Genomic DNA, 72,089 nt, shown 5'->3' with positions numbered 1-72,089 from the left:
AGCCTCTTCGAAACGAATGGCCATCGATTGCAAATGCACTTCCATACACTGGCCCTGCCACAATGCCCCTTTCTTTCCGAATCCTGCCGCCGCTCTTCACGGTGATTGTTAGTGAAGTTTTTTTGGGGCATTGGTATGCTAGCAAGCCTTTTCTTTTCCCCAGCATACACTTCGACAGGCAGTTTCTGTTATTCTCTTTCGTTATGTCCTTTATGGCCTTGAAATAGGCAAACAAATTGGTCTCCGAGTCTGAAAGTATTTTGACCGTTTGCGGCCAGCGTCGATACGCACCAATGAAAAGGGAGTCAGTTTGGTCTGCCATTCGAAAAACGAATATATTCGAAGCTACTTAACCATTCTGTTTTTAGACTCCTCTTAAGTTTCTTGTTTCACGACAAGGCAGTGTTGCCAGTTTAGGTCAGATGATCATTTCAATGGCGTGAGCAGCAACGCCTTTGTGGTGCTTCTGCGAGGAATTTCTTTTGCAGTAAATGACATGCCGGGATGTAAATTCAAATGCTTTCTGCGGCGATAAACTGTTGCGCTTAATGTGCTGTGACGAGTATAAAAATATGAACAACAAAAACCGTGGAAGCGGTTGTTCACTGGCTTCGATTATTGCCACTTTCATTTTTTTTTCTTCTCATACAATTCCGAGGCAACCAATTTCGGCAATTGTTAAACGGTCGCGGCGGAAGAAAATTAAATATCCTTCGTACTTAAGCCGGCCTTAGACAAATGCAAATTGCTCTTCACAATAGAAACTGGTATACGCGGGTGCGTAGAAATGGGTCCACATTAATCACTGCGGATGTCAGGCTGCCGGGTTGGTGGGGTAGCGTCGCGCCAACCGAAGATTTTGCCGCTCGCACTGGAGAATTTTAGACTAGAATTTTAAATGAATTAGCTACTCGTTCGAGCGGCAGAAAATAAGGTAAGCGCTGTAAAGAAAAAAAAAGGAAGAGAAGCAATTAAATCAGCGAATACGAATTTAGGCGACGCGGCTGATTCTTTTTTGTGAAAAGAACGTAATGAGTTTCCTCCCTGTTCCAACTGGCCCAACTCCGCTGCCGAGCAGAAAAGAGCCCGAAGACACCTTCTCCGCCAATTTGGAACAAGCGCCGCTAAAGGAACGCTCCTATGACTTCCCTAACTCGAACATGCCGCACAGCGAGCGGGCGTCGCATCGAAAGATAGAAATTAACGAACGCGAAAATAAGCAACCACTGATGTCAGTGACCTCTATAGGTGGAAAGTTTATTGACCTTATCCTCTCTAAACGTTTTGTTTTGTTTCCGACATCGAAATCTGTCACGACGACCGCGAGGCATTCAGCTCAGCCCGCATGACGTCTCCCCTCCCGCCTGTTGCCTCGGTCTCCCCACCCCCCGATCCCGTATGCTGGGCGGGAAAGGAAGGTCTCTCTTCGGCGTGACAAGGGCCCCTGGTAGCTGCCTGCTGCGGCGCCGTACGAATACTGCCGCATGCCTCGCAAGGCGATCAGCGCGTGAGAAGTGCGCGCTCGGTGTCGCAGCGCACGACCACAACGACGAGCCGGGCTGGGCGCTTCTCCCGGAAGACTCGACGGCCCGGCGCGCTCGGGAGCCCGACACGAGTTCTGGTCACGTAATTCACGCGGCGGCTGCCGCCGGTCAGCCTCCCATTCAAGGCGAGAGGCCGTCTGGTAGGGCATCGCGCGGCCACCGTGACGGCGAGGAAGTGCGCTGCAAAAAAATAAATAAATACAGAGCGAGGATCGAGATTCCCTTGGGACTAGTAGGCGCACGCTTACACTACGTCAGCGACGATGACGATACACCCTGGCGCAAATGCGCCCCGTTTCGTGTTGGGCCCGCGGTCGACGATGCCGTTGCGGACGATTATACGTTTATATCTCTGAGGCAACATTCCGGAAATGAGCGAATCAGGCGGATGCCCCGCGGACCGGCTAAGATTTGCGGTAGGCTGAAAGGGAGACGCTGGCTTTCGCGTCGTTAGGCACTAAAGGGTCTCCTTTTCCTTCTTTTTTTTATTGAACTGTAGACCGGGATGCCAGTAGCTGCGCGGACGGTACAGGAGGCTTCCTGATAAGGGCAGCCAAACGAAAGTCAACGCGCGGCGCTTGAAAGTAGCAAACTCTTGTAGCAGAGAAAAAGAATATGCGTAGACTGCCAGCAGCTCTTTCCTGAATGGGTGGAGGGAGCAAGCAAATAGGTGCAATGTAATGAGAAGAGAAAAACAAGTGAACGTGAAAAAGGTGCAATTAGCGCGGCTAAGAAACCTTGCTAGATTATACTGAAGTTGAGCTCTGCTTACTGCCCGTGTTATTAAATCACGTTACCAAAAGAGGAAAAAAATGTCGATGAGAATCTACGTAACATGTTATATATGTGAAACGTTTCCGGTGCAGATTACATTTCTATTTACACTCCTCTCCAGCTTAACAACACTGCCTGATGCTCTAGAAAATAGAATTCTGACGTTTGTATCAATTTTCATCTTCGGCACCATCACTTGGCAGCCGTGGCAGCTTGTAAGCTCCGCCCGAGGAACGTAAAGGCGCTGTAGCTGATATTTGTCTCGAAAAAGCCTAGTTCTCTACCAGACAAAAGGAGCTTAAGAGAATAGCCACAGGAGTCTCGGTTATAGAGTACCTGCTGTCGTTGTATGAGACGACGGACGGCATAATAAAACGTACCTCAAAATGCATTCCTGGCTGATTTGGTACTTCCTGACTACGTTCGCACAGCGCGACGACGAATACGGACAACAGACCAACACCCCAGCGCTTTGTTGTGTCTCCTTGTTGTCTGTGCTTGTCATCTCGCTGTGTGAGTGTGGGAATAGTGAAACATTGATTTCCCACTTTCGTTGCATTCTATTCTCACCGTCTGCAGCACTGAATAGACTATTCCGGTACTGCGGATAAGGCAGCACTTCAGCCCATGACGAATGACAAAAGAACAGCACAATATCCCAGATAACCTTTAGATTACTCTCCTTTCAAAGTGACACCGCTGTCACGTTCGCGCAAAGAGGCATTGTTGGGATCAAAAGTAATATACCATTCCAATTTTGGTTCGACTGTTTTACCGCGTCACTTCCTGGTAGTGAACGCAGACAAGACAAACGAGGCCGCGACAATTTGTATCTAATGGCATACTGAAATCGGTGATCTGAAGCAGCTCGCCGAATCCTAGAAGGAGCAAGATAACCGTTGCGGTGCAATCAGAACTCAGGATCTGAATCCAAATATTACGCGAAGCAAGAAAACTTGCTCCGGATCGGCGACTGGAACACATGATACAAGGGCATGTCGGTTCGGTCGTTTCGATTCGTGATGCCCCGGCTTGACGAAAATTCCGCGTCTAAGGAGTGACGATTCATACAACAGCAAGTGCTATACACCACTCTTGCTCACGGCAGCTCGTTAGCGTGATTTCCGTTCTCTATTTACCTGGGATTGCTGACGCCAGTGATGACATTTAAAGCGGTTCCTAAATACTTTTCACCAACAAAACTGTTTCGTGTAAATGACCATCTCGATGGAACCTCGTAAAAGTAGAATATTTACAGACTGTGCATCCACACAGTGATTAGCAATTAGCTACTGCTTCCCGCCCTCCCCAGTGGCTCATTGGCTGTAGCTTTTCTGCTATCGCGCCTGAGGTCGCAGGTTCGAATCCCTTCATCGGCGGCCGCATTTGATGGAGACATTTCTGCACATTTCAATGCATGTTAAAGAGCTCCGAATAGTCGGTATGGGCGCTCCGGAGCCCTTCTCAACGGAAAGCTTCATGGCCGCTTCCTCTGCTCTGGCACGCAGAAATCGATCATTATTAGATATTGCCTCTCAGTACCTCCGAGGCTTTCCCTTTAGTCTCGCCATTTCTATTCCGCTGGAGGCTGCACGTGCCCGTCAACACTGCGGGATACTCGCGAAGCTCTGCCCAGTGCTCTTTCTATATACACGTATCTTTCTATCCTGGCGTGTGGAAACCGACTGCTGTCTGTCCACGCGTACGGCTTCGCGTGTTTGCTCGGACTGCTCTCTGTACCGCCGGCGCCCCTGGGCACTCGCCATTCGTGACGCAAAAGGAATCCGCTTAATGGCTGCCATTCTGCCTCCGGTGTGGTGCTAGAAGCAGAAATGTCACGCGGAAAGTGGGGAAAGGGATTCGTAGTAGGCAAAAGCACGGCAAACAATTTTTCGCGTAAAACTGCGTATTCCCACGTGCGCTGAGTAGCAAGGCTTAACTGGCTCAGATGCTTCGAAGCATCTGGTCTAAGCTCTGAGTGTGTTCCCAATATAATGCAAAAGTGTTTCAGGGCTCCTTCTAGCACAATTGCTATCATTTCTACCATCCGTTCGCGCTCCTATCATTAAAAAATGGCAGCAGTTTCGTGTAAAACAAATGTTTTTAAGTACTCCCTTTTTCTTGTCGCTATCACAGAATGGAATGGTCTGCCTGAAAACGTGGTCAATTGCTAGACTGTGAACTTGATTTTAGAAGGCCTGACGATGCATATACGGAACATACGTATCTTATTTCGCGGAAAGTGTTATGCTGTATTCATGTTTCGGTTGCTTTCGTATTGGGTTTTGCACTGCAGAACTGGTTTTTACTCTCTTTGTTCACTTCTTCTGCTGCAATCTATTTTTATGTACTTGTATATTTTCTCTACCCCACTCCTGCCTAAGGCCTGTGACCCAGGGCGCTAATACTTTCTAAGTAAGTAAATAAATAATTAATTGAATAAAATTACGTGCCACGTCAATCATTTAGGCTGTGCGTGCGTGCGCGCTTGCGCGCGCGCCTTTGTGAGTGTTGAGTTTTATTCCACATACGCAACCGAGGCCATCATGCGCTAAACACAGTTTACTAAGTTTGTTTAGTGGGTAAGAAATTTTAAGATATTATAACTTATTTAAGATCCTTGCTTCGTTTAGGAAGCTAAAAACCGATGAAATTTCAACAAATTAATTATCTCCAAGAAGCAAGATGGGGTGGAAAGGGATGTGTTCATTGTAGAATAGAGTAAATTTTTTTTTCCTTAGCTGTTCGAGTTCTGTGCATGTGGTTTATTGTGACCTCACCTGCGCATTTCTCACACAGAGGTTTGACTTCTTCTGCCAGTAAGAAGTTGTGTCAGGTGCAATACGAAGATGCCATAACATTACTTGAGTGAAACGCTCTTGATGTGTGCATGCCTTCCATTACCTAATGATAGATTTTCTCAGCTGTAGCTTATATTTGCTTTATTATTCAATTTAGCCAGCCATTGACCTCTCAGATTACACTATGCAAACTTGATGCAACCTTTGTAAGGTGCGTGTCCTTTAATTCCTTCTTCCAAGCTTCTGCAGCACATAATTGGGCTCCCTCGTTTCCATCTATCCCGACGGGGCACGGGAACGGTTCAGCTCCACTTATGAAATATGATGCTTTCAGTAATCTCAGGGAATCAGTATAGATTATGGCGTTTTTTATACTCTGACTTATTATTATTTTATTAGTAGTATTTTGCCTACAGCTACGTAGACAGCATAACATCCGGCGGTAAACTTAGCTGCACATTTTTTAGTAGCCTTACTATTTTGTCCTAATTACTGTGTACAACAGACCTTTAGAAATAATTTTCTCTTTTCTAACCGTGTGGATAAACTTCTGTGTCGTTCTTATATTATTCTTTTCGCGTTATTACACGTAGTATTTTCCGTTTTACGAGAGTGTATTGATGTAAAGTCGCATACACTAAGGAGGCTGTACCAGGATGGCAATAGACCATGTCTTGGGACAATATTAGGCAGGGCAGCTAGTATTCCTAATTCCTGACGTATATCTGCGAAGGGGAGTAGTAAAGGCTTGATGGATTAGGGTCAATTGTTGAAAAGTGTTTTGGAAGTACACTTGAAACTAGGGAGTAACTGAGGTGTATTGATAAGGGCCTTATTTCAGTACGTATGCACACGTAAGGATTTTTTTGCTGTCTGTGACGGACGGTTCTTTCGTTTCTACGTAAAGACTACTTCTTGGTGATGCTCTGTATGCGCTAGTTCAGAGCCTCAACCCTAGGTTTTCTACTGGACCCAGTCGTTTAAATTACGATGATCGCGCTTGTCCATGCAGTATACATCCATAACCTAAGGTAGAGCGTACTACAGAGCGATATATTTGCAAAAGGTATGTATTATTGGCCCCCCACTGTTTTCGCGATAGAACTTTAAGTATATTGAGGGATTGGGAGGCTTTATTTTTGAGAGCGTTTATGCGAGGTAGGGTTGTGAGTTCATCACGTAATGCCTAGAAATTCGAGCTCATTTTTTACAGCTAATTTGCTTTTGTTGCTTCAGTTCAGTTTGTAAGTCTCGTTTCAATGAGAACAGAACAGCCACTGTTTCCTGTGTGGCAAGCTGAAATTCATTCCTATCTGCCCATCTCACAAGTCTAGTTTGCTTACTGTCAACAGTACTTGTCTCTAGCACGTTGATGCGTTGGAAGATATGCAGGCTATTTGAAGATCGGCAGCATAGGCTGGACACATAATGAATTTTGGAATTATTTTGCAAATAGAACTCATTTTTACAACAAAAAGTGTTCTGCTTAAGAGGGGTACCCCATTCTTCTTAACGAAGTTTATCGAAAGGGTTGAGCCTAGGCGTGCATGAAATCTGTGTGTGTGTGTGCAATCTGTGTGCAACTCCATACTGAAAGCAAAATATAACTCTGTACTTTCCCGCTGTTTTCACCCTTTACTGATTTTACTTTACTTACTTTTATGAAGCGAAGTTTTTGTCCAGAGCAAATTGAGAGGCAACAGTATTTTGACGGACTGAATATACCATTTCGCTTAAGCTAGACATAGATGAATAAATCATGTGAGCGGAGAGTTATTCACATATGTCTGAATAAAAAGTTGCCACCTCTCGTGCCAAATTAATTGTGCGGATGAATACATTTCTGAATGCCACAGAGGCAGAATTTTTTCTATCTTCTAGAGCTGCGCACTTAAAGTAACATTTTGTATCAGTCCTGTATGAATCTGTCTTAATTTGCCTCGACCACGGGAAGTCTTAAGTCGATAATGGTCTTAAGTCGGTAATACATTTTGAAAATTATTCAATTTAGGCTACTCACAATTGTCGTGAGTTACTGAGCCGAGCTATCGCATATCAACACAGCATGCTGCCTCGCCTGTGATTTGGAGCAAGTACAGAAAAGAAACAAGCAAGCAGGCAATCAGACAAACAAATGTTTGTAAGGACGGAAAATCACGTGCCACGCAGCACATCCGCTTCCAGCAGCGATTCATGCCTGTGGCCAAGCTCATGAATTTACGAGGAGGCTGAATCACGGAGGCGTAATCCAGACTCAGAGGAAACGCACCGGTGTCCGGCCCCGCATACCACTACAATTACGACGGCAGTTATTAGGAGCGAACGGCTTGCAGGAGCCATTTGGCAACTGAACGAAGCCTATAGCGGCGACGGTCACTCGTGACGGCCTGCGCTTGTCCCGTTCGATTTCCTGGCTCTCTGGGTTCTCATGGCTTGCCAGAAGGGCAGAAAGTGATTCTTCGTCACTGCTTGCTCAGGGCGCACGGCGGACGTGCTTTTTTGCTTTCTCTTCGACAACAATTAAGCCCTTCCCGCATGGCCGACCGCGCAACCTTGAGTGCAACGGCTGAGAGGCGAGCCAGCCACGGTGTTAGTCAAAATACAGAGACAGCAAAAAAGCGAGGAAGAAACAGAGCAGACATAACTTAATCGAATGCGGGCGCCTGTAGCCGCGGAAGGGAATGTCGAGAATTTCATACCAATGGCACGGCGCACTGAATGAGATCAGCCCAACCGGAAAGGCACGCGTGCGAAAATAGATTGGCGGCACTGAATATGGAGGACTCGGTCTGCTCTTCTTGTTTCTTCAAGCTGCTTGTGCAGCGAGTGGACGCGGCGGCGTCAAGTCACCGCGAAGTAATGTTAAATAACAATGTTGCTGAAGAAGCTGGCTTTCAGTGCGCACGAAAAATCTCACGGGGCGAAGCCAGATAGAGTTTCCAACATAATAAAGATATATTCATTTTCCTTAAAGCCTAGTGCGGTAGTTACGAGCTGATCAGCATTTTCCTGAAAACAAGAAACATCAAGAATATTAGAGAGGTGACATGCCGCCTCCCAAAGCCTTTGCCTAATAGCCGAGCCAAGTTCTTATCAGCAGCATTTTTATGAAATGCCAACCCAATGGAGCTACTAAGAAGATTGTTGAACTGACATACTCACGTAAAAAATGACTCTTAGCCGCGTCTTTAAGAAAGTAGCGCAGATAAATTGTCGAAAGAAGAAAATAAGGACAAGGATATCTGTAGAATGCCGGAGTGATAGCTTCGAAAAACACGTACAGGTGCTTCTTGTGATTAAAAAAGCATGTATTTTTACCAAGAAGCGTCAGAATGATGGCATGTTTTCATTCTGATGACAAAGAGCGTTTTGATAAGTTTCCTTTCTCGAGAAGCGAGACACACAACATTTAACAAGACGCAGGGACGAATACAAATCCTTCTCCTTTTCACACTTGTTGGGAAGCAGGCGCATTCCGCAGACTTGCGTAAGCGTCACAACATTCTCAGTAATCCAACAGTTGAAACGCGCTCCAACCACTGTCCTAGCCAGTGCTCCAACCAGAGCCCAAAGTAGACAATCACCACCTTTCTTAACGGCCACTTCATCTCGCTTATTTAGCTATGACGGGAGAAGCTATATGTTAGCGAAAGTGTTTAAGAGCTGCTCCAAGTAAATGCCGCCTTTAATAAGCTTTAACCTGAAAGAAAACTTTACGCATTCGTCAAATACATGCTAAGAGCGTTCAGATGTTTTCCAATGGCTATTTCTCCGGGTAATGAAACTAAACGTCACGTTCTCCTCACTGTACTTTCACACACCTTTTAAAAATAAATGAGGCCCCTGGTCGCAGCTTAGAAGCGCTTTTCAAGCGACAGGCGCTGATAATCTAAGATGAAGCGTTTAGGGTACTGCACTATAATTCACGCCTGTTGCTGGCAGGGAATCGCTTAAAAGGTACTCTGAAGTACATCAAAGCCTTATTCACCGTTCGAGAAAAACAAGGCAGGCGTTAAATTCTGGTGAAAAAAAAAATAACTGCGTTGGGTAATAACAAAGTCAGCGCCCGTCCTTGCTGTATCGGCTTTATCCTCGTCTTTTTTGGGCTGCTTTTCTGAAGGATATGTAGCAACCCGCCCAACTCGTCGCATTAACAGAGCTTAAGCCAATAAATCTGGAAGGCTTAGCAGTCTGTATATACAGGGAGTCCCAGCTTAATGTAACCAAGTTTTTAAAAGAGAGGAGTGCTCTTGAGAGCCCTGTTGCATAGTGTGCAGAATTTTTTTGGCTTTGCAAAGTATTTAATTAGTACAGGTTGATCACCTGAAGCAGCTAAACTTTTCTTCATCGGCTTCGGGAGAGAGGTCCATTTTGGAAGTTGCAGATCGCATCGAAAAACAGCATACTGATTTGTTTGCAACAACGTTCCGTTTAGGTAGTTTTTTACCGACCTAGAGGTCGGTAACCCTCGAAATGAAAGAATAACTACGCTGTGCTACTTCAGCACCCTGAAGACGTGTTCTCTGAGAACAAAATCCGCTTATCTCCGGAGGACTAGTTCCGATGCGGCTTTCCGTTTACAGCGGCCTCAATACATCCACCAGCGGCTACTAACCCGCAGGCGTGCTTTCTTTTTAAGTCGATAAAAAAAAATCTACGTAAGTGGCACCAAGCTGTAAATATTTCATTGTGCTGTTTCTCAAGACGATCTGCAAATTCCGCATTCACAATTATTTTACGAAGCCAATATTTTAAATAAGAGAATTAGGTTTTGCTAAGCAACTTTGTGGAACGAAAAAATAGTTCTGATTTGATCACACAACTCTCAACATCACTCAGCTGGATTTAGTCGCCTGGGAAACTGCTTAATTCTTAAGAACTTGGTTGCATTTACCTGGGGCACCTGGTATAGCAGCAGGCACCGCGACTAAAAATGTTGATGCTCTTATGTTGCCCCAGTCACTCAAGGCGAGCCTCACATTGACTTGAATTAATTGCAATGACAACATAATGCCTCTTAAAGTTTGCAGTAGTATGGATATCTCTTTCGTTTCTCGTCAGAGGCTTGCTGTACCGAAGGACCCATGCGCTTAATAACAAAAATGAACTGCAGCAGCTCCTCGGGCTAAAGTGAAGAAGCTGCAAAATGCATCATTTTGGTGCGAAAGCACTACTTCCTGAGGTCCAACCGACCAACCGGTTTGTTTGATGCTTGACCTTGAGGGTGACCTTGAGCAAACTATAAATGAAAAATAATTGAGTAAAGTAAATATTGCCACGACTGGGATTTGAACCAGCGGCGGTGCGAACAGATCAGCTTCGCTGGCCACTGCACGAGAGCACTAGGTTGTCTCCACATTTTTTTTAAACATTGTATTTGTAACAATTGCAAATATGTTATGTTTACATGAACTGTTTCACAGAGGTTTCAGGAAAAGCCACCAAAGATTTCTCAAAGAGACAGAGCAGCAGAGTACTAGACGGGAGGTAAGGCTGAACGCTTCACGAAGAGATAGTGCTACTCCGGTTTAAAGACGGTCTGTTCACACGCTTCCCTCAGTTTAACAGTCACTTGGCAGAAATGAGATTCCGTCAAAGCAACTGATTCACTCTGCCGATCTATTATTCTAGTTTTTCATAAGCTGTTTAGTCAAATCAGAAAAAAAAAACTTCGCAACAGGTTCATCAACACATTGCACTGCGGTGAGCAGCCGTTCACTCCTCGTGTTAAAATGCAACACACTCTCGGGCTGTGCATTCAACATCGTCTTCTTAATCAACTAATACAGCTATCAAACTAAGACTCACGCTTTGAGCTATGTAGCAGTCGTGACAGAGAGATGTGCGCTGCATGCGTTCGCATGCTCGACGTTGCGCTGAAATACGGCAATAGAGAAATATACGTTGGCAACATTGCTGAAGAAACGCGAACCTCGAGCATAGGCCACCGACGTACGGTGGGTAAATTGGCATTGACGATGAAAAAATTGAAGACCCGTAAAAATGGCTACCTGGGTCAGTGGACACCTCAATCGCGCTTTCAGGTACGTGCCGATGATGTCCACTGCATTCCTTTTCCCCGCGCCGCCGGGCTTGGAAGGAATATGGCTGCTATGGTCCACAACGAGCACCAAAATATTTTAAGTAATTGCATGGACCAGCAGCCGTCCAAAGCCTCTGGGCTTTCTTCCTATGGACTGCATACACGCGCAAGCTGCTGCTTAGACGAGCTACAAAAAACATTGCTTCCAATTTCTGCTGAGTGTCGTGCACGATATCACTAAAGCTGCCTCTGCTAACTCTGCCGATGATTATTTTGTATTTTATAGCACCAACGTTACGAAGGCAGATGCACGGGGAACCACAGACGTAATTATCACGCAGCGAGTGTCAGGCAGTGGCCGTCATATACCATCCACATCTGTTTGCGGGGAGAGGGGTTTTGCGGTGCTTTGGAAGTTATTCCAGCGACTCTACCCTTAATGATTTATCCACGCCACCTGCGTGCGATTACAGGCATGAGTTTACGCACTCAGTCGAAGTTACAAGTGGCGTGCGTCGGATAACTAGCTAACTGCGCTACGTCGAGAGCACCTAAGGCGAACAATGTTATCTGCCAAACGCGCACCTGTTCACCTTAAGAATATGGTCGCGTGTTTATGCCAATCAAAGCGGCTTGCGGCAGAAGTTCTTAGGCGCGCAGTGAAACAGTTGTAGCGCCGCCTGGGCACTGCAGGTTCCCAGTACGCTCGAAACTTGAGAACTCAAGAAAGACCTCTTGTTTTTTCAACTTTTCGTCGATGGGATTAATAATCTTTTCCTTATTGTCATTTGTAGACCCATAAGCACATCGGTTACACAAACCATGTTGTACTATGGGAAAAATAATACCTAAGTAACGAAGAAGCGTGAAAACACTCTGTAGTTATTTTAATCTTCAGAGACCCTCTTAAATGGCCGAAATGACCCGGAAAATTATTTATTTGTCATGCCATTTTTACATTCAAATGGCTTCTACCTGCTGACACCAAATGCCGTAAGAAGCATTCAAGAAGGCAGTCCGTTTTCTTTATGAAACAATTCTGTTATGCAGAGAAAAAAGGGTTTGATATGTGGTATAGGATGCTTAATGTCCCAAAGCTACACATGAGCGGCTATGAAGGAAGTCGTAGTGGTGGGCTCCGGATTTATTTAGAGCATCGGGGGTTCTCGAACATGCGCTGGCATCACACAGTACACAGACGTTTTTATATCTTAGCTCCCTCGAAATGTGGCTGCAATGACGCCATCTTCCGTTTCTAGTTTTATCAGCACCTCTACGACAAGCGAATTTCGATGGAGGGAAAATTCTAGAGGCCCGTGTGCTGTGCGATTTTAGTGCACGTTAAAGAACCTCAGGTGGTCGAAATTTCCGGAGCCCTTCACTACGGCGCCCCTTATAGCCTGAATCGTTTTGGGACGTTAGACCCACATAAAACAAAACAAACAGACACTGCAGCTTTGCGGCTTATGACAAGTACAAAGCTAGAAGCAGGACCGACCACAGGGAGATCGTAATTTGCTGCGGTCGCTCCTGCAGAGAGGCATTGATTTTAGAGGAAAGGAAATAGCGAAGTAATGTCTCACATTTTGGTGGACACCTCAATCGCACGCTAAGGGAAGAGGTAAAGAGTCTGAGAAGGCATACAACTGAAGGTGCATATGTCGTTGGTTCGAATCCCTGTCGCAAGCTAGCCTCCAACTTGACTAACACATGTAAGCTATATGCAACGAGACATCGTGTGACAGCACCCAGAACGCTGTGCGACAAACGGTTGCCCACAGTTTTGGTACCAATGTTGTCGGGAAAATTGGGGCCCATGGAGGTCGGCCAGTGGCGGGTATAGTAGATAGTCGAACGACATGTATAGGATTGTCTAAAGGGGTGTTGTTCGGTTTGCTGTGTGCGTCATCCGGCCGCTTGATTATGTCACCCTATATTTTTGCCATCGCTGGGATTTTCTGTACCATCGGCGAGTACACACACGCACGCACGCACATACGCACGCACGCACGCATACACACAGAAACGGAAGCCGCCAGCTTTTCTCGTAGTGGGACTAGTAATGATTTCGCATTAAAACACAGCCAAATTCGAAGATGGGCGTATCTAATTTTATCAGGCGTATCAGCCAATTGCGGTATATATAAATGAACGACAGGTCTATGTCTGTCTGAAATGGTGGTTCTCGGCTTGCTGTATGCATCTGCGGCTACTTGATGAGGTCACCTATTTCTCTTGCCATCACTGGAATTTTCTGTACCATCTGCGAGTAAACACAATGTGACACACTAACATACTAACCAGGCCGCCGGCTTTTCTCGCAGAGGGACTAGTGACGCCTTCGCCTTAAAACGGTTCAACAGAAATCGCCTTGTTCTTGAGTTACGGACTTCAGTGGTGGCTCGTTAACAGCAAGGATGATAGATCTGCGAGCTGTTGAAGGTAATTGTCTATTCTTTCGATGCGTAGCAATTTTTTTTAAGTTTGTCCACCGCTCGTATAGAGGAGTTAAGACTGCCTTAGAAAAGCAATGGGTGACGTTTCTGACAATACCGAAAATGTTAATAGGAAAAAAATGCAAGTGCTGCCGAGGGTAGATCTGCGGATATATTGACTGTTGCAGTGAAATCTTGCGATATAAGAAGTAATTGCGCTCATAAACTATTCCCCGTGGAAAAATGATCTTGTCCAGAATTTCTGGTTATGAAAGACTTCAAGCTACGCACTGGTAAGTTAAAAACAGGGCAATCGCTTGTGGAGAGGAGTGTATGAAGTGATGGCGCCTGATGCGTGGAATACACACTCACACTAACTTCCTTTGACACTTTCTTCACCCCCAGAGGCACACGTGCGAACGAGTGGGGTGTTTTCATGTGCATTAGCGGGGAATACAGCCTCATATATTTTCCTGAACCATGCAAGCACGGATGGCCACTCTCGCTAAACTACGGCGAGTAGCCTACCTTTAAGCTACGTGCAGGCAAACAGAGCAAGCAGAATTTACTTCCATTTATTGCTAAGAAACGTCTGAATACTATGATAGCAAGCTGCATTATTGCTCAAGGACATCCATTTGAAGCAAGGAATGACCGCCAGTTGGCACTTTTTCCTTTCTTCTTTTCAGGCGGTCTCTGTTTATTACTCTAGCGCACGAAACATAGCGAAGCTGTAGCTCTGCGACCTTATCCTGAGATATCGAGTGTTTATGAAGCCCCACAGCAACTCTTGTTTATGCATGAGAGGAACTCTAAATTCCCAGACCGGTCATCTTTCCTGCATCTCTACTGAAGAAACAATGCCCGGCAAGGAAAGAAAAATGACTATTATGGGGTACGCGTATAGGTAACATCGGGCGGAAAACTAGTGCCGCATATTTAACAACTTCGCATGCATAAGAAAGCAAGTCGCTTGTTTTCAATTCAGCTTTTTCTTTCTCCTCGCCTCTACGAACACTGACCGACACATCAACCTCTTTATTGCTGATAACGGCACCAGGCGCGGAGAGCACAATACTGAATATTTAAATGCGTCCCGTAGCCTTAGTGCTGAAGGGGTCGCGACCACACTAGCAGCTGAGTTCTTCGTGTTTGAAAGTCTTGCTTGAGAATCCCCTTTTTAACAATGCACGTATTTCCAGTCTTTCTTTTTCTGCGGAACTACCTGTAGTGAACAAGCAATTCAAGGTGATATTGCATCGTGAACGTCAGTGCGAGTGACTCGACCGCAACGCGAAATGGCCCGCCCCGTAATACGAACTGGCAATGTCGCCTTCTCCGGATAGTCTTTACTGAGCCTGTCTTTTACCTACGCGTGCGGCTCATAGAGACAACAGACTCGATAGCTTTTTTTGCTAGCACTCTGTGACGAACGTTCGTTGGTCACTGCGTCTGAGTTCAATGTTGTGTACTAACATTAGACCACCCACCAGCGTAAAACGGCATTCATGGCACGTGGGTGCAATGAGAGCCAAGTCATTTTCATTTTTGGTTCAAGGCGTATCTGTGAAGCAAGGCCAAGTGGTACAAGATGACCCACTTGCGAGGGTCACCTCGTTCTAGATGTGCGGTGGCCAGCCGTGGCATCGTCGAAAGTCCTTGCGTAGGTGCCGCCGGTACAATAATTCAAGCGTCGCCTGCAAACGAAGCATGCAGGGAACACCCGATCGGCTGTTGTCACAGTCCAGTTCCTGTATGTTGAACTGCCCGACCAAATGCACCCGTGAAATAGAAATGATCTTCGCTGTAACGGTGAAACACATCCCAATACTGAGCGAGAAAGAAGAACCGAGAGGCCCTTCGATTTGAGGACTCCAATTTTTTTATAACTTCTCTTATACAGAATAAGATGCCTAGTTTTTCGCAGCGTGCATTTCACGGATTGTCATGGGATGTAAGGGAGAATTAGTAATTATAGAAATAAAAATGAAGTGTCGTGAAAACTGTGCTACTCTCCTGCACAGCTTTGCCTATTTGCTGTGAACCACTCATCAAAAATAAAGTTTACGGAAAGGTTGCACTGATCGTTAGATGACAGTACGCCTTAAATGTGAGGCTACCTATGAGTAACAGATATACGACGGAATATCGTTGCTAATTGTGTAGAGTTCGAATAAAGCCGAGCCTTTTTAAATCCGTTGCTATTTACGGGACCAAAGCGGAAGTTGAAATAAACAAGCCTTTCGAAGTGACCGAGTTCGCATTAAAGAAAGTCCGCGCATTAGCCCCTCCTAAGAGCAGGACCAAACTACAACTGCAGCAATTCAACAATTTGGCAGAAAAAAATAAATTAGCTTCAAGGCATTACGTCCTCTTTCTAAGTGAAGGAATGACATTATTACTGCACCGCACGCATATACACATCGCACCCCAAACAACGCACATTGAAGCGACACGAATTATATTTTCTTCCGTGCGCAGTTGAACGCTACAGTCTTCTGTTATGATACGTTACAACAGAGAAAACCTGCAGTCCTTGATATGATTTTACGAGGATTTAACGCCCCAAAGCGACTCAGGCTATGAGGGACGCCGTAGTGAAGGGCTCTGGAAATTTCGACCACCTGGGTTAACGTGCACTGTCATCGCGCAGTACACGGGCCTCTAGAATTTCGTCTTGATCGAAATTCGACCAACGAAGCCGGGATCGAACCCGCGTCTTTCGGGTCAGCAGCCGAGCGCCGTAACCACTGAGCCATCACGGCGGCGTCCTGCAGTGCTATACTCCCCGGAGAAAGTACCATATACAGCGGTTACTGTAAACTAGAATGCATAACCTCGCTTATCGACTAAAATTCGTTGGATAGCTTTAAAGACTAATCTCCAGCGTTGTATGAATTGGCTCTTGGCCGCAAGAAACACTTAAACGAGTTGACAATGTCCACACACGAAAGCTGCTTGGCCGCCTTCCATCGGCAGCTGCAACTGTCGCTGCTCGCTCGACTGCGTTGAGAAGTCGAGCGCGGCAGAAGCCGGGCCAGTATCCGGAGCGGAACAGGCCGTCACAAAGAGGACGACACCGCCCCCCTGTCTCCCTTGTTACGAAGGGCGCTCCCGCTGGGCAGCGAGGGCTGGCTGTGGTTGCTGCCTCGAACCACTCGCAGCTCAGCGCGTTGTTTGAACCGGGCAGGGTGGTGTCGAAGTGACATCCTGTTCCGCTTTGTTTGCGACCGGCAACAAATAAACTGGCACCGCCCCAAAGCACTGTGACGAGATTGAATCGAGCGCGCGCGCACGCCTGGCCTCTGTTACATATCAGGTGCGCGAATCGCCGTGAAAATAACGTCACATAGGTAGGTGTACGTGCCCGCTGGCGATTTTGCCACACTATCTTCTCACGAAAGGGAGTTCACTGGGGCAAAGCCCGTTGCCAGGCGGTTCAGACATGCGCCTTCACTTCAGAGAAACCATAAAATCCAATAACAAGCAGTAAAATGCTATGTTCGAAGTGTTCGACGTAATTTACATTTAGTAGCTCAATCTTTACATCTATACGCTTCCCTATAGTAATATACGAGATAATTATTTTCAATAAGTGCTCAGTGAAGAAAGTCGCAGCTGTTGGAGGCTGCAAGCAAACCATAATTCTACCAAGACGTGACCAAGATCTTCAGATAGCCGAACTTTTTTTGTCGAATATTGCTTTTCCCGGCCTGGAGCGGTTCGCTAAGGTGCCTCGGCTGGTAGCGGACTGTAGACAGGAAATAAGCGTGAACGTATCTTAATCAGACTAAACGATGGCGTTGACTTTTCACCATTTAGCTGTCTGGATTTGCGTGTTTCGGGCTTTGTGATCTGCAATCTCGCATGCATCTCAGTTGTTCTTGTAGCGGGTGCTCTGTGTCGTTTACAAGATGGTTTTGCGTCGGCTACAGAAATGAGCGTAGTTAGTGCCTTTTTAATACTGTGTGATATTTTTGTGCTACGAAAGTTCAAGGTATGATTTCACGTGTCTATAAATCCTTTTCAACGCGACAGCGTTAAGGAGCTCGTGTCACAGAACATTCGGTTTCGCCTTCGGCATTGCTGACCGTGAGCAAATAATCCACGGAAAATCCCCAGAAAAGCAACCTACGCTTCAGGTTGGCCGCCTAGTTCACGTGACCTTGTGACGTCATAACAATCTACCCACTGAATTTTTAGCAAACTGCCCACCGGGACAGGTGGCAGTGGATAGGTCGCTATAGGTTGCTTGGCAAGAGCACGAGCCCCACCGGTGGTAGCGCCTGCCATCCCAGGGCAGTGGCACATTGCTTAACCGCTCCACCACTCCGCCGGGAGTGGCATGAAGAGTCCCAGGGATCTATGAATGTTAAGCAGAGAATTACCAATTCTGCATATATGGGCATTAACCCATTAAACTGTCGCGTGATACCATTATGGCGGATCTTAAGTGTCCCCTCCAATTTGTTTTAGGGCCAAACAGAAAGAATTGATCTTTATTATGAGAGGTTTTTACTAATATTTATAATTCAGGCACAAAATACGTATTAGAGTGGTCTTAAGTAATGTGAATTGAGTATTCACCTAATGTAGTCCACAGAGCTTAAGATGGAGTATTATTTCATACAAGCTCATGTCGAGATAATTTAGTTTCAGAGCTAGTAGCGATATGACAATGCTATAAAAGTGCGTGATGCAATATGGACAGTCAGTGAACGCTCAACTTTCTTAAAAAAAAAAAACCATCTCTGCTTAGTTTTTTCTGCCTACTAATTTTCTTGATCTTTTTTTTTTCGTGATTACAGTTGCGGCGAAAACGATTCTACGAAAGGTACCCTGCGGCCGCGATTGTGGTGTTTCTAAGCCTGAACTCTATATCCGGCACGGCAGCTCAGGTAGACAGGTCGAACAGAGAGCCTTTGGACAATGCAAACCGGATCCCGTGGCCCGTTTATCAACACAGCACCGCATCCAGCATTCCTGGACTTGTTCCGAACAGGCCTCCAGAACCTCCTAAGCAGCGGCTTCGTCTTTCTGATTCGCCTTTGCCACCGTCCTTCATAAAAGTCATTAATTCCGTGAGCTCTCCTGACTGGGAGACTACTACTCCTGCGGGACCTCGAGCCGTTGTGTTAACGACTTCGACAACAACCACAACTACCACCACCACGACACCTGCTCCCCCTCCGTCTACCACGGCACCATTGCCTACAAGCTCTGCGTATTATAAACGTGGTCAGCCACCTGAGGTGGACCCACTGAGTCCAAGCGCTTGGAAGGCTGTACCAGAAAGTCCACCGTTCCCGAAAAGGGCGAGGTTGCAAGCAAAAAGGAGGCGAAAGATGAGGCCAAAGCAGGAGACGACCACAAAAGAGCGCACCCTATTCACCACTGAAGTGGCCACCGAAGTCCCCACAACAGCATACCCAACGAGAAAGTTTGGTGTGACGCGTCGCCAGCTGCCTTCGCTCGTTCGCGGTTACAGGAGCAAACCCACTAAGACCACACCACCTACAACCACGCCAGCTAGGAGAGCCTTTGTGAGGCCAGCCCTTTCCGGGAGGAAGTACACTCCAGCCATTCCCCGTCGGCCAGTGCTGACGACCTCAACTACGACCAGCACGTCCTCCACGAGCAGTTCTACGACGACGACGACCACGTCGACGAGGCGGCCTTTTGTCTTTGGGGAGCGCAAGGTTCCGTCCTGGTACGGCCAGACAAGCACAACCACCACGTCGACGACAACAAACCGACCGCTACTTTCGACACCCTTTTCCAGACTGGGCAGGAGGCCAAATTTACGCTACAAGAGCGACGACCTCTCTCCTGGCTTCGGGCCGCGACCGAGGTTGCCCTTGCGTACACTGCCTCCAGTGATCAGAGACGCTGTGCCGCAGACGGTGGAGAAAGACGAGCTCGAGCTGTCTCAGTCTGTTCAAACACAGAATGGCCGAAGGCGCCTTATCAATGACGTGCCTGCAAGGGTGCGTGTGGTGAAAGGCCAGCTACCTGATGTGACGGCGGTGCAAATCGCCAACAACGAAACTGAGGCCGTCAAGTACGAAGGCAGGCACGGTGCGTCCGATGAAGGCGGCGAAGTAGTGCGTTTTGTGGCCATTCCACACTTTGTAGAAGGAAGCGTCCCAGCGCGGAGGGCAGACTTCAAGGAATCAGCGAGGGTACCGTTCAGGAGGATCTTCAGGAACCCCTTCGTGGTTCCCGTAAGAAGTAAGTACACCACAGAAGTATATTCATTGTCTCTCCAAACAGTTGTGGTTTGGTTTGGTTTATGGGGTTTAACGTCCCAAAGCGACTCAGGCTATGAGAGACGCCGTAATGAAGGGCTCCGGAAATTTCGACCACCTGGGGTTCTTTAACGTGCACTGACATCGCACAGCACACGGGTCTCTAGAATTTCTTCTCCAAAGAAATTCCAGCCGCCGCGGCCGGGATCGAACCCGCGTCTTTTAGGTCAGCAGCCGAGCACCATAACCACTGAGCCACCGCGGCGGCTCCAAACAGTTGTAAATAGGGTGAGGAGGCAGTGCGAGAAGTAGATGCGTTACTACGAGTCTCCTGAATCGGGTGACCAACTTCGATCCAACTTAAAAACTGTACTAAAATGCAGCGTTTCAGCGTGTTTCATCGAAAACCATTACCCATTTATAAACTGGTTTTCTTTATTTAAAAGAGCTTTGCTGGTTATGTACCTTTTATGTTTTATGCAACGTTATCTTTCTTGGTAATTGTGGACCTCAGGAGCTCACGAAGCAACGAATAAAGACATGCAGGCGCCACCTAATGGCTTAGACGTCGCGTGCTCCTTTCTGCTGCGACCGCGCGCAGCCGGACTTGGTGCTTAGGTGGCGTAGTGGCACCTGTCAGACAGTGGCCCAGAGGGGGATGGCAAGCGGGAAGAGAGCACGCGACACACGCTCTAATTATTTATTATTTTTCCTCTAAGAGAGGGCAGTGTCACCAACCTATTTTGCACTGTTGATGGCAGGCAGGTACAGCTTTTGTCAAACATCTTCAGGCCACATGATTAGCTTTCCAGCAGTATGACAGGGAACTCAGGCCTCCCCAAGGGGCCAAATAATCTTTGTGAGGGCGAGGAAAATATGAAGACGAGAGTTATCCTCACCCTAAAGACGTTTAGGGTTTTTTGAGCACCATGAGTGCTCCAAACCACGGCTCAAGAGCAAATCATGTGGCCTGAAGGCTTTTGAGGAAGAGTGTAAACTTTTTTAAAACTCCGGCCGCCAATTTGCGCTTCGCTTGGCTCGAGTAAGAATTCAAATATTTCTGCCAACCTCTTAACATAATGACAGCAGTACTCCGTATTTTTACAACAGCTCAATATCTTTTTACTCTTCAGGAAATGCTGGCGTCATTTGCGACGTGGGTCGCGTGTCGTCGAAAACTCTGGACACACCAAGAGGCGTATGAGATGCCATTTTTCAGGCTATTAGGCAACCTATTGAGTGAGAGCAAGCAGAATATGCTGTGCGGAAGCCGCCTCGAGGTGTTCTCATGAGTCTTCACTGGGCTTCTGATACTGACGTTTCGCGTACACTACTCAGTTGAAGAAAAAACGGCGCGTGGCAGTGTCAGCGACGAAAACCCGAGCCAGTGTTCTTTCGTATTCCGCGTCAGCACCTATTCGAAGTGGTACATCTTTCATAGCATAAGACAAATTTAAGGCACAGACAGAATATATCTGACACAACACAAATTTGTCTCGGGCGCACGGGCAAAAGTAACGCCACATATCGAAAACAAAACGGTGCGCTTAGGTTGCACCGAGGATGCAGCGGCAATCAAGAAAAGCGATATCCCCACTGTGATACGAACCAAAGGCATTTCATCGAAATGTAGACGGAAGCTCTCGAAATACATTCTTTGCCTACAATAATTTTTGTGTGTCACGTACACCCAAGGAAGTAAAACGAGTGCACTGCGTACTGGTTCTGAAGGTCTGTTGTGGTTAGGGACCTAATTGCACAGCTCAGCGGCTTTTCATTGTGGTTTACGTATTTGGCCATATCGCAGGATTAGACGAAAATTATTATTTAAGGAAGCACTACTCCTATATTTTCTATTTTTCATTCTGAGGCTTTGTTTTTGCTTTCCTCTGAAGTTGTGGTTATTCGAGCTCCTCTAATGCATTTGCATGAAATTAATGATGTAATGAAGTTACATCGAGTGGCCTTCGGAGAAAGAAAAACGCAAGAAAGGGCTCCTAGTCTAGCCATTTTCTGAGGTGAACTTTCCGCCCTCGCCTCTATCGACGAAGGGCGTAGGTTTCTCAATATACGGACGATGAGATTCCCAGTTCGTGCAAGTTTGTGAGAGAGTTGCGAAACTGAATACGGTGGTATCATCTTTACTTTTTTTACAGCCATCGATCACCGCTATATATAGCAAAAGTGCGTGGAACCCAGTCAGCGTTTGTCCTCCAGTAGCCGCGGACAAAGGCAGCTCGAAGACATTCAATGCCCATTAATTTTGAGCTATCTTTCTCAGAAGTGGTTTCAGTTTTGTTGTTATTGCTGCTGCTGCTCCTGCTGCTGCTGTTGATAATGTGATGCATTGGTTTGGTAAAATGTGTACGCATGTTGTCCGCAGGGAGGTTCCCTTACGCTGGGCCCGTAGCCGTGTATCCGCCGTCCCTGTCCTCCATTGAAGACAGCAGCAGCCAGGACGAAGAGGTCATCCGCATTCCGGTTCAGAGACCAGAGGTGCGCTCTTGGCACGCCTCGAACATGCGCGTAGCCGGTATAACTCTGTACTCGTGGCGTAATAGCATGCGTCCACTTTGATATTGTTCATATATGGTGCGTAGAAAAATTAGCCTGTGTGACGGGATTGCTCGACTTCTGGTAAGCCACGGAGACGACGAAACTGCGTTAAAAAGCCTTTAACCCTGTGGCCTGAAGCACACCAGGGAACCAATGAATTTGAGACGCTATGGTGACTTAATCTTTATAATTTAGGAATGCAATGACATTCCACATCTAAAAAACAACGGAAATGATTGCTTATGCGAATTTCAGACCAGCGGCCATTCTTCATAAAAAAAAATAGAAATTCAGAGTAGAAATTTGAGCTAGTTGGTTCATACTTCTTGGTGGGAACAGCCGAAATAACAAAACGCAGACACAGAAAGGAACACACAGAACGTAGACGAAGCTTCGTCTACGTTCTGTGTGTTCCTTTCTGTGTCTGCGTTTTGTTATTTCGGCTGTTCCCACCAAGAAGAAATTCAGCTCCATTCTGCATGTGTACAATTACACAATGAAAGATGATGCGAGTTGGAGGCTGGCGGCAAAGTGCCAGGAAAGAATTTCGTCCTTCTTAAGAGTAAGGCGCTTTAATACTACCTAAATGTTTGTTTCATACCAATTACCGAGTTACGCGAGCACAGCGAGAAAATATTAGATTTCCTCCTGAGAAGCGAACTGTACCAGACAGTCGTCATTCACCAGAACAGAAAACTAGGCTGTGTGATCTGGACATACTGAGCATACTTACATACTCCCATACTGACCTACTGAGCATACTGACATACTGCCATACTGACATATTGACATGCTGAGCAGCTTAAATATGACGAGGACGCAGCAAAAGAACGACTGTCTGATATCGCATGCGTCGTTCCCTTGTGTTTTCGTCTTATTCGTGCTGATCACAGTATGCTGATCAGTCATTCCCTTCATGCTGTATACGAAAAGGGTGGGAGAAGTGCAGCGCAGCCGTCCTGTACCTTTGATGGCTCTAATTGTTTTTTAAGGTGGAGGTTCCGCAAGCAGCTTCAATTCGAGCGATTACAAATCTAGCTCTCGAAGCACCTCGGGGTGAGCGCTGGCGTTGTTCTGAATGGATGCTGTCCTCTGCGCAGAGCGGTGCCTTCGCAGCTCTGCCGCCGCCCCCTGGACTGCCGCTGCGCGTGGTTCGGCCGGCGTATCCGGGCGCCGTGGGGACCCAGGCTGGTGCAGCCTTGCCGCCGGCGCCGCCGACGAACAACGCGGTCCAGGAGCCGGCGTACGCGCCTCCAAGGCCGCCGATGAGCCTGGGAAGTGCCATCCTGCCGAGCCGCGTGAGCCGGCCCAAGCCCGAGGAGCCACGTTGCGACCGCTTCTCCGAAGACATCTGCCTCGACGACTTCGAGTACCCAACGTAAGGGCAAAAGGGATTTTCTGGGCAAGCGTTTAAATAGTGATAGCGCGACGGCACTACAGGACTTCGCAGAAAAAAAAAAACAAAAAAAAAACTGGGTACCACTGCTGCAGAAATCCATTTTCACTGTTGGGCACAGTGGGTTCGTGAAAGGGGAGAAACATGCTTTGTCTGCTTGCTCGCGGCTGACAGCCCAACCGTAGACCCCTACCCCGGAAAGCGAGCGCCACAGAGCGCTAGCCAACTACGGTAGGCCTAGCTATTGCAGACAAGTCAAGTCGGCACGTTCTGACATAAATGCCATTTATTGCTGCTAAAACAATGACGCGAGCTAGCAACTGGCGAACAGAAGTTGCTCGGAACGAATATGCTAAGAAATCGAGGAAGTTCGACTCACCAACTGAGTTACGAGCGATTGTTTAAGTGGTTTAACGGCACCGGGGAATGCAAGACGCACTGAGGCCGGACGGGACGAGCTGGCGGGGTACGTTGCCGCGATGGCCTCGCCCCTTTGACGAAGAGAGGAGCCGCGCGCACTCGTCCGCGCCCACTGACTTCCCGGTGCACAAAAGACCGCAACTTTATTTATTTATTTAATTATTGCATCATAATACCTTACTTTATAATAATAATAATTCGTCCTAATTTCTCTAGACGTCGCGAGTTTTTTTTTCTCTCTCTCTGCTTGTTCTACTATGTTTGCTTCCACAGCGCAACTTCCTTGAACTAAAAGTTCATGGTAGTCTGACCAGCAACAAATCTTTTTTAGATATTTCAAAGTGCGCGCTCACCAAGAGGGAATTGAGTGCTATGTAACCAGGCAAGTTTTTCTACTGATCTCTTTATGTGTCCACTTGTAATACTGCCAGGCGTTCAGTGGCAAAAATGAAAAAAAGGCTTAATAAACTCGTCGTTTTGACTTTGCGCAGCAATTTCTGGGCTTTCTGCACACTTACTGGATTTTGTAGTCCTTAGCGGGAGGTGTTTAAAACATAGGCATTAAATATTCGTGCTGCGTATGATCTATCAAAAAATAGTATACCGTGATATTCAATAGTTTGCGGAACGAAAGTTGTCTTGAATACGAAGCCCCTTTCTGCAATGCTCACCATTTTCTTATAAAATAAGAAAAAAAGATCGTGTATGCAACGCTAAGTTGCTTGCAGACCCTCTTCCCCTTGTTTTCATATCTTTTTTGGCACTCACTACTTTTACAACCGACGATACACGATGCCGGTAGAGCAAGCGAAACAAGATTGTAGTTGGCCTAAAGCCACACAAGGCATGTAAACACGAATATTTCCAACGCACATCTCAGGCCAGTAATCTCGCTAGAAGGAAGCCTAGGCCATATTAATAGGCCGATGTTTTCCTAGTGTAGCTCTCTGGAAGAACCTAAAGATTATCTAAAGAATTTGCCCTGAGGTTATCATGGGCTCAATGCCTTAGATTCAGAATGCCAGCTTGCAAGCTTTGGAGCGGCTTGCTGCAACTGTTGAGATATCTCGTATATTGCACTTCTAAGCGCGTCGAACTTCTGGTGGACTGAGCATAAACGAGCGTGGCACCAGAACTTCAAGGCCATGCGCTAAGTTAACCTGTTCAAATATTTCTGAGGCGGCTGCAGCGGGTAGTACGCGTAAAACAAGACATTGCAACGTGAGTAGCAGTTATTTATTCCAGTTCAACAAGGCGAAAAACATACGCATTGTCGCTCGAGCCTAGGCCCGCAAAAAATTATCATCTTTAACATCTGAAGCTGCGCGGCTGAGCGAGAAACGAAGCCTGGCCAGCCTCCGATGAAGCCTACGTTGTGGCACTAGCGATACCCGTTCCAACTTTCGACGTCACGGAGGGCTTGCTATGGGTCCATGACAAGCCACCAATACCTCCGAGATTGGGGCTCATTTTTCTCTGGTATCCAGCTTTATATGTTTGAATGCTTTTTCTCGAAATGAACCGGTGGAAGTCGCGGTCCTATTTCCGATTTGTTGCAGTGCATATCATGCTTCTCTATGCTGACGCTTCAACGCCATCCGATGGAGTGACTTGTAGCTGGAAAGCACAACCACGCATAAAATACGCTGTAGAGAACATGAACGCATAAACGTAAGCAACGAAACGAATATAAAATCAACAGAGGTTGATGAAGACCGCTTCACCCGAAGTAAGTCTACTTGACAATATAGTGACAAGCAATTTTTTTTGTGTGAGTTTATGAACCCGGTAAATATTGAAAACACAACAAATGTTTTCACATATACCTATAGGACGTTCACAGCAGCCTTCAATGGAACGGCCGTAGTTAACAGTTTCCAAGTACGCTTGCACAAGAACGAAAAAAACTCTGAAACTGGAATGTATTCTGGAAGCCACGCCATGCTTGGCCGGGTATTACACTGGCCATTACCGTGGCGCGCTAAGAGCCCACGAAAGCCATTTGCGCGGCAGTGCTCACGAGTTGCAATTGACTGAGGCCACCGCAAACTAAATGCTCGTTTGGTGCGTTTTTATTTAGAACGCATGGAAAAACTATTTGAAGACTGCGATCAATTTACAGAAACCGCTCCGTTTGGCATTTTCATTTCACCCTTCGGAAGTTTCGAGCCGTACATAACAAACATCTTTATGTCTAAAAGGTTCACCTATAAAAGTGAACTGAATTCAAGAGGAGGTGGTCCCAGGCCCATATCGAAGAACAGAATGATTGCTAGCAAATACTCGGCAAGATTCAATACGCGAAGCAACTGAGCAAACATCCACTGCGGGTGTTCACGGCTGCCTCGTGCGCTAAATGCACGACTAAACGGCTGCACTAAATGTGCGTGCACTAAACGTGCACGTTTAGGGCACTAAACGTGCACTAAACGGCTGCCTCATGCAGCAAAGCTCTATGCCGGGTGGATAAGTAGTAGATTCAACGCAAATAATTTAAGATCAGACCCAGCGCCATTAAATTAAGCTCGGCTCGAAAACGGTGCATCACCTTCTCAGCCCCGGGTATACGACCCCGTGAGACAGGACAATGTGTTTCAGCTAACATACTAACATCTACACGCCGAGAGAATTTGTGTGGCAGTGTGAGCCTACCCACAGAACTGCTGCTTTCACGGAACCCTAAGCAACCTGCGTTGCAACATTACAACCGAAACTGCGCTTCGCCACTAAACCGTAACTGCTACCACCACCACCATTCGTAGAAGCAGCTGTTTCAAACTTCTGTAGCCGCAATAGGTTGAATTCTTCAGCTGATATCGCTCGTCCTTGTGACGCTTCATCCTACAGCAATACCAGAACGTGTGGTTATTAGCACGCAGAGAATGCCACTCACGCTTTCGTGCAGAGCGATATTTAATTCCATGTAAGGTTCAATTAGAAGATAAGTGCTACCTGTTCGGTTAAATTGTGCATACTCTTAGCATGTGCTGCTGCAAAGAAGGTGATCTTTCGGAATTTTTGTACGGGGAGAAAAAAATTCATAAGGTGAGTATTAATTTTTTTTTACGTTCAGAATGAACTTTTACAGACGGATTAATTTCTCTTTCTTTCCATTTATTTAAATGAATTCATTTGGATGGTCCTATATTTCTGTAGACTGGGGTTAACAAATGCGCACCGGCATGTGCATTGCGGTGCAAGTACGGGGTTGGCCAGAAGTACAGTCGAACCTCATAGCCTGTGATGCTAGCAAGGAGGGGGGGGGGGGGGGGGGGTGAATCGTAGATGCTTCTCTAGAAGGCTTAAAAGTAGACCCTGTACACTGGAAGCCGATGCCTGGGTCGGAATTGAAGCAACGAGCTTGTGCTCATTGCCACAACAGCGTAGCCACTCAGCGTGTAAGAAGAGTAGGACCACTGGTGGTAGAGCAAAGGTCTTGGTAGGAGTTACTTCAAGTGAACAGATCAGAGAACACACTTACCATAAATAATATATCCGAAATCCTTAAACTCAGGGTAAGCTGCAGCAGTTTCTTATAATGCATTTCTATTTGCGTTTAGACTCGTTCTCGCTCAGTACACAGCGTAGAAAACTGTTGCTCTTAAAATTGAATTTGAATGAAGCCTTCCCAATTTTTTTCTTATCGTCGGCTCTTCCTATAAACCACGTTATGATGTCTAAGAACACGCATTCCTTCATCAATGCTGCCATAGCTTGGCGCATAATGCACCTATATCCTGCAAGCAATACTCTTCTGTGAAAACTTCACACTATTTCCTTTTTATTATTATTTTTTGTAAATATAGACAAGAACACGAAAGAAATTTGGGTGCTGCCATCTGTTGAAAGCGCAGAGAAGCACAACTTTCGTGCTGCCACGCGATGCGACACGACACAGTGCTCATACGGGAATAGACGGCACTTTGTAAACACTGCACGACGCCGTAATTAAATATGTAATTATCAGTGATCGATTTTATTATCCTGCGACTTTCAGCGAGGCCACTGTGCCCACTGGCGATGGCTTTTGAATGCTGCTTTTTCACCATGTGGCAAATGCCTCCATTGAGTGTATTAACTTCACATGCACTTTTCTCAAACCACGTGTTGTAAAAACTCAGCGAAACGATGAGGTAGGTTTCTATAATGCAACGAGCATTGCTACAGGTTGTTCGTCTGCATGACTACCCTTTGTGTGGCAATGCGGTAATACGTGTACAGATAACAGGTCTGATAATACGGTTTTGTCAAGCCACTATCTAAAACCCTCCGAGGCTGGCACTTGTTGTGAGCCACGAATTACAAATGTGCTTAACCCTGCTGTTACGAAATCCGGGGTACACGATAATTCAGGGAAACCTCACGAAGCTTTACCTACTTGAGCACTCGAGCTACAAATGGAAGCAAGGTGATTCCAACGACCAAAATGGGCTCATGCCGGATCGTCCCACTCGACCAGATTCATTGGCTTCTATCTGTAATACTGTAAGCCATCGCGCTATTAAATATCACCCCGACTACATAGATCAATGCTGCTAACATGCAAACACAGAAAACTAACGCTGTGGCCTAGTCGCCCTTACAACCTGAGTCGCTTTGGGATGTTAAACCCCGTAACCAAAAAGAAACGCAAACAAACAAACAAACAAACAAACAAACAAACAAACAAACAAACAAACAAACAAACAAACAAACAAACAAACAAACAAACAAACAAATTAGTTCTTGTACTTGCAGGAAGATCACAATGCCATGTTTAAGCATTTTCTGAGGTTACAAAGCCCGCTTTGAGTGCATGGCGTGAAGGTACTTAGTACCGTTTTGTGAGCCCGACAAAAGATGGCGCCTGACGCCTGGGTTTGAGAACAAGCGCTCCCCGGTCCTGGTGCCAGAGTGTCACATTCTGGTCTAGAGTGAAGCCTCAAAGTGGGAACACAAGAGTATCCCTATGTAAAAAAGGAATGAATGTAGTACTATGCCACACAGAACGTTGTACCACAGGATGTAACGCTACAGGAATGTAACCACGCAGAAAGACTTTCCTGACCTCCATGGAGACAGACAATAAGCTGACTTGAGAAGCAAAAATTAAGTTAAGACTGAGTTCAGAAAATGACCGTTATCGATCTCTTGCAATAAAGAAATACGAACGCTGCTTGATAACGATGACATGTGAATCATAGTCACCAGAAAGAGTGCACTCTACAAAGACTCACTTTTGAAATCTCAGCGAGAGGGATCTAAGAGGAAAATGAGGAAAACAGACAAGCCAGTTTTTTAGAGCGCGCAACAAGAACTTGCTTCTGTTCAGGTCATTATTCATAACCACAATGGAATCCCGCACTTTTCCACGAAAAGCTTCAGTATATCATTGCATATGGCCATTTGAAATGGAGACCCCGCGTTTATTAAGCCAGCAACGTACAGGAATTACAGTTATAAAGGAAAGGAGAAGGGACGAGCAAAGTGAGGAAGACTCGAGATGAGCGGCCACGATAAGTTTTCGTGCTCTTTGCTTTCCTCGGTGAGGTGAGACGAACGAAAAGTTGGAAGCAGTTCGTAAAGCTGGTCGTATGTCGCGAGTCATTAGTCACTAGCAGGAGTCATTTGCTGCTATGTGTGCAAGGCAGATATGAGTTCTATGAAACAGTTAAAGGCGCAATTTACTGATTCGAAGCAGTTCGAAGAAGTGGTATTCATCGCAGCCAATTTCGTCGAAATTCTGAAAGCTTCACCACGAATTTTCAAGAAAGCTTCCAGCCTTCCTTCGCCCCGCTCTACGTTTATGCACTACAGGCTACACTAGAAATTGTTCAGTTCTTTTGGACTTCAAGACTGTGCAGCAATATCAAGAAAAACAACTTTTTTTTTCATTCAGTCTCTACGTACAATGGAACTCATTGGTCAAACTCATCGTCATATGCGACAAACATTATTATCAGCACTTTTTGTGATTCGCGCAGTAAGAACGTCAAAAGGCAGTATTTCATTTATTGACTCAGATATTTTAATTTTCCGGCGAACTTCACTGAGCTCGCATTTACATATGAAGCCTTCAGGCGATCAATTCTCTTTAGCTCTATAGGCAGCGCGGCTTGCAGAAGACGAGGCGTCCACAGAAAGCCTGCCATGAGCCGAATGTTGAGAGTAGTAGTATATTTGATCAGGTTCCGTATAGCCTGGCGCTGGAAGCTCGTTCTTGGTGTATGTTTCTTTTTTGTTTACTATGCATATCGCAATAATGCCAAGCACGAAGACCTTTATTTATTCGCAGTTGAATAAACTACTGTCGTTGTTATTTAAAATACTCTTCTTCTCAATACGAAAAAGTTAGTATTGAGAGTAGGATACTCGAACAGGTTCCGTATAACTTGCCATTGGAAGCTCGCTGTTACTGCAAGTTCCTTTCTTACTTGCTATGCACCTCATAATAGCGCGCAGCAGGAAGCTCTTTACATATCCGCAGTTACTGAAACTCCAGTCTTGGTTATTTAAACTACGCTTTCTTTTCACACGCCAATGTTAGGCAACTTAGTTTTTGATCTACCCGCCGAATCGATAAGTCTGCTTCTTTTAGACAGCCATCTTCCTCCTGACAGATGCCAGCATTGATTAGTAGTTTTTTTCAGGTTAAGGACTATATTCTCAGTGTTTACCCACCACGCTCTCCAAGCAGTGAATCTCTCTCTCTCTCTCTCTCACACTCCCACACTCACATGCAAACGCACACGCGCACGCACGCACGCACGCACGCACGCACGCCCACACACACACACACACACACACACACACACACACACACACACACACACACACACACACACACACACACACACACACACACACACACACACACACGCGCGCGCGCGCGCGCGCGCGCACACACACACACACACGCACGCACGCACGCACACGCACACACACACACACACACACACACACACACACACACACACACACACACACACACACACACACACACACACACACACAGAGCTATCACAGAAAATCTGCATATCACTCTGCACTCACGATCTCTCACTTATGCAAAATCGTGTTTCGTGTTCGCTCACACGCTCGTAAAAGGGCTTGCTTCTTTGCTGTTCTATGAATGCAGCCAGGCGTGCAACTTCGTGTTTCGTATTTGTTTTCACAATGATCAACCTCGTTCAGCTGTTCGCTCATGAAATGAGGCCTTCCAGAATTCAAGCTGCTGCTTACCTGCTATTGGCGGTAAGCACGTTGTCAAGGCAAAAAAAAATTGTCACGTTGTGAAGGCAAAATCAAACTACATTTTCGGGTACTCTCGGAGCTTCGCATGCAACTTTCAAGAAAAAGAAGAGCAAACGCCCTGCATATATTGATATAAACTAGCGGAGATCGTCGAGTAGTTCGTCGTAAGCGGCGAAGAAATGAACATTCAATAAACAATAAACAAAGTTGTAGCTAGAGACAGGAAAGGAGCACAAGAAAGAAGTATGAAATGGAGCTGGAAAGAAGGAGCGGTGAGGGAGGAAGGTGCACAAAAATAGGAAGCTTGTGGGTATTTGTATTCGACATCTGTGTGCGTGAGAAAGAAATAAAAAAAAACGTTTGGCAAAAAACGTAATTCTTGACACTCAAGAGCATCGATTAAAGTGAACCTGGTTCTGGTTAAGGCTAGCGAAATAAGCTCTTTCTCTCTGGATTAGGGCAGTGTCCCGGAAGGAAGACGCGCCATCCACAATGCAGGAACCACATTAACAAATTTGTGAATTTGATTGTTGAGTAGCCGACGCAATTATTTACGCATTAATTTCATACAAACAAACACCCAGGGGAGCGGCCGTGAGGTCCGCCGTAAACGATGGCTCTGGATTCTTTTCGACCTTTCAAGATCCTTTAGTATGCACCAAAATGTCTATGTTGGAGCGTTTTCACGTTTCGCCTCCAGCGAAATTCAGCTGCGGAGCCACGATAGAATCCGTAATCACGTGTTTAGTCGGATAAACGCCATAATTGGGGACGCAGTCTATTGAGGAACCGATCTGAAACCGTCTTCCTTGCTACCGTGCCTCATCGATGTAGCGGCGCGATACGACACCACCGGCTTTGTCGATTCAGCCCCTAGTCAGCCGAAATCAGATCTCACAACGGACTACATGTGGCTACGTGAAGAAACTGACACTTTGAGGGGTCTTACTTCCTTTGATATTCATAATTACTGAGAACGAAATTATTAGTTCATGGGGCCAGCCACTTCCAGTTACAACCCTTCCAAGCTCGCAAGTGTAGCAAGATGGTTGTTTTGGGGCTTCGGCCCAACCCGAACTATATGACGGACGCTAAGAATTTAGCTTGCATTAGTGGATTTTCGACTGATGCACTGAGTTGCACTTTCAGGTGCTTCTGTTAGGCGCCGCACAGATGTTACGTTCTGCAACTCGGTCTCTTCACCGCATTCAAAAACAGACTAACTGGGCAGACGTCCTGGGCCCCGTGGAGAGACGTTACGAACATCGTCCAGTCAGCAGCTTGACAGCGCTGTCGCTCCTTTCGCGTAACGCCGCAGTTCCATCGGCACAGTACGAACAGTGCTCATGCATTGGTTGCCGCATCTTTTCGCTTTCAGAATATCCTGTCAGCAGAACCCCCAGCGTGATCGTTTTTAAGCAACGTCATTGTCAGACCTCCCTTATCAAACGTTTATTGTGGGCCATGAGTCCTCGAAATGTCGCTCAAAAGCAGCTGCAAGTGGCGTCGTCTCAATCGGTTTCGATTTTCTGCCACTTACTCATGTCGCCAGGGTGAAAGCAAGGGAACGAAGGTTTAAGTAAGGGAGAAATTTGCGCATGAGGCACTCCATCACTTGAAGCAGCTGTTCGTGACGATTTCTCTCGGCGGATAGGCATTAAAGGAAAAAAAATGCGTAAAAAAATGGTTGTACAAGTGTTGAACCATGGAAGCTGTTCTTGTCTCCTACCTTCTTGTTTTCGCGTGACAAAGAAAATTGCATTCACGCCGAGGGATTCAGGTATTGTAATCTGTAAAGTGCCACCTCCTTGAGTGGCGTAATTTCTGACGAAAATCTGGCGCTTTCGTTTCCTTGCTTGCGTGACACTAGGTTGTTTTTATTAACGTCACCATAACGCTATCCTGTTAGAATGAGGGGAAAGGTGTGAGGGTAGTCATAGTGTAAGCATAAAACTTCTTCGTTCAAACTAGTGGTCAACAAACTGTGACATGTGTTATGAGAAAAGAAAATATCGCGACAATCGTGACAGCCGCAAAGTAAATGACGAAAGAGGGAATAAAGAAATTCATCCCACTTTCATTGTGAAAAAAAAAGTGATAAGTTGGAAGGCTGTCCTTCAAAGAGAATTCCAACACAGTTGATGTTGTACGGTGTCTATATGTAGTACAAGACGCCATATGCTGCTGACGCTCAATGCTTATGTGTGCCAGTGACGTTCATTCAGTATTCTTGACGGCAGTTCTTTGTAAGCGTCACGGGAAGTTTATTTGCAAGCCCTTGAAGGACACTTACAATGAGGTTTGGGCAGCGCTTGAGCTCAAACCAGAGGAGCTGCTCCTGCAAGTCGCTCTTTTCTGTCAACTGATTTTACATACACTGCGGGCTCATATATGGTTTCAGGTATTATTTCAGATACACCGAGCTGATAAAAAAAAGATGCACCTTTGGAGACTCTTTCATCTTTCACAAGTGGCATCAGAAGGCTGACGGCTTGCCGGAGAAGAGAGGCTCTTTCAAGACACTTGACGTCTGGATACGTTTTCGGGTTCCCCATTGAAGAACAAGTCGTTGCGCATAAACAGCGGTAACCTACCAGTTTTCAGCATTAAGATCGGCTTTTGCGCTGTTCTTAGAGTTGATTTCATTTCGTACTGAAATTTACAGCACTGGATATTGAGTTTTCACTGTCTATTGTCTTTTCTGGACGCATTTCTCGACAGGGTAAGCAAAAAATCTGAAAAAAAAAATCAATTTTTAGTTTTTTTCTAAATATGCAAGTACATTCTTTTCTGCATCATTTGATGTATCACACTTCGTTCTGTGCAATTTATATCAACCTGAAAAAGCTATCTGAAAGCAAAGCTGTCAGCGACACAGCCCTTTTTACGAAAACTAAACAACACGAAATGTTCCTAATTTTTGCCGAACGAGAAAGCTCTCTGGCAACCATCCTAGCTCTGTGGCAATCATACAGAACCCAAACGAGTCCTTCAACAATGTCGTATGGGAGCGTGCTCCAAAAAATGTCTTTGTGGGCATACAGACATTGAAGATTGCTACATCAGATGCTGTTCTGACCTTCAATGATGGTGCCATCGCAAGAACTAAGGCTCGTGAGGCATGCGGACTACGTCTAGGCAGCAACACTGTCCGCTGGCTGAAGCAAGTCTATCGGCGTCGAGTTTACTCCCCTGATCGAGCTACGCAGCAAGTGACAAAACAGGCACGAGAAGCTAAACGGCAGGAAAAGAAGCGCCACGCTGGCCTAGATGACGACTGCGCAGCTGGTGCCTACGGAATAAATTGGCCAAAATAAGTTGTCTAAGTCGAATTCTTGGGATTGAAGGTTTTGTTTACTTTAAACTCAGTTTTCTCACAACAAGATTTTTTGTTACGTCGGTACCATTATTTTCGAAAGGACAATAGACATCAAGCTGATGTTTTCTGTGCATACAGTACATATACGTGGCAGTTTACTTTACCAAAATTATCAGCGTACAAATAGCATTGTTTATTTTAAAACAAAAATATGTAGAAAATTTGGTCAAATTAGTGTGTAGAAAGTAAAAAATTCACTAATAATTTGATTTCTCTTATACTAAAATAACTTTCGTACAGTGGCTAGAAAATGAAATTATGAACAAAATGAAGTAAATATCTTGCCGTTGTCTTTATTAGTTGCTGAGAAAAGTGCGCCACAATATGCCCCAAAATACATGGGAAAGATGGGGCTTACCCTGTCCCCTTAACGGTAATTAAGCAGAGCAGTAGTTCGTACTTTAATTCTTTATGCGTGAACTAGGCCGACTTATGTGAAACCTCAAGAATCTACAGCAGATCATTTTGGCCGGTAAAGTGAGCTACTATGTTTCAGGTATTCTTTAGCAGTCATCAGAGAGCTTCAATGGTAATGAGACAGGCAGCGGTGAGAGGCAGGCGGTATCTTCCGGGTTTAATATGAAAAGAGCCAAAAGAAATTTTTGTTCTTTGTATGAGGCTGGGGCTTAAGGACATATGTAAAATTGTGCAGAAAAATCAATTCTTGATTTTGCACTAAAAATCTTCGGAATTCCTTGAGAAGATATCCTAAAAATAGTAGGCTCATATGAATAAAGCAAGATATTTACAAATGGTGCCGACTACAGCAATTTGTTGCTTAAATGCGGCGTGACTTGAGGCTTGAATCTTTTGCGCAGCTGCTTTCTTGTTTCAAGGGCAGGGGAAAAAGCCCCAGGAGCGTGTTCTCTCTCCATAAATTGAAGAGAACATACTGGAAAAATGTTTCACTTTTAAATAGTTTAGTTCTTGGGACACTGACACTGTCTGTTACAGCAGGCGCCATCAGTTTCCCCGCCAGCTGCTGTGCAGACTTGTTTTTGGAGTCTGAGAATGCTGGCAGCTGCTTTCAACTTCCCAAATGCTTTGCGAAAACAGCCCTGTCTCGTTTCTGTGTCAGTCTGCGAAAGAAGAGCATGTTTTGAGCAAACCAGTATGCCTCACCATATGGATTTTGTAATGCGACGCTGAACCGCACCCAGCATCTCCATAACAAGGAGAGATTTTAGGACCTCTGCCGGAAGCAAGGAGAGGAGATAGATGAAAGAATGGGCCAAAAAAAGGCTTTGTAAGGCTGATAAAAAATGGCGATGAACAGTTTACACTCGTGGAATTTAGGATTATTATTGCGCGACAAAACCTTCAACATTACGTTCAAAGACACTGTTTTTGTCCATTGAAGGAAAATTTCCTCTTCAAGCAATGAATGATTCGTCTGTATTTTTCACTCCGGTTTTTACTGCAAGCCCGGCGCACTTACTGAACTGAAACAAATAATTGTATTTGGTTGAAAACTATTAAGTTTGTAAAAAATGTGCTTTGCAGGCGAACAAAAAACTGAATCAATTAGAATTACAAATGTATTTTGAAACAACAATAAAAGCAATTATCATAATTTCATTTCAGAAGAAGATCCACATTATGGGGAACCACTGGGACAAGTATGACTGTCTGAGTTTCTAAAGACAGCTGAGAAGTTCTCAAAGTGAACGTAAAATATTCATAAACTTATTTATATATAACCTCAGTACGTTTCAAAGACACTTACTGCAACTTTTTAGGCGGAGCGTTGAAACCGATTCTAAGAGGCGCGCCAAACTTCAGTTTGTTTCCTTGACCGGGAACAGAAGTATTGACAATACAAATTGAGTCCAATTTGCTCTGAAAAACAAGCTTTTAAATTAATACAGAAATGACAATTCATTTGCAAACAAGGACTTGGGTTGCAGTCTGCTGTCCTGACATCAAGTGGCTGGCTTGCTGTAATTAGCGTAGTCAATTTGTGCAAGGCAAGCCGCCTGCTAAGATCGTTTCTCCAGATATTCAGTGAATCTGAACACCGCGCTAGAAACTTGAGCCTAGCTGGAATTTTATAGTCGCGGGCGAGAGGAGGTGTTTCTGGCACCCTTAACTACAAGTGTGACCTAAAAGAAATTTATCGCTCAAAAACCATTAAACATTTTTGCGCCCACACGACAGATGCACAGAGCACACCTTAGTGTTTTTAGGTGCAGTAGCACAGCGAAGATAAACTGTTAAGCATGGCAATAATACATAGCTGATCAGAAAGCTTTAATGGAGTTGATTTTAATGCAGTTTATTTTCCAGAGAAGTAGCTGGAGTGCCTCCCGGGCTAAACGTCCCAGAAGCACCTTTGCTGATGCCCAGAAGACCATTACATGGCAGTAGCAATTAACAGGAATAGATTTAAAATAAATACAGCACCAATAATTACAAAATTAGATATCAAGTTGATACATGAATGCAATTCATTAAAGAGATACGACATTTACAAAATGTCTTAAACATCCCACATTAAAACACGTCTCAAGAACAACACATCAAAACTTACACAGTTTTCAGAAATACAGTACAACACAGAAGACAGTAACAAAGTGAGCAGAAGAAAGTCTAATCCGAAGGTCATATTTATAATGAAACTGACCTCAAACCCCTTGGGTTGAATCTTAATGTGTGTACGAATTTGTTTAGTTTAGCTTGTTTAGATCTCTTTACCTCGAGTTTAGCTCGAGTGGCCCTATTTAAATACATAAAAACGGAAAAGCTTTTCCCAGTTGCTACTGAATCAATTGCATGAAATCTGACGCATTCAAAAGCAACACTGAACTTTTTCCGGCTGTTTGAGCCTCCTTTATTTAGGCGCTGCTTGTTTTCGAATACACTGCGACATACCACAATTATTAAAATTTCATAATTTTTTTTATGCATCTCTTTAGCTCTTCCAAGAAAAATATACCAATGTGGCGCAGTAAAGTGCCCTTGTTCAACTGTTGAAATCGTATTCAGCTGAAAAGTTAGTTTGCTATCAGCAGTTACATTTCGGTAAAAATTAAAATTCTGCCTGCCCTGTACGCTAATGAAAAAAATTATATCACGCGATGTGGTATTACGTCACCCTTATTTAAATGCTGCAGCATGTGTCGCTTGCAAAACATTGCCATCTGTTTTCGTTTTAGAACTACAAGTTTACAAAAGCGTAATGTCAAAAGACTGAAGCTTCACAATTTCCGTAACTACCTTGTTTATTATTAAAATCCTTGTGCTTCATTCAATTAGTTGTTACAGTATTTCTCTATTAAATCCAACGATATCGATTGAAGTTGCTGCAGTGAGTTTTGTTGCGACATGGTTGCTTGATAACACGTGATATGAGCAGATTAATCGCAGCTGAACGGCGATGTAATGCTCCCTCTCTGCAACATCCCACACGCACACTTTACATACATGCCACGTGTACTCTACTTCGCGCATCTCGGCGAAGTGGTTAGGCGGCTTTTGCATGCAAAACTAATGAAGTGGAGTGATCTGGCCGAATGAAAGAGCGTTATTATGAACACTGCGTATTAAGTATAGCTCCTCGGGCCGTATTATACAAGCTGTTCATTTTAAAACGGCCACTTCGCCTCCGTCTGGTCCTCTGTCATGGGTCATTCAGATATACTCGCGGCTTTCAAGCGTCTATGAAAATCGACTCGACGATTGGGTACAAGGCGACCAGGCGTGACCTTTGGCTGCATATCGCAGCCTGTCGCCTGCTATTGACAGAGCGCCGCGATGCACCCCATCAGTGGCTGCATATCGCAGTCAATGTCAGGTAATGGTGAGGTTGGGTTGCCAGCCACCCAATGGCCGGTCTCTTTCCGCAGACGCGTGAAAGCCGCAGGTATATGTGAGTGACCAGTGACAGAGGACCGGACGGACGTGAAGTGGTCATTTTAAAATGAACAGCCTATAAATACGGCCCCTTGGCCACTTTCCGCGAGTTATTTTCGTACTGACATTGCCTCTGGGCGTCCTTCTTTGAACTCGCGGGCTAGAATTCCAAAGGATGCGCTTCAGTGCTTTTAAACGCACCATTCGGGCGAGTTCTCGTACGGTATTGAGGAGAAGATTGACTTTATGATCCGAGGATAACACATCATGGGCCGTTGGAACTACCCCCACCAGAGCCACGCATTCTCCAGGTTCGCGAGTAATTGATTGACCACTACCACTGCAACTTTTCAGCGGGCTCATTCAGAGAAACGGTGTTGCGGTCTGCGCTCAAGTCAGTGTTTGTGTTACCACAAGCATTACCACGGTATCTTCTGCCACCGGCTTACTCTTCGCAAGCAACAAACAAGTGGTGGTACCCAGAAAGCGCAGTTCAAATAAACGAAGTTTAAAAGTTTGAGAAAGAATTTCGTATACAACGAACTACGTTTAAAGCATCGCGACACCCAATGGCACTAGCTTAGCAACCACCCTCGAAATAAACGCGGAGGCTCAGAAAGCGCAGAAATGCTTCTCTTCGATGATGCTCTCTCCCGCCGTCTGGCGCTCCCCTACCTGCCTCCACATTTCTGGGAAAAGCGTAAATAACGGCGAACTGCGAACGCCCTGTTCGTTTTGACAGCAACCTTCGTAGCACAAGAATTATCAGTCCACGGCTGAGCTGATTTCGCCACCGAAAACGAGACAAGAACAAATGGATTCGACCATAAATTTCTGCACGTGAGCAAAACAGAAAACAAATGAAAAGAAAGAGGTGCCACCGTCTTGAGTTTCTTCGTGAACAGCGAAAATGTCATCTGGGAAACCGGAAACCGCAAGTAAAACGCGACAAGAAATTCTTCTTTGGGAAATGGAAGATTGATCGTTTCGGACGGAGTGAGACGTAGAAGTACGTGCAGCTACAGAATCTGAGGAACGATAAATCTGGGGAACTGGAGGGTAGCGTGTACGGGAGGAAGGGAAAAACGCCGATAGCACGGTATTACGATTCGTTCGCGAATGGCAGCTTTCAGGTATTTCAGCTTCTGGCACGCGAAAATAAAATCGATATGCACGATCTGGCTTGAAGCGCTGGCGAGAAATAAAATTAATGCATCCAAGTTTTTTCGATAGCAGTTTTTTGCTCCGTGCTCGGCCCATGTGTTACACTTTCTCCTTTACCTCTATATCTTTTAGGAATTAATAAATAAATTCGATTGAAGTAGCCTGCTCTTGTAACAGACCTGAGGTGAATGGTTTATAACATGGCTAAGATTGAGTTGAGCCCTCGCATAAAGCATTTGAATTTGAATCACCGCATAGCTGTAAGAATTGCATTTAAATGAGGAAAAGGCGCAATACTAAAAATAAAAACACCAGTAGAATAACTGAGCTCAGAAGAAATTCATGTTTCTTCCCGCATAACTGCAGAAACTGCCCGCTCGTCACCAATGTAGAAAGGAAAAGCCGCCTGAAAGGTAGCATCGGGAATCGCAAGAGGAGAAATTCCTGACAGTGCGCATCCGGCTTCGCCTGTTTACAGGCCTGCGCAGACAAAAACCGCATCGCAGCGAATTTTTCTCTCCCTCGCGCCCGCCCAGGATCTCTCTGAAAACATTTCTTTTTGATAACGTTATTTATTGCCTCGGGGCATAAAGGGAGTTGGGAAGGTGGACAGAAAGTGGAAAAAGAGGTGGAAAAAGTGGGGGCGTTAAATGAATGAGAAAAGGCGGGCTGACCTAATGAAGGCAAGGAGGCCGTGGTAATGTGGCCTCTGCGTCCGAGCAATATATGAGGACGGGTTGTTCGGCGGGAGAACCGCTGCTGCCAGGTGCCAATTTCTCGTTGGCTTCAGCGCCGGACAAATTCACTACAAGGGGTGAATATCAGCCTCGGTATTTTGCGAGTTGCAGACACGACACCCTGGGTTTGGGATATAAGTGATTTTTATGTAACGAGCGAATCATCGCTCAGCAAAACACGGGGAAAGTCTGTTCTTTTTCTGTCAAGAGATGTAACGGCATTTCTCTCGATAGGCTTTGCTATAGTAAAAGAATCCATGGGCACTAAAAAAAAAAAGGCGAGGGGGGGGGGGAGGCATTTTCGTCAAAACATTCAAGATGTACGGTCCAACCTTATGCTTTGTGAATGCAGCGCTAAGTAACCTTAGAACAGTACAATAGGCCCATGCAAGGTCTGTAACTAGCTCTGAGTGGTCGTCCAACCGGGAATCCTGAGCCTTAAAATTTAAGCAGAAACCTAGATTACAAATCGCTGTCCTTAAAAAGAGAATGCATAACTTAGAAAGTGCAATATACATGTAATTGAAAAAGATGGAAACGAAAACCAACTTAATACTTGCAAAACTGGATACAGCTTAAAAGAGGGATCAGAGAGGTTGCGAAATTTATAATTTTATCAACTGTAAGGCTCTCCTCACAGAGCAAGAGCACCCACCGACTCGTCGAAAGGGAAAAGCCCCGCCCACATATCTACGGCTTACGTCGCCGAGTTTTTAGTCACAATGCTGTTGTCCACTAATAATTGTAACTGAAACGCCATTGAAACCGCTAACGTTGGAATAAGACCGAGAGCGGACTAAGAGGCTACGCCGAATAAGTTTCAAGCACTAGCTCATTCTCAAGAAAAAGAAAATCGAAAATGAGAGCGAACGGCAAACTGAAGCGAAAGAGGCAAAACAACAAAATAGAAACACGCATGTTGGCGACAACGGAAAAAAATTGTAGGACGGAATAACCTCACAGAGGCTTTGTCATTCAAATGTCATCAATTTGTATGATATCTTATGACATTTGTATGACAAATGTACGATTCTGCAAAAATGAATTGTATTTGTGTGACAATTGCATGAAAATTGTAGAATGACAAATCATACGAGGTTATTACATCATAGAGCTTTCTTCACTAGGAAGGCTGTCTGTTTCATGATATTCGAATAGCGCAATTAAGAATTTTCAAACGAAAGCAACAACCATGAAGGAAATTTGCAGTATAACTCTTGCTATGCGTGGGCTAAACATCTTCAGCTATTCATGCGTGAGGTTTATCTTGAGGTGCCAGCACCATGCACACACGGACGCGAAAAGTCGGGATAGAGTTCACACCCGCCAAGAGGGTGCTCTGGACCTGCTCATCGATGGATCGAGTGGCTCATGCCCAACATCAGCGAACAAAAATTTTGAATAATGAAATATTCTAAGGTATTGTCACGGAAATATTCAAGGTAATGATAAGATCTTCCGATGGGTATCAAAACCTTTCTTTTGGAGTGCTTTCTTTTGGAACAGTTAAGGCTGCCAGAGGAAACAAATGAACGCTTTTGACGACAGCAAAAATATTAACAGCAGAAGAGTTCAAGCCTGCCGACAGGAGATCTGCGGATATCATTATTGTCATAGTGAAATATTACAATATATGGAAAAATTGCGTTCATAAGCTGGTTCCCATTCAAAAATGTTTTTGTCCAGAATTGTGTGGTATGACGCTCTCTGTGCATTTGCTTATCGAGTACTCACTCGATCTCGGTTCTTGTCCCCAGGCACTCGCACATATGAATGCGAAAAACTGGATGGAGGAATGTAAATACAGTTGAATCACCTTTAAACGAAGTCGAAGGGTTTCGGCGATTCATTTGCTATAACTGTTGCTTCGGTGCAGCCTAGGCTACCTTGGTCGCAGCTGTCGGATGTGAAAGGGGCTTCCCCTTACAGTGTAGACCTAACGCAGTGCAGCTGGCTTTTAGTCTGCCGCCGATCTGCGTTTAGGCAGCTTTGAACACGCACACAGCCTTCAACACATGTCAGTCTTCAACAAGTCTTCAGCACGTCCAGCCTCCAATACACGGACCGAGTCGACGCGGCCGAATTAGGTGCATTACCGAACATACCACCCTCGCCGACGGGCGCACGTTGTTTTTTTTTTCCTTGGCGTCTGAAAGCAAGCCTCGAAGTAACAATGTCGTAGAGGACAGGATGAGAGCTATTTAGAATATTTATCCATCCTTTATCGGCGCTGAAGCCGAAGTGAGCCGTGGTGAAAATGCGCGCGGCGGCGATTTAGTCGTGAGAGCCCATTTTGGCTTACTTTGAGAACGCTGGTTTGGTTTGAGAACGCTGATTACAACACTTCACAGCATAACAGCAGCGTATAAAGGGGAAGGAGTACGTCAGATTGAAGGCCTGCGAGGGATGATTTGGAAATTTGCGAAATGAATGACTGCTTTCGGCACAGATGTCCCTTTTACACTGTCGCATCGCGGGCGATGAAATTAGCGATAGTTTCTCTCTTGCCGAAGATTATAGGCAGAGTGCTCGGAGCTATGTCAAAATCCTTCTCTCTATAGTACATTTCGTGCATGACGCAACTCCTTTAGGAATGAACGCGTTCTGGTCTACGAAAATAGATTTACGCACTGGTTTTCTACCACTGCCACTAATCCTGACGTTGTGAAATCAGAGGTGCATCGATGCCGCCAAGCCGACCGATAACACTCTCAAACGGCGGCTAGTCAGCGAAAACTGAAACTAAATTGCGCAGGGCAACTGAGTAGAGTTACTGTATAAGTACCTAGAGTTGGGCGTAGGCCTGCCAAATTGCCGAGGAAGCATTCGAGTTATGCGGCAAAGCCGCACTTTGCATTTCCAGGAGACACTACATAGCGGGACTCGGACGGAGAAACCATCGCGCGATTACCTTCGGCAATCCCATTGCATGTCATTGCATGTTAATACTGATTCCGCTCTTTTGAAAGAGTGTTGGTTGCTTGTGCAACAAGATCGGTGAAAGTGCTGGTTGGAGTCTGGTACCGTCCAAATCATTCCAACCATTCCTTCATTGCTAACCATCTTAAAAGTATTACTTCGGCCATCCATAAATGCCCAACGAATATAGTTCACCGCCTTGGTAACTTTAATTCCCTTTATATAGATTCTGAAATTTTTCATCCCCATGTCACGTCGCAGCAGAGCTCATCAGCCTTACCTTGTACTACAATTTTTTTCAAGTAATAATTAGCCAACTCGTGGTTCTAACATTCTGGGTGTTATCTTCTGCAGTGGGCATGAAATGGTCATTGAAATCCTAAACCTCAACAGTTTTAGCGATCATAAGCTTAATCAATTACAACTAAATGTCAACATTTCGAAGCATCGCGTCTTCCCTCGGCTGGCTTGCATTTTTTTTGGGGTATTATAGTTTTTGCGGTTGTCAAAAACGTTCCCCATTGGTTTTCTCTGGTGATCCTAACTACTCGATGTGAGCGATGGAAAAGCGTTAAAATAAAGATTTTTCTACTCATCGTCAGCATGGACCATTACGTTGAATATTTCGATAACAGTACCTTACAATGTTTCAATATTCAAAATTTTTGCACTATGAATGCTGGACATGTTAGGATATTTAATTTTTTGTCCCCCAGATGATGCGGGCTAGGTGAAAGCCCTTGTTTCCGATGCACCAAACTTAGCCCTTGCACCAAACTTAGGTTCTGCTCTGAATATAAAAAAATGAAAAGAGTAGCCCTAGGGACAAAATTCTGGCAGATTTGAATGCTGCTCCCGGCAATAAATAAAATATATCCTGCAAAGTGACATCCTAAAAAAGCTGGAATGTTACTATCTCTACACAGCTGTTCCTGTCGCTGGAGGTACGCACTGCGATGTCGACCACGACAAGTTGCAGTTCCTTTTCTGTTAAGACTGCCACATGCACCTTCTAGAAGCTACTTGCGATGCTCCCTGATCTACATAATAACCCACCATCACAGCTTTAGCTTCATTTTCTTAGATCCAAATGACTATATATTGCTAATTAATGAGGCATTGCACATTCCACTTGGTTTCAGTACGCTTTGCTCCTTTCGGATGAACAAGCGTAATCTCCGAAATGTACCTCTCAACAGCATTCAGGTCAAACAATTTATGTTCGCCATTCCTTTTTATTTTTCGAGTCAATCGCTGTTCAGGCGAACTCAAGAGTAACCAAGACATGGACACATGCCGCAAGCACGTGAAAGGGTACTGCCGGCGAACTGTGCAGTTGCCCTTGCGAAATGATGCCCATTGCTCCCTGTGATGAATCACTCATGACGCTAATGGCGCATTGTGTCTCGCAGTGCGGCTATCTTGGACTCGATCAGCCGACAACGGGCGCGTTTCGACACCATGTACGCGGAGGTCCGGGATCGGTCCGCCCAAGTGGATGGCGTGACGCGGAAGCAAGAGGAGCGCTACACGCTGCGCCACTACTTCGGTGCATCCGAGCGCGACAGCCGGCCGCGAGACTACGCACCCGACGGCGGGTTTCTCTGCCCGTCGGAGATACTCTACGAGCGGCCGCGCAGAGCCCGCAACCACCTCGGTGTCTGGAAGGTCATCGTCAACATTGGCGAGTACCGCCAGACCATGCGCCTCGAGAAGTGTCTGTAAGTCTATTCCTACATTGACAACTTGCAGTCCCAATTTCGTAGATTAGTTGCGAAGCACTTGAATGATTGGAAGTTTCATGCCCAAAGCAGCCTGCGTTCGCCGAGAAAGGTGAGTTGAGAAATTACGGAAGTTGAGGGAACCCAACGAGAAAAACGGCACAAATGTGACCAAAACAGTGGAAAATGCTAATCGTCCCGTGGAAGAATCTCCATAATTGACTGCGCTGGGGAAATCTTTTCGGGTCAAGAGAAATGTTTCGTTTTCTTTGACTCGAATGACGTACCTAGCCGTTGAACTGGTTACAAATAATAGCAAAATTTATGTAAGGGTTTTAAGTGACCCATTAAAATAACTTTGGTGCTGTTAGTATTGTATTAATACATTAAGAGTTGTTTAGGAATTTTACGGTCTCTCAACACAGTGTACCGCACTACGAATAACGATATCGCATCTGCCGCATACGAGCTTTGTGTTTTCGTTAAGAATAACATGGCCACAACATCGGATGGAAGACCATAGTTTTCAATAAGCCTTTAGATCTGCAGTGCGTTTCGGATTATGTTTTATTAGTGTCTGTGTGTTTAGCAGACTCGACCGCAGTTGTAGTAACGATTATGACGATGAAGCTTAGAAAAATCAAACAAATAACAGTTGTCTCTTACGAACCAAAAAAGACGTGGATACGGCAACAGATCCATTTAGTGTTCACAAATTTAAGTCTGCCTGCATAGATAGTTTACTACATTCTTGTGACAAATAAACTACTTGAACTTAAAAGAGAGGTTTCATCAGCTAGAAAAGTTGAAAAGAAAGATACGTGGGTGTCGCCACTTCCTGCCGTCTTCTTAGGGAAGCTGTGGTGCGTCGAGACAAACCTTTTTTCGCTCACATCCCTGAGGCTAGGAAAAAGCGGCATTCATTTAGAAACGGAAATCACGGTGTTCTTTTCGGTTTGGACGGCACGACTTTGAAAAGAGTGGCGGAAAAATTCTCAAATATGCTTTTCAAAAATAAACTCACCTTTTGCTCCCGGAAAAACGGCAACATAACCATAAAGAGCCACGAAATCAACCTTTAGCCAAGACAAAAATTAAATACAGGTGTCCTCAGTGCGCCTTTAAACAAACGACAAGGGAAGCTGAGAATTTCAATGACAGTTAAGTACCAGACCATCGAACTACGCTTGCTACAAACGGAGTGGCTTGGGCATTGACTACTCTGATAGGTATGTCTGCGAGTAGGCCCAACCGCCGAAGGAACTTGGATTCTTCATTCTACACGTAGTTGGTGGCGTGGCCTATTATCGGCATATAACTTCAGTTTTTCCGATCGTTTCAGGGGCTGACGTTAACCTAGTTTCACCTGGTGACTAACAGTGGCTGCCGTTCTTGTTTCTGGCCACAGGCGACCGAACCGGCCGTGTTCGTACGTGCTGGAGAAGTATTCGAGCTCGTGCAGCCAAGTGTACAGCTACCAGCGGCTGCTCACTTTCGAGAAGGGAAAGGGCTTGCACATCGACATCTTCCGTGTGCCTTCCGGCTGCTCGTGCCACGTCAAGGGCTTCAGCCCTTTCCAGCGTCACGATGAGCCAATCACACCGGTTCGTCAGCAGCAGCCGTACGAGTACGACCGTACGACCTACACTAGTGCCACCAGTCTAGCAGCCGCCAAGGAGCCCAGCAGCGGAGGTAGACAGGTGAACAACACGCTCTGGATCATCTTGGGCAACGGAAAAGAGCTGGATCCGGAGACAAAGGTGGCTATCGCTTAAATAGTCGACCTTCGCTTTACAGGCATATAAAGAGGTCTGCAGTTTCAGGTACAGTTGAGTAATCGTAAGTTCTTGGCTGTCCAGCGTGCACACAGATGAAGGAGTACGAGAAAGGAGGAAACGGGTGCTTGAGAGATCAGTCGCACTGAATTCTCAGCTTCATAAAGAATTAAGAAACACAGTAGTCTAAACCGGCAATCAATGATGCGATTTCGATGTTGAGGTAAGTGCAGCAACCAGACTGTACTTACTGGCATGAACCCACCTTTCAGCAGCCAAAACGTTTATGCATGATAAAAAACTATCAGCACTGAAAACAGCTTGAAAGTACCGCAATGGCCACATGGACAAATGCTTACATGACATTGCCCAAAGATCTTGCCTGAGAGATCGATCGGTGATCGATATGGACTTTAGACGGGAACAAATGACTGCACTTTTCTCTTCGTATTGCTGTTACTGGCTTCATTCTTTTCATCTGCCCTGTTATGACGCATTATAAGTTTCTTCCTTCCGTTGTATATTCATCATCTGTCGAGAGAATTACAAATAGCCTTTTCAGGGTACAGCCAAGCCACGTGGCGTTGTGACATTCGGAAGCTTTTAAGACATCTTTGTTTTCCTTCATATCTGCGCTCGCTTTTGGTCAGGACCATATGAATGAGTTTTTTCTTATAACGCTCTCAGCAGTGGGCTCGAATACAGCAGTGTATTTCGGTGCGTTCTGTGCAGCAGAGCGAATTTCTATGGCGTTTTCAGTGAACTGCCTATACTTATCCATCTGTGGAACCGTACAGTCGTTCTTCAAGAGGGTTCCTGTTTGTCTTTGCGAAGCGCGCCATATTGTCAATGGAACAATCTGAAGCATGTTTGTAGAAAAAAAAGAACTGTAGACTTCTGTTTTCAGTGCCACTGCAATGTAAATAACTACCATTTTATGCGTTTCCTTCCATAAATTGATGAAACATCATCGCGAAAACTATTTTGCACCAGAAAGAGGAGCGACAACTTAATATGTTTTGTGTATCGCTGATGGCTTCGAAAGATTTGCTCGACATTACAGCGGTGGTGTGTACGCCATTTCTGTCATTCTATATGATCGCATTTTCATGCCGTTAAACTGCTTCGTAATATTGCACCATACAACTCAAGCCTGTACGCCACGGGATATATATGAATTAGGCTGCACATATTCCATCCTCCTGCTAAAGTAGGGGCAGTCGAATGAAATTGACAATTTTTTGACAGTAAATTATCACCTCAAGTAAGCGCACTTTAAAACAAAGATAAGAGCAAGCATGAAATTCTGTGACGTTTTAATAAATTTTTACCCTTGATCAGTCCATTACAGCGACACATTGACGGACGACGTATAATTTATGAAACAAATTGCATTCAATATATTAAAGGTCCATACGAAGATGTCATAGCACCGGAACAAAGCCCACAGTTTGGATTTTTTTGTAATGCCCCTATAGCCTACGATAAAGAATGAAATAGAGGCTCTTATTCTCCAAACTCTCTTCTCATCCTATATAAAGAACGGCGCTAATTTTGAACACAGATACAAGATAATTCCACATCAACGTCTTCTATAGATACGACTATAGTAGCACTGTACTTTCGTTGTTAACACCCTTGAGCGCTCCTATGATCAAAATAAAAAAGGAACGAAAAGTTCTGGCGTACTGTCCTGCTATTTATTGTTCCGTTCCCTTAGAGATTGGTTATACTAGAAGATTGCTAGGTACAAAGGCCTATTCCGGCGACTACGCCGGCTGCTTCAGGAACGTCAGAAACATGAGAGCAGGAATGCAATGCTCTCGAATAGCGAGAGATCAATATGCCCTTCTATAGGGCAACTTCTCGAATCCTAATGGACAGCCTGAGAAAAAGTGCGCAAATATTTAATAGGCCCCGCATACCATTTTTCTTTCGCCAGTGTACTGCATTTTCTTTCTGCTATCAGATGCGATATGACGTTTCCACAACACATAGCTTTGGCAGAGCAAGAGCGGGCACGAGAAATGACGCATTAGGTAGCTTCAGAATACGGGCACCCTGTAGATTAGTGGGATAGGGGAACAGCGGGGCGCCAGTGAGCATGCGCAGAGCAATAACGTCCCTCTGGCTATTGTCCTGCGTATGTCCGCTGGCGCCCCGCTATAACTCATCCCATTAACCAATATGGTCTCCCTATTCTTAAACTCTCTATTAGGCATGGAAACCCGTATTATCAAAATATATGGAAGAGTAGAGAGCACCAGTCGCTTTTAGAACAGACTAGAGTATGCGAATGTTTCTTTCATTCAAGAGCAGAGTCCAGGCGGCTCTTCGATATCGTGTAACAAATCAAGTGTGAGTGCGATCTTCTTTTGAAGACTGCGGGATAGCGTTACTTTGGCCTTCATTACCTGATATGTGCACGTGCGTCGCTTATTAGACGAAATTGGAAACGGCTGTGACTTCTTTGCCATATACAAGAGGTCCTCAATTTTTTTACCCTAAATACTTCATTTATTTAATTTTTAATGCTGGGCGTTTGTGTGCTAGCTGGCGTAATTTCAAATTAGAACTGATGTGTAACACACCATTATTTTTATCGCGTGTGAAGCAGAAATTACTTCCAAGGAGGGCAAGCCTTGAATGCACGAAGAATGTGTGAATCGAATTACCAAAAGAAGGTCACGTGGCTAAAGAAAAGGCAGATATTAGTTGCGCTGCAATTTCTATCGTCGTGACTGCGTGTCTGCTCTAAGAGCAAATTATAATTCCACGACGGCTCCCTTCTGTACTAAACACGGGCTTTGACATTCGGAGCTCATTTTCAGGTGATACGCTATCCAGCTGACGATGGACGATTTAAGTCTCAAAAAAAAAATCGCTTTGCATACGGGATAGGCTTCATGTTAAACCTTCATTTGTGAAATATGACACGTGTTGCTTTCAAAACGTCGACTGTCCCGCCTTTTTGACAAACACTCGTAACGTTTTACCGGAGAGTCGATCAAGATAACAATAAGATCAGCAGTGGGGTTTGCTAGGCTTGTTGGCGCATCATTTTTCATGGGTTGTTGATGGTTGTTTTGTCTTGTAGCTATCATATGAAAATAGAACCCAAGCGCTTTTCCCGTCCAGTTCTCTTATACTTGTCTTCACAAGCGCTATCAAAATTTAGGGTGGTATACCAACTAGCCCACTAGACAACTTTGTTAAAGCAATAGCCACAAAATACGCAAGAAAAATTATTCGAACCATGCCCTTCCCTAGATTGCTTTAGTGTGGCTCCGATGACTTCATATGTCACGCCTCAATCCTTCGCCACAGAATTAAGCCGCGAGAACCTGATAAGCGTAATGTGCCGGCTGCGTACACTGTAACGGCTGCACGCAGCCATCAACCTGCGTTGAGCGGAATATACGAGATGAATCACCTCAACAGAGCACTGAAAGAAGAGCCGATGACCTCCTTCTATTAATTCTTGCTCAGAACTGCAGGATTTAACTTATTCCATGATGTATAGTTAAGGTTTACAGATATCGTTGAAGTACCATTACAGTGCCGACGGTGCGCGCCCATCACCATTGTCGTAACAACCGGTCACACAAGCTGTGTTCCCCGCATCGCAGGAGCGACTCGTACAGCAGCTGAGGCAGTACCCGCAGCTAGCCGAGCAACTGCCGCAAGGGGAGGTGGTTCGCGAGCTGGTTAACGAGGCGGACGGGTACCAGAGGCCGTACGTGAGGCCCGAGCAGACGCGGCCTCCCAGTTACGGCGTCCACTACTCCGGCCAGAAGACCCGGGAGGAGAGGCCGCACCTGGTCAACTCCGGCGCAGTACCTCCCCGGTGGGCGCAGCAGGGTCCCGCCGTAGCAGCCGAGCCGCTCAAGTACGTGCAGCCGAACCGCATCCGCAGGCCACCGCCGCCCCCCAGCGACTACGAGACGGAAGAGGCCCTGCCACCGGGCGCTAGGCCCCGCTACTACCAGAAACCCTTCAAGGCGCCCGAGGAAGACGCGCTCTTCACAAGGTGAGACTGCCGCCGCGGAAAAAACGAGAAGCGCGCGCGCAGTGACAAGCCTACCGGCCTATTATCTCTCGGAAATGTGGCGTCTGTGGCCATGTGTTCCAAGTATAGGCTTCTCAGGCGACTGCCCTGCAGGGGACAGCAGCATAGCTATCACTGTAAATTTTTTGCGCCCAGGGAAGAAAACGCCCAGTTTTTCACAGCGATAACTGTTTGTATTATACTCTGGAAACGTGATATCAATTGATAGCTGATTGATATAAACACTCGAGGTACGGGCGTCCTCTCTGCCAAATCCGCACAGAGTGTGTGCGTCTTCGTAAGGGTTATATGTAGCTATAAGAGGAAATGCGCTATAGCAGTCTCACAGTGGGTGGACGCCTGGACAGTGTCATGAAGGAGCAGTTGAAGACGGGTTGAAAGGAGCAGATATGTAATAAAAAAGGAGAGGGAGAATATCAAGCACGTTGTAGAGCGTATGTGGGAGCAGCCTTGCATCAGCGTGGCTGGGGCCGACCATGATGCGGAACGACGTTACGAAGCGTCCGTCCTTCTGCTGAATGCTTTGATTTCATGCTTATCATATTTGAATGCACGGGTGCCATCGCGCTGCCGAAGCCACAGAGATTGCGGGTTATGAGTAGCAACAGGGAAAGGGAAGGCGCGGTAGCAGTTTTACAGCGGGTGGACACATAGACCGCGCAGTGAAGGCAGCGATTAAAAAAGAATTTAAAAACACTCTAAACGCTCAAGCTAGCTCTGGCGGAATTTCGCGGCTTCCGCAACGAGCGTAAATGCTGTCAATTTTCCCTTGTGTTCTTTGAGAGCCTGCCCTCATTTTGCTTATGTTGTCAAGAACATGCTCGAGACGGATTAACACAGGGGCTACGTCCAGCATCGGAGCTTTAACAGCTGTTCGGTTAAGACAACACGAGCAGTTCGGCTTAGTTTTGTACGCAGGACGCGCGCTCATGGAAAAGATAAAATGCCCAGGCGCCCATCAAGGCTCGCGTATGTTCTCGTATTGTGGATATTAGTTTGCCCGGTGACCGACACGACATCAGACACGCTGCCATTACCTATTTATCGGGTCGCGCAAGCTCCTCCACTGATCTGTTTGGCCCGTAGATGGTATGCTTCACTGGAAGTAACTCGCAACTAAGTTCGAGCGATCACTCAGTGCTTTATAATCGGAAACAAAATAGAGTTATTTTCGGATTTCGGCTTTCTGCATTGAATTATTGAGCAGAGGACCAAATTCAGACCAGAGCATTTCCTGGGGCGCTGCTCTATGGACACGATCGCATTTACAAAATTCACGCCCGAAATGCATGAAGTATGGGCTTACTTCACACGTGCTATTGCACTTCGCATCATTCCCATTCAATTCGTAAATATGGGGAAAATCGATCAAAATATCTGAATTTATAAGCTCAGTAACGCGGTAGAAAGGCTAAAAAAAATTGAACAGCAGAGCGTCAGATATTGTTCAGGGCAGCGAAAGGGGCTCTGTAAACGTGCAGTCGACTTGCGGAAGCGAGAAAACTTTGCCCCCTTGAGCTTAAAGGGTCCCTGAAAGGGGTGTCTGAGGTTGGCAAACAAATACTTGCATTATGTAGAGCGTAGGCCACTGAACGTTCATGCCGCGTACAATACATCAAAGGCGAGTAGATAATTTACAATACATTTTCAAAAACTACCTCTCCCGAGCCTCGCGGCGACCAGCGGCGGTGAACTTCCGCCCGAATCCGTACTCATTACGTCAGTTTGTACTCATTACGTCACAAGTGCTGGGCTATGATTGGTTCGCGGTGTCAACGTGAAATCACGCATTTAACAAACTAGAAGCTCTAGATACTTCACACTCTTACTCTTTTCGGAAACATTTCGCATTTCAGCAAGCAGAGTTGTCGTTTATATGCATGTTTACACAGTTATTGTGTGTTCGGTGTCAGAAATTAGTACTGCACTTCCGGTTTACAATGTTTTCGTCTGCTCGTGCCGCTTGTGTCACTCCACCGGCGCCGCCGTCGAACCGAATCGAGAATCGAGGTGCGATTTGGAGTCACCGCACTACTGATTTCTGTCGCGACCTCCGTCGCATGCGCAATCAAAATGGACCGGCCGTGCTGTGTCGTTGGTTGCAAAGCCAGGGTTCGGCAAGATGTTGCCCTTCGGCACTGTCTGCCGAAAGATGGAAGTGAGCGAGCCGTCGTCGTCGTCAGGATTCAGCGCTCGATTTCTGAACGGCGTGTCCTTAAAAGCTTGGCCGACGCGCTGCACCGATCGTCGCTTGCGAACTGCCGCCCCACTACAAGCAGGGAGACACGGAGCGGTGAGCATCGCTGCGCCGCCCTACCCAAGCTCCGCTCACAACCGGTGTCGCACTTCGCCGCCGTGCAGCAATGCCTGAGCGCTGCTTGGGATGGTGTACAAATATCACAAGGCAAGATCGCCTTGTTATCAGAAATACTTCTCGAGCAGCGACAAAGCACGCCTGCTTATGTTGCGAGCTTTCGGCAACGGCACCGCTCGCGGGCGCTCAGGGCGACGAGCTCTGCTGCTGCCTGGCTGCCGTGGTCGTCGCTAGGCCTATTGCCTCTTTGGCATCGAAGCTGCAGCGGCCGGCGCTTCGGAAGTCGCCTGAGCTATAATACAAGGCTTACTCTACACATCGCTTTGCAGTCAACAGCATCATCTCACAATAAAATAATAGTATGGTCACTTTCCGCGACTCCTTCTGCAGCGAAGCGAGCGGGCGCCAGGCGAGCCGGACCCCACGTCGGGTCAGCGGCAGCTGCGAGACGGTTGTGGCAAGAAATTTGCTCGTATCACAGTCGTTACCTTTACCAGCAGCTCAGTATTGGTCAGCGATCCTCAAAAATGACACATTTTTCACATTTCTTATCCCAGGGTTTATTATTTACGTCAAGAACACACTTTAGCTCGTTTTTATGTCGCCGGCAGACGGGATCCAGGCTGGCCGGCCGGCCGGCATGCTCGGCGTACATCACGTTCGCACAAGAAAATGCAAAACAGCCATGATACCAGCGAGGATGCTTCCTAGATTCCAGCAACGAAAATATGTCTGTGCAAAAGTGGATCTTTCGGCAACGACACCGCCTGCGGCAACGCCGCGCGACAAGGGCGTCCGCAGAATTTTTTGCAGGGGGGGACCCGTTGGTGCCCCGGGGGGGGGGGGGGGGGGGGGTATGTTCGTAGCAGAAAGGCGCTATTTGCGGAGTAAATTTATTTATTTATATATAAATAAAAATTAAACAAAATGCACACATGAAAGAAAAATTACAAACAGCAAATTAAAGCGCGGCTAGGAGAGGTACATTGGAGTTTATCAACGAAGAAACAACTAAAATTAATAAAAATGCAAAAAGATGCTATATCACTTCGTGGAGAAGAGTGCTCAGTCTTGCTGCATACGGGTTCTCGACTCACCCGGATTGATGACCAGCACACAGCACAATATGTTCACAAACACGCAACTACAGTCACTCAGTCAGTCTTCCTTGAACAGCAACTGTAGGCGCCTCGGATTTTTCTGGGCGAATTGCGTAATTACACGTGTGATAAATTCACTTCTGTGCTTCATTACACGCTCTCGGTGCACACTCATCATACACATTGATTGGAAAAACTGTTGAACGCGTACGTTGAAAACAAAAGATGACTATATATACAACGAAAACTTATTTACAAGATAAATGCACGCTCGCAGCTTCATACACCTCGCTCCATCTTGCTTGCGCATCCGCACAGTCGAGCAACCGCACACACACTGCTCTCCGCTCGTCGTTTTCTCGTCCGCTGTCTTGGTTGTTCTCAGCTTCGCTGACAACCGGCCACTAAAAACACCCAAGCACAAACACAGAGGCGCGCACACGTGCAAGGGCTTACTTGCCGCAGTATCCCCGAATGCGCACTTTGGGGGTGAAAGGAACGCCGCGCAACTTCCGAGGGGAAGGGACACTCGCCACTCCAATCGGAAAATTTGTTTTTGTGTTTTTATGGGGTTCAGAGCCCCAAAACGACTCAGGCTATGAGGGATGGAGTAGTACAGAGTTCCGGGTAATGTCGACCACCTGGGTCTCTTTACCATGCACTGACACGCACAGTACATGGGCGCTGTTGTGATTTGAGGCCCAGCCAGAGGTGACAGGCGAGCCAGGCAGGCGCCATCGGGCTGCGTTGACCAAAGGCGCTGGTTTTCGCAGAAGACGCAAAGAACGCTGGTGTGGGGGCGCCTCGGGAGACTGCGTCGCCGTGAACAAAAGCAGCTAATCCCCTTTGCCGGAGATTCTGAAAGCGGCGCTTCTACCGAACTGCGCTACCCGTGGATCGGAGGAGACAGCGAGCGGCGGCGGCGCCAACTCATCGCCCGCTTGCCCCTGAGCAGCCCGACAAAGCGGGGGTGGACACGGCTGATTTTACCTTCCCTCCTTAAGAATTCATCGGTGACCGGCGTAACGATAGGCGAAAACAAGATGCCCCGTGCACTGTCTGCCTCCGTGTCGCTATCTCTCTAGAGATCAAAGAAACAGACACCCATCTCAAGGCGGCTCGAAACACATGCTCGCCGGTGCCGCTGTATGTCTGGAACAGGTCGCCCTTCAGTAGAGCTAACGATGGCGTGGTTTGAAAACGGCGGAACGACGCACGCCCGGACGCGGCATTTCGCAGATGTGACCATGCGGGGCTGCTTTTACCCTTTTGACTGAGCGCACCACCGCCCCTGGCGTGCGGCCATCACTCACGGTTCGAGTGAGTGATTTTCCAGGGGGGTGCAGCCGCCCCCCCTTGCCCCCCCCTCCGGACGCCCATGCCGCGCGACGAACTGCGCGCTGGTCCCAGGCTGCCCTAGTCGTCGCTAGGCCTATCTGGTTTCGCATTGAAACCGCAGCTGACGGCGCTTCGGAAGTTGCCTGCGCTATAATAAAAGGCCTACTATTCACATCGCTTTACTGCGAACTCGTCCCATAATAAAAGATATGTTCGATTTCCACGATGCCTTCAGCAACGGAGCTAGCAGACGGTAGGCGAACCGCACCAAGTACCAGCAGCACCAAATCGGCTGTTGGATGAAATTTGCTTTTATCGCAGTCATCACTTTTACCAGCAACTCGGTATTGGCCAACGATCGTCAGAAATTATGCATTTTTGACATGCATCTATCCAAGGGCTTGCTATGGACGAGAACAAACAATACTAGCGCGTTTTTCAGTCGCCGGTGGCCGGCATCAAGGCTGGCAGGCCGGTCCGGCGTGGCTCGGCCCCGAGCGCCCTGAGCAGCGCGCTGTACGGCATCATGACGCTGCCGCTCTCCGCACTCGTATTGGCTCCCGCTTCCCGTCGTTGCGTTTTCCGCGCGCGGCTTGTCGTAGACATCCAGCAGGTTGGACGCAGGCGACGAGCTGCGATCGGTTGTTACGACGTCGTTCACAACGGCGCGCCGCAGCGAATCGCACACACTTTTCGCACATGTGTCCCCGCCTTAAGGCTGAAATCCCATTTCAGCACTCATCCGCAAAAGTCGTTCCTTCAGCTCGGGGTCTATAGTACGAGAGAAGCCGCAGCGACGGTTGCGAGACACAGGTGAACATAGCAGACAGCGGGAAAGCGAGCGAGCGAGCGATCGAGCTAAAGAGCGCGTCAACCGGAAGTAAACAAACCGATCTCGTCGATGACGTATTTGTGGGCGGAGCATGGTCCCGGCCTGTAATCTTTATTTTTTTATGGTTCGCTCCGGTGTACGAGTTGAGAGGGAAAAGGCTGGTGGTCATTTTTAATAGCCATTATCTCTGGTTCCGCACAAGGTAGATCAAAAATTTTTGCGGTAGGATGATGGATCGTTCAATCTCTATCAATACTTCGACTTCTCTTTGCCTACATGGACACCGTTTCAGGGACCCTTTAAGCCCGCCGCCATGGAAATACTTTGGCATTGCCTAGGATAACGTCAGCGACCCGAATTATCCGGGTTTCAGAATTAGCGATGCTTTTGTTGTACCTGGGGATAATTTCTTAAAACTTTGAAATATTGACAGTCTCCTGTATTTGAACAACTGCTCCCTTCAACTTTTAATAAGCTTTGGCCCTCTTTCAGGACAAATCACATGAAAACAGCTAGTGCTATATCAACAATTAGCGGTATAAACGCTCGTTTTTACGTCATGCATTTTTTGTGTGAATAAATTATTCGTTAATGTTATCAGTACTGCTACAATTAATGTACTTATCAAGAGTATCAAAGGCGTGAATTTAGTGGAACCGCGTAAAAGTGCGCACTTGAAGGTTTTTGCGCGATTCTGCACGGAAATGTTTACGGTGCTGGCATTGCTTGCGCTCCCTGCTTTTTGCCGCCTCTTCTATTTGTGTTTATTGTTTACAGATATTCTTCACGTACGCTATAGGCTCCGTGCGTTCGTACAAAGGCGCCAGTATTCTGCAACACCTAGCGCCACTTTCCGGCCATAGCGGACGCCCCCACACATTGAGTACACTGCGACAACGTCGCGAAGTGAACAGCGTCTGCTGATTCGCGGGCTGAAGGAAACGGGAAAACGGCACCATGGCTACAACTAAACCATGACTCAACACAGTAATTTAATCATGCCTAAGATAAGTTAATCACGTCTAAGTATGCAGCGCCACGAGGCTAATCAGCTTCACTGAAAGCTGGGTTCGTCTGCACGCTTTTCTTGCGTCTCTAATCTGGTTGCATCGTAATCGTGTTCACTGTATAACAATTATTTTTTGCGCTGTGGCCTCATTCGCCATTTATGCAGTTCATCAAGTTCTAGATTACGACGCACAGGACGTAAGTCGAGAGGCAGCTACGGGCCCAAGGCAGCGACTTCCAGTCTGGTACAGTTGGTTTGGGAGCGCGTAAGGGCTGCTCATCTCTCTAGGCGATCACATCGCTCTCGAAACTAGAATCTAATTGGCTATAAGTTTCTAGTGATTTTTACAGAGGTGCGCACTTTGGTGAGCGCCTCTTTTTAGTCGTTGACGTGATCTGTATACAATCTCTAGCTCTTCGTGAGTGTGCAAGGGCTGTTTTAGAATTCGTCGGCGCGGTATTACACCTTTTCGAAAGCATTTAGCAATTCTCTGTTGCAGCCCTACGGCCGCGCTTGGGCGGATGCCAGTGAGTAATTGCTCCCTTAATTATCAATTTCTTCGAAATTGGAGCCGCTAAGGTAACGCGGTCGTGAGATCAGCGCAAGGGACTTGCGAAAATCGTGGATGGCTTATTACATTTTTTTCTTTCAAATATTAGTATTAATTTCTTTTTGTGCAATTCAGTAAATAAAAATCCCCAACATTTAACTTGCATTCAAATACTGTCGCCTCATGTCGTATATGTCCTAATGAGCCACATGTTTACACTATTGCGCTATGTTTACACATGTTTACACTATGTTTACACAGGAGAACATGAACCATGCACAACTAAGTTGGCTAATTCGACGCACTTTTCAAATCCTGGTTTATTCTAAATGCCTACAAGAGATAACAAACATGCACCTATACGCGCTGCGCTGAATTGTCGTATCCGAGTGCGGCTCTCTGCAGTCAATGAAAAGCTATTTCGCAGGCTGACGCACTTTTGATAATATTCTTGCAAATGTTGTGGCGCTATAGTCAGATACAACTCAAGAACAAAGCAGCGAAAGCCACTCAGAGGAGACCCTCCAGCCAATGGCGTTGACCAGTTGTGGTAATAATACTGCTAATCTATTTAAACAGCTGCAAAGCTCCATTGGATGGAGGGTCCCCTTTGAGGGGCATTGTAGTACACAGTGCACTACACACGCTAAAGCAGAAAAGGGTTGCTTTTCCCAGCGCTCCTCGCATTTTTCGATGTGAAGTCTGATGCAAACCATGCGTAGCCACGCACCGAGAACGTCCGCTTCACGCAGGCTTCCACAGCAGGTGAAGCAAAGTGTCCGCTCCGGTACAGCAGCGCACGGAGCCTATACCGCTAGCTTCAGTTTTCACTCTTTCTTTGACCCCTGAAGGGAAACCAGCATGTGAAATTAATAAATAGAAATCAGTTGATCCTTTATATGTTACGTACGCCAAAAACATGTGCCTTTGGTTGCTGGTTTATTGAGGTTGGTGGACAATCCGATGGTAGGGCCTTCCTAGCGTTTTATTGCATATTTTCGTGATTTCTTATTTGTTTCATTGCGCATTGTTTTTTTTTCCCTCACGTAATTTCAATGTGTCTTCGCTTGGCAAAATGTTGCCATTGAGACACTAAAATGGTTTCCAAGGGTACAAGTGTCACAAGCGTATGACGTGCACTTAATCTGTGCGTTTTCTATTAACAGCACGTTTCCAGTTCATTACCTTCATCTGGACTCTCCTGAAAGTCTTCGGACTAATTTGATCCTCATTTCAAAAAATCTGTTCCATCCGCTGCACACCACGCACTCATCAATTAAAGCTCCTAATCTTTTCACATGACTTTTTCCCAGCACCTTTGCACACCTCAACCGAACTACATTTTCACTAACCGTACGACGACTTAACACAGGAACGTCAAACAAAAACTAAACGTTTCTCCTGCGCTCTCTACGAAGGGTACCAAAAAACACCTAGATCTTTTGCAATAAGAATATTGCGTCACCAGTTTCCAAGCACTATGGAGAGCAGTTAACCAGAAGTTAAACATTCGTATTCCAGCAGCTGCTCTTTCGAGGTAACGGACAGCTTCCTAAGTCCATGCATATTCAAAGTAAAACTAGCTTCGTTTATCTAACTTTTCCCAAAATGTGTGCTATGTTTTGGGCAGGTATCGAGCCCGACGTCAGAGAGATGTGTGTCTTCATTTCAATAGCGCAGGGACATAAAATCAAATGTTCATGCACGATTTCCATATACCATTATCTCCAGGACAGTAAGTAAATGATCAACAACGTGTCTCTCAAGTCTAACGAAAATAAAAGTTCTTATTAAGTACTGTATATTAAGTACTGTAAAAATGCCGCTTACATTATTATAGGTCCTCTCGCGTTTAACTGAGTCCCGATACCTAGCATAACAGGGCTAAAATGGTTCCTAGGGAGGAACCTTGTCAATCCTCAGTAACGTGACGTTCCGTCTTTTCCTTTGCATCGCCTGCTCCCGTTCGTTCCCCACTGACCTGACTGACTGTTCGCCCTTTTCTCTTCTCTCCTGGCACCGTTATGCTCTTCCCCTAACTCCGACCTCAACCTGAAGAAGCAGCGGTGGCACGACGTTCGTGGTGCTCAGGCAGATAGAGCCACTGTCACGCAGGTACCACGAACCAGCGCGAGAACGGCATCCACATGTCGGCCAGGCATCGCAGGGATCGGCGGACGTCCGCATTAGCCATGCGCCAGCGACGGCCTCGCGAGGCGACGTCTTGCTGGTGGAGCCCGTGCGCCAGAGGCCGTACGGGAAGCGTTTTCAAGTGGTCACCACCACCGAGCCGTCCACGACCAGAGACGTTGCCAAGAAGATCAACTTCTCATATCATCCCATCATCGACTACATCACCAGATAGCTAGCTTGAGAAAGCGCACAAAGCGAAGAATGATCACTCTTTTTGTGTCCCTTGTTTGGTCGTGCTCTTGCAGAAAATGCCGGTTAACGCAGTAATTAGTCAAGGTTTTCGCCATGCTGAGTGCAAGGCCAGACCTTATCTGCTCCTTCGTTTTACGCTTTAAACCCACAGTAGAGGCCCGCCACGCCGTGCACACATATGAGCTAGGATTCAGGAGCAGGTGCTTTTTGCTGCGGCTTGTACGTCGGCAAATTGTAATCAGTGATTACCCAGTGTTGAAAAAATGAACTGATATAATGTTTAAAGAAAGGGGATTCCAGTTGCGAGGAAGTAAGGAGAGTTATCAAGAAAGCATTGCATAAGGGTGAAATATGGAGTTCTCAAAGAGCCGGTGGATACTCTGGAAAGCCGGAGCTACCTACTGTACAGCAGACGCTTTTGTACCATAACGAGTGCAAGGTGTATAGCCAGGTTCTCATTCAAGAAGACCTTCAATCTACTGTTATTTCTCAAAGAGAAGGAGGGAGCAGCTCATTAGTGAGAGAGAAATTGCGTACCTTGTGGAATTGAACTGGATGTTACAACTATCTTCGCTTGCGAACTTTTGCCGATTGCTCCTTGAATTGAGAGTTCTCTGCATAAGAAAGGTGCTTGAGAATTGCATCTAATCAGATGTATTTCATTCGCCTTTTTTTTTTTTTTACAAACGGCTCACAGTAAATATGCACGGCTTTCATTATACCAAATTCACACACAATGCCTTGTTTATTCCCACGTGCACAATTAGCAACATAATACCTTTGTTTGCATTGATTGAAGAAATCCCCTCTTGTTTGTGCTGCGGCATACTTTTCTGTGCCCATTGTAAGACAGCCTAATTAATCTTCATTAGTCCTCCTTCAGATCAAAGGCTTTTCTCGTTGCTACGTTTCTCAGAGCTATTTCAGCGTCCTTGCCGTGAAGCAGCTTTCTGGAGAAATATGTGCACATTTTTTGGTCTCCGTTATACCCCATGCCGTTGCTTCGGCTTTGTACATATTTATAGTGCGGTAGCTACGGTATCATTATTGTACAAGCTTTTTAGTAGTAGTCCAGCAGAGGTAAACTGTAACGCTACGCATAGAGCTTGGCAGAATCAAATACGACCGATAAAGTTTTCTTCTTCTTCCGCGTACACTACTTCTCTTCTGTTCAATAGCAGCTGAAGGATCGCTAAAAAAAAAAAAACTGTGACGGGGTAGTTGAGTGAGCCCAAGATATTTTTCAGGCGCACAAAATTGAGCGGAGCGCAGCGATGCATTGTGTTTCTTGAGGGGCAGTTTTATGGTATTGACGATACTGCTGTGTACAGGCACAAAACCAAAGCTTACTAACAACTGTGTGTTTGCAATCCCTATATAGGGCATCCAAGAGAGAGTATTACACCACTGAGAAGCAAAAAGAAGTAATAATGAACAAAGAAAATTCGTACATGCATTCAGGAAGAACGCGTGTACATGGTTTGCCTTGCCGGGCAGTGTCGCCTTTTTATTTACTTCCTTAAGGTAATTATTTAGACGACTATGCCACGCTTTTCAGTGAGATGTCACAAAGGGGTTGCCTGCACTCCCATGCATTTCCTCTACTGTGTTATGTGAATAGTCCAGCCGTGTGTTTTGTTGTACAATAGTTCCTTGTTTGCTACTACCACCATTGTGCTTGCGTCACAAGCTCACGTTTGCACCTTATTTATTGTTGTACCATAGGCGCTCTCTATTTCTTTCGTATGGTTGTGCCGTTAATAGCAAGGTTATACCAGGCATTGTTGCATTTCATTTTAAACCACTTCATATACCTTCAACTTTGATTATGTGTATGCTGTTGCTAATAAAGAAGTACTCAGCGTATTCAAATGCAAAGAATGATCTTTCTAAATGTGTACAGCGCAAGTGATATTTCATTTTCCATGCGCATCTGGAGGATGGTCCACGTAAGCTGCAATAAAGTTTTGAATACCAGTGGTGCAATTTATGGTAGAGAGAGGGTGTGGTTGATGGTCCTTTGCGATCACAAAAATGAACAAGGGAGGGGAAAACCTGAGGTTGCTTGAGCCAACGTTTCGACAAGGGGACTTGTGAAGACAAGTCCCCTTGTCGAAACGTTGGCTCAAGCAACCTGAGGTTTTCCTCTCCCTTGTTCATTTTAGTGGTGCAATTTGTTAGAATAAAACTGAAGCAGTATAGCTAGCGGTTGCGTTACTCACTTGGGAGCGCTGTGATTCTCTGTCTACAAATTTTGACGCATTTATTGAGAAAGCTTGTTTTATCTTGCCATGATCGCAGGTATCTCAAACCCACCAGTTGTATATGGTCGCAGGAAAAATGGCCATTGTTACCATTTTCATATGCAGAGTACACGCTCACAAACATGAAAGGTCAAAAGCGCGAGAGAAAATAAAAATATCTCAGTCATAAGCGCCAGTTTTAATATTTACAATCACGAGCCAGGAGATGCACATTCACTGGCAGCTGTTTGCGTATAATCGTATGATGTGTGAGTAGTCGCTCTCTCCGACGCGTCCGAAGAGCCGTGCGCTCGTTTCGATTCCTGGACAAAACTTTCAGACAAAAGCCACATTGACCAAAATTTCGCTGTCAAATGTTTCTTTTTGATGGCCTACAGTTCTGCAATTGAAGATTTTGGCTTATTTCCTGCGCTGAGCAAAGTTGAGCAAAAAATGCCTTTCTGAGTGCCGAAGCTGACCTCCAAGTATATATACTGCTTGAGTTTTATAATAACAAAAAAAAAATCAGTACATTTTAATATTCTGGGTAAGCTTTGTTCAAGTGAAAGAAATCGTACTTACATTTCAATGACCACATTGCACTCTGTGCCGCCCCGGTGGCTCAGTGGCTATGGTGCTCGGCTGCCGGCCCGAAAGACGCGGGTTCGATCCCGGCCGCGGCGGCTGAATTTCTTTGGAGGAGAAATGCGAGGCCCGTGTACTGTGCGATGTCAGTGCACGTTAAAGAACCCCAGGTGGTCGAAATTTCCGGAGCCTTCCACTACGGCGTCTCTCATAGCCTTAGTCGCTTTGGGACGTTAAACCCCATAAACCAACCAACCAACCAACCAACATTGCACTTTGTATTTGGTAACAACAAACAGGATTTGGAAGAGACGCATACACTCAGAGCAACACTGGCTTCGAAGCTTTCTGTTGGTTCATATTTGCCATTTGTAGCGCATCAAAAGACAAGGGACTGTGAACGAGACGAACACACCGAACACCTTTTTTTTGCATTTGTGAACGTGCGGATGTTAAAAACTGACTGTGTGGTCGATGATGCCTGTAGAATTCTTATGTTATTTCCTCTGAAAACTTACTGCTATGATTATTTTTCATTTAACAAACCTTTCAAGGCTAATGCGTTGTTCACCCCAGCGACAGGTCACACATTCTTCCTAGAAAACCACAACGCTACAATATCGCCATGCAATCGTAAATTTCCGACTAGCGCTATCAGTCACGCATCATTAATGCGGGTTGCACTGCGGCAGCCACTTTTTCTACCTTACCGGGTCTGAGGCTGCGCCAGGTTAGTACGGAGGGTAAGGCGTTTGCACTTGATCCCTTCATAATTACAGCTCTGAAGGAAGGAGAACAAGGTCGAGTATATCCACGCGGGAAACAGCGGCCCCAGGCAACGCTAGCGGCAGTCTGTGAAAGGCTTACTATAGGGAGTATATATACCGACCGGCGCGACGTTTATAGCCATGGCTGGCAGGGTCCTATCCAGCGCACAGTAGCAAACATCCACGGAAGACGAGGCGTGCTACCGCTAGTACATCATTACTGTTGCAAAGCAGAGCGCGGCACAAGCGTTGATGCTATCAGTGCCCCACCCCAGGCAGTGGCCGATATACAAGTAGTAGCTCTACCCGCTTTCTGTCTCGGCCGCGCGCCCTGCCGTGACGCGGAAATGGTCGCAAGGCGTTGCCTAAAGCTGAACCCAGATAGGAGATAAACTTCGCCCGATATATTCCCATGCTGCTACTCACGGGCTCTGTGCAGAAAGGACACCCTTCCGCCGAGGGGCTCGCATGAGGCGCTGTTGAAAACGATTTAAATATAACAATTCGGCGTGCGAAGTCACTTTTGTGTCTCGTAAAAAAGCGCTGGGAACGAGGTGGCGGAAATAGGCAGTTCATTTGACCCGATGGTCGGAAGCACATAACAAAATTATTGGTGTATTTCGCGGTTTTCCCTTCGAAACAGTAAACCTAAATTATAGTGTTGCGATGAATATTTCAGTTAAGTCCCAAAGGTAGGCGACCTACATCATATCTGTATCTGTTGCGCTGTGGAAGAGGCTTTGAAGTGTTTTCTTCTTTTAAAAACGCAGCATTCAATCAAATTATATTTCAATTTTAGGCGAATTCTCACGAGAAAACGCTTTGAAAAGTTACCTTTTGTGACGTGGTACTAGCCAAACCGACCAGTGTAAGAGAAAATTACGCTTCCATTAATGACAATTACATTATTGTATATTATGTGAGCGCTGCATGTTATTCTAAGTAATTGTATACCGTTTGCGTCAGACCATATTCGCTTCTAGGGGCTCGCAGAACAATGTCAAAGCTAAGAGTATCAAACAGGCATCATTCCAGTTTGATAAAATATGCTTTTTTGTAATAAATTGGCCATAACAAGTATTATTCTACTTACCTTCTTACCTCCTCCTGCACATCAACTGAATAAAAATGGCCGGCCCTGCGATAGCTTGGTCGCGGCTTGACCTTCGCCAGTCGAGCGCTGAAAAGGTCAGAACAGAACAAATTTGAATGGAATTGCTAAATTGCTTTTGCTTTAGCTCGCTTTCCTGTGATGAGAAAGGAAATAACGTTTATCCACCCACTGAAGTGGACCGAAAAAGCAGCCGCTCTCAGTGGCATTCAAGCTTCTTAGAAACATACCTCGTTGGATTTTCTCGCAGCACACCTCGCCGGCAAATAAGTACAGAAAATCATTTCAATTCCATCACTCATATGAAGCAGAGAGAAGATATATATATATATATATATAAATATATATATATATATATATATATGCGGGCGTGTGTGTAAAATGCAACGAGGTATGTTTCTGAGACGCTTGAATGCCACTGAGAGAGCGGCTGCTTTTTCGGTCCACTTCAGCATATATGTATATAGTATATATACATATATGCTTAGGCTGGGTTGGCATTGCGCGAAAGAAGACCTACGTTATGAACAAACACAATGCTTGGCGTTTCGGCCTTGCTTAAAGTAACTGAGCCGCAGACACTCTCTTAAATTTATATGCGGACATTATCACTATCAGCACCAATGAAGATTAAAATGTAAGAAACAAAGGCTAAAATTGGGCCGAAACCATGCGATGTCAAAGCCGCTGAAGTTGCGTACTAGGGATCTTGTAAAATACCCTGAGAAAATAGATACACGGATTGCTTATAAGGCGCCGAATAATGCGGAGCACACACATGCGTAAAAGGACGCTGTATAAAAAAAAGAAGGAAAATGACACAAGGATACACTGAATGGTAATGTTTTACCATGTTTTAAATGGCTGTTGTTAAAGTTAAGGTACTGTTGGCAGGCCATTGGCTTCCTATAAACGAACTTTCTCGGTATGTTATTGTCAAGAGACAAAGTGATGTCTAGAAAACTAATAGTTCAGCTTAGTACATGTGCGAGAATGAGGTTGACAGAAGAAAACTAATTAATTCTTAAATAAATACAAGGAGTTCTTTTTCACCGTGGTGCCAGATTACAAAAATAGCATGAGTAAAGCGTTTGTAAAAGAATGGTTTTAAAGGGCGGCTGTCAAGGAATTTGGTTTCTAGGCAGGCTATGAAGATATCAGCATAATTAGGTTCTATTCTAGTACCCTTTGAAGTTGCACTAATCTTAACGTAGTGAGCTCTATACAATTCAGTATTGTTAAGCTCAAGTACTAGTTTCAAAAGAGTGCCTGAAGTGGAGCTGTCGACGGATTTTTGACGGCAGTCCTCTTCATAGGCGGTCATTACGTACTGAACACCATCCATATGCGGTATATTTGTATACCGTGAAGCCACATTTAGACTGACAGACAGCGCACCTGGCGGGAAACAAAGATCCTTGACTTCTGAAAGGAAATTAGTCGTATCCTTAATGAACGAAGAGAACTTAGGAGGAACATCGTTAGTCAGGCAATCCACATAACATGAAATATTTTCAGTGACCGTTGCCACCCCGGAGACAATGAGTCGCCCTAGGTTATTCAATTGAATTGCATTTTTTTGAGGAAAGGAAATGGCGCAGTATCTGTCTCACATATCGGTGGACACCTGAACCGCGCCTTAAGGAAAGGGATAAAGGAGGGAGTGAAAGAAGAAAGGAAGGAAGGGGTGCCGTAGTGGAGGTCTCCGGAATAATTTCGACCACCAGGGGATCTTTAACATGCACTGACATCGCACAGCACACGGGTGCCTTTTGCGTTTCGTCTTCATTGAACCCGGCCATTCTCCTTATGTATTTTCGGTAACAAGAAAAATCTACCGGGAAAGGCATTAAATGAGACAAGCGATTGGCGCGTATTATTCGTAATTTTTCCAGCTGTCAAGATGCTTTCTAGGATGTGAATAACTAATTATTTTATTGCGATGTCGGATCATAATCAAGGCGCTTATAAAAAGAGTCCTCATGTATTAGTCAGTGGCCCTGACGGATGTAATCAGAGGTATCCATAATCACTATGGCGCCGCCTTTGTCTGCCGGCTTTATAGTAATTTCGGAGGACGTCGCCAGTCTTTCTATTCGTTCAGATTCATCAGCGAATAAAATGTGCCTGAAAGGAACTTTAGATAGGATGTCGTGCTGCAACGCTTTGATATACATGCCTAGATATCTATCACATTGCATAGGAGGGGTCCAGTGTTTGAATGAAGGCAACATATTTTCGCCGTCATTAATTAGCTCTGGGCAGCCGTGGAAGTACTCCCGTAGTGTATAGGTTGCGTGTAAAATTATTGGGATCATTTATAAGGGCAAATTCATTATATTTAACTGATGCGGGACAAAAGATTAGCACACGCGAAATGAGACTAATTTCGGCACTATAAAAATCATCACTTGATAAATTGGCAACAGTGGTAGAAGAAAGGGTGAGGTTTTACAATAGGGTCAGTTATCGAAGCGACGCCAGCCATTTGCTTTTTGCAGCAGTGCTAGGAAGGGCGCAACGTTATCGCGTAAAATTTTTTAAAGATTTAGCTTTAAGATCTCTGCTGTGTTTTTCTTTTAATAGTCTTCCGATAGGGCTGATTTCTTTTCTTTCAGTATGCAAGAGGCAATTAGCTGCCTTGATTTGTTTGTGAACTGTTTTGCTTTTTAGCTGTAATGGTCGGTGTAAACACTGGTAAGATCGAGTGATGCACTCTTCAGAACCTCCTCCATCTAGCCTTATAATGGACTAAAATTCTGAGGTTCCTGGCTGCACAGAAATTCTGAGACCTTTTGGCACATTCGCGTACACTCTAAGGCAGTCGGAATGCAGGTCAGAACAGATGCGTTCTTCGGCTACTTTCCTAATCCTAAAGAAAGTTATAGACAACGTAAAATCTACAGAGCAGGTAGGCAGGCCCTAGGGGGTCATCACTGCTTGCTACGTTGACGATACCTTCGTTGCGTAGTTGAGTATGCCTCGTTGAACGAACACTCTTGGGTAGAAGTTCGCGTGCCGGCACGGTGCTTGGTCTCGCGTTGCCCCTTCGGCGGGCTGGGGCATTTCCGAGAAATGGTAAGTGATTTTACTCTGGGGGTCACAGGCTGGGTAATTATCTTCGTTTAGGATCAAGTTTTGCAAGGGGTAGCGTTTATAAGCGCTGGAAGTCTTCGCCACTCTTGAAGGTCTGGTTGTTCGGACTGGCTGTTCACTGTCATCGCGCCGAGGTCTCGAGGGAACATTTCGGTTGGATGCAGATCTGTCGAAATTAGCTGGCCAGTATCGCTGCACTCTGGGTCGAAACTGAGGCGCGATCGATCAGCGGCTGGGATACGGCAAGAAAGCAGCCACTGGAGACCATGGTCAGGTAGAAGACGTGTCTTGACTTGCGACAGCATTCTCGCAGAAGGTTGTTGAACAGGCATGCCTGTGCATACCAATGGTAGACAAGAGCATGGTTGCGGTTACCACGTCAGCGGTTTTCAGATTCTGGCAGAATTACGCTCGAGTAGAAACGTTGAATCTCCGGCTGTTCTTTCGAGATGAGGGCAATCAAGCTTCGGAACCTTCCGAACGTGACGCAGCCTGTGCTCGAGGTGATGTCGTTGGTTCCAACGTGGAGTATGAGTGTCGTCGATGTGGGTGGCACAAAGTCAGAAAGAGGTCGTATTTTGGACTTCATGAACTTTTGGACTGTATTTATACCTATATATATTCTCTACGTAACAAGATGTTTCGTCTATAGCCTGACTACGTGGTGATGTAAACTTTACGTAGTGTATAAACTTCCTTAGGATTAGGACATTGGTCGAAAAACGCATCCGTTCGAACTGCATGCCACCTCTCTTAAAGTGTATGTAGATTCTTCGTCTGTGCCGAATTTGTATGAAGCTATCAACCTCAGAAATAACAGTTGATGAAAAGGCTAGATGGGAAGAGGTTCTGAAGTGTGCATCACTCGATCTTGCCAGTATTGTCATCAGCCATAGCAGCTCAACAGCAAAATCGTATAGAAGCAATGAAAGGCCAATAATTTCCTCTTGCATGCTTAAAGAAAAGGAATTAGCCCTGTTGGGCTACTGTGAAAGAGAGAGCAGAGGTCTTAATGTTAAACTCTAAAAAATTTCAGAGCGATAACGTTCTTCCCTGCCTAGAACTGCTGCAATAAGCAAACGGCTGTGGCGTCGCTTCGATACCTGATACTGTTAAAGAACCTCACGCCCTTATATATACCAGTGTTGTCAATTTATGAAGTGTTAATTACTCTTTCTAGTGCCAAAATGAGTTTGCTTCCGCTTGGGATAAACTTTTCCCCCATCATGTGGATATGATGAATGTGCGCTTGTATAAGATCTCAACATTTTTGCACAAAACCTTAGACTTTAACGCATTTCTATGACCACCCCAGCGCCAATGAGAGCGAAAATGCGTGGCCCTCATTCAAAATTAGACTCATCATGTTCAACGCTGCAAATATCAGGACATGCATACTAAAGCGGTGGAGCACGACACCTATAGAAGCATATAAACATAAAGTTACCTTCAGGCATAATTTATTCACTAACGAATCTGAAGCAATCAAACGATTGACGACATCCTCCGAAATTATTTTATAGCCGGCTATTTTTATAATCTGGCACCACGGTGAAAAAGAACTCCTTCCGTTTATTGCAGAATTTAAAGGCTTTAATCTTTCAATCTCATTCTCGCACACGCACAAAGCTTCAACCATTAATTTTCTTAATGTCGGTGTTTCTTGACATTGACATGCCCAGAACCTGCCTTTATAGGGAACATATGGACTGTCAAGGGTACCTTCAGATTAACAGCAGCCATGTAAAATATTGTAAAACTACCATTCCCTACAATCAGGCCGTGCGCTTTAAAAGAATATGCTTCGCAGTGTTCTTACGAAACAGAGGTATCCGGCACAGATAACTGACGACGCCGTGAAACGCGCAGACGGACGCGACTGCCAGTTATTACTGTGCGAAATAAACAAACCTATCTTGAGATAACAAACTTAGTCTTAACCTACTCGGCCTCTGCCCCCAACCTAAGAGGCATTGTAGGAAAATATCAGAATATCATGATGCAAAGCGGCCGTTTAAAGGACACGGACCAGCGCAAGGTGCGTTCCGACGTGCTAACACTTAAGAGATCTTTTAACTTCTTCCAAAATCACCCGTCTACTGTTTCCCGGCTTTGCACCATACAACAAATATCGCTGTAAACTTTCTCTACAGATGACGACGTCACAGATAGCTGTTAGCAGCGCTTCCAGCTTCAGTTTAAGAATTAGAGGCTACTTCAGCTGCGAGATTGGGAATATAATTTATCGACTAGAATGTTCCGTCTGCCAGCAGCAGTATACCTATATATGTCAAACTGCGACGTCTTTCAGATTGCGCTTTAACAATCATAAGAGCATAAGAGTGCAAGTGTACCCAACCTGCCCTTATTTAAACATGTAAGTCACTCAGGGTCACTCAGGGTTTCTAGGTTTCGATGACATTATGAGCTGGGTTTCGGTGACACTACAATCGAGAAGTTAGTGAATCGTTTTTAATTCACAGTTTAAAGGCGTCTCGTCAGGTATAAACCAAAGCGCAGGTAAGCTAACATGCCTATCTTAATCACCCGATTTTTTGTGACTAACTTCTTGTGAACAGCAGGAAAGTGACTGGCATGTTTCATTCTGTTTATGAAATGCATTATACACGAGCCCCACAACACTTCTGTATTGTGATTGCATGCAACTAAGAGTTATTGCCCTTTCGCGTGGTTTCATTCATTTTATTGGATATCTACATATCGCAGGCTACATATTATCATCCAGAATGTGGCTTGGCCTAGGATCCTTTTCCTTCTTTTTTTTTGCAAAGCATCCTTTTACTCATATGTGTGCTCATTATTCGGCAACTTATAAGTTCTCCACGTATCTATGCTGGGCATCTATGGTTATTTTAGATGACCCCTAATACACAACTTTAGCGCCTTTGCCATTACATGATTTCGACCCCATTTTAGCTTTTTTTTCTTGCATATTCACCGTTACTGGCGCAGATAGTGATAATGTCCGAGTATAAATTTAAGGGACTGTCAGCAGCTCAGTGTCTTCACACGTAGGCTGGTTCCTGGCAGAAAATTCAAGTACAGTGTTAGTTCACCATATCTGTTTTCTTTCGTGCGTAAGTAAATATTCAGTACTGATTTTTCCTCAAAAAGGCTTTAGAAATATGACAATGTGGTTTGTGCTTGTGGATTCTACAGCATGGCGTACGTTACCCACCTGATACAGCTCAATAATTAAAGGATGATTTAACAAAATTTAACTAATCACCTTTTCGTTTTTTTATTTTAGAAGCCGAAATTATCTAGAGATATTGAAGGCTAGCAAGATGGAAGTTCAGCTCAGTTTTGAAGTTTTCTCAATCGGCAATGTGGTTCGAAATATCGAAATACGCATTTTAAAGCTCGCTGATTTGGCTTTCACGCACAACATAGCTATAAAATTCGGTTCCTTGCGTTTCTTGTGCAGCAAATAAAGAAGCCGTTTGTGCATTTTATGAAGTAAAAAATTAAGGGGATTTCCGCGACACGGCTACGGGCGGCGGCACCATTTTATAATATCTAATGCGTGAAAGCCAACTTAACCAGCTTTAAAATGCGTATTTTTGGAGTTCGATATTTCCAACTACATTACCGATTAAAAAAACTTCAAAACCGAGCTAAGCTTTAATCTTGCAAGCCATTAATTTCGCCATTATATTTCGGCCTCTAAAA

General features: G+C 45.6%; 1 protein-coding gene across 1 annotated transcript; it reads left to right on the top strand.

The window, feature by feature from the left end:
- Positions 1–15,188: 15,188 nt before the first annotated feature.
- LOC149351769 (uncharacterized) lies at positions 15,189–60,649 on the top strand. The gene is made up of 8 exons (XM_089575644.1): positions 15,189–15,260; positions 18,406–19,828; positions 22,229–22,341; positions 23,502–23,779; positions 44,914–45,222; positions 46,631–46,982; positions 50,627–51,027; positions 60,268–60,649. Exons 1-8 carry the CDS (start codon positions 15,189–15,191, stop codon positions 60,572–60,574), a joined length of 3,255 nt encoding a protein of 1,084 aa, XP_089431770.1. The 3' UTR covers positions 60,575–60,649.
- The last annotated feature ends 11,440 nt before the right edge of the window (positions 60,650–72,089 follow it).

This window comes from Amblyomma mixtum, chromosome 3 (genome assembly GCF_055824585.1).
Source record: "Amblyomma mixtum isolate Tamu chromosome 3, ASM5582458v1, whole genome shotgun sequence".
In the NCBI taxonomy this organism is placed as follows: Eukaryota; Metazoa; Arthropoda; class Arachnida; order Ixodida; family Ixodidae; genus Amblyomma; species Amblyomma mixtum.
The sequence above is the reverse complement of the archived record's forward strand: the minus strand, read 5'-3'. Positions and strand labels throughout refer to the sequence as shown.

Excerpts from the sequence above, each read along its gene's own strand:
- LOC149351769 (XM_089575644.1), top strand. The coding sequence starts at position 15,189 with ATGACCCACTTGCGAGGGTCACCTCGTTCTAGATGTGCGGTGGCCAGC. Across the intron at positions 23,780-44,913 it reads GACGACTTCGAGTACCCAAC|TGCGGCTATCTTGGACTCGA; the intron begins GTAAGGGCAAAA and ends TGTGTCTCGCAG. Across the intron at positions 46,983-50,626 it reads AGCTGGATCCGGAGACAAAG|GAGCGACTCGTACAGCAGCT; the intron begins GTGGCTATCGCT and ends CCCGCATCGCAG.